The sequence below is a fragment of the Aplidium turbinatum genome, chromosome 11 (assembly GCF_918807975.1).
Source record: "Aplidium turbinatum chromosome 11, kaAplTurb1.1, whole genome shotgun sequence".
Classification (NCBI taxonomy): Eukaryota; Metazoa; Chordata; class Ascidiacea; order Aplousobranchia; family Polyclinidae; genus Aplidium; species Aplidium turbinatum.
The window spans coordinates 15158021-15218968 of record NC_137482.1 but is presented as its reverse complement, the minus strand read 5'-3'; the positions used below and the strand labels follow the sequence as shown (position 1 = coordinate 15218968).

At 38.9% G+C, this 60948-nt stretch overlaps 4 protein-coding genes across 6 annotated transcripts in view; 2 read left to right on the top strand and 2 right to left on the bottom strand.

The window, feature by feature from the left end:
- The first annotated feature begins 8945 nt into the window (after window positions 1-8945).
- LOC145779614 (tRNA (adenine(37)-N6)-methyltransferase-like) lies at window positions 8946-10522 on the top strand. Its single transcript, XM_082591251.1, has one exon. It carries the CDS (start codon window positions 9050-9052, stop codon window positions 10106-10108), a length of 1059 nt encoding a protein of 352 aa, XP_082447377.1. The 5' UTR covers window positions 8946-9049; the 3' UTR covers window positions 10109-10522.
- Window positions 10523-12987: 2465 nt separating this feature from the next.
- Window positions 12988-26415, bottom strand: LOC145779523 (charged multivesicular body protein 2a-like). Of its 2 annotated transcripts, none has more exons than XM_082591130.1 (4): window positions 26324-26415; window positions 16188-16343; window positions 15683-15837; window positions 12988-14933 (listed from the first exon to the last, which is right to left on the bottom strand). In XM_082591130.1, exons 1-4 carry the CDS (start codon window positions 26390-26392, stop codon window positions 14732-14734), a joined length of 582 nt encoding a protein of 193 aa, XP_082447256.1. In that variant the 5' UTR covers window positions 26393-26415; the 3' UTR covers window positions 12988-14731. The 2 variants fall into 2 exon arrangements, with proteins under 2 accessions (XP_082447256.1, XP_082447255.1); XM_082591129.1 differs by lacking the exon at window positions 26324-26415 and adding an exon at window positions 17475-17692.
- Window positions 26416-29218: 2803 nt separating this feature from the next.
- On the top strand, window positions 29219-34816 carry LOC145780244 (uncharacterized). Its single transcript, XM_082591947.1, has 2 exons — window positions 29219-32684; window positions 32946-34816. The coding sequence occupies exons 1-2, from the start codon at window positions 29219-29221 to the stop codon at window positions 34814-34816; spliced, it is 5337 nt and encodes a 1778-aa protein (XP_082448073.1).
- Window positions 34817-51788: 16972 nt separating this feature from the next.
- LOC145779296 (extracellular sulfatase Sulf-1-like) overlaps window positions 51789-60948 on the bottom strand; it is a 26175-nt gene continuing 17015 nt past the window's right edge. For both annotated transcript variants that reach the window (XM_082590839.1, XM_082590840.1), the window contains exons 13-22: window positions 60049-60089; window positions 59682-59911; window positions 59004-59109; window positions 58407-58467; window positions 57656-57796; window positions 55317-55510; window positions 55018-55160; window positions 53643-53943; window positions 52788-52836; window positions 51789-52654 (exon numbers count right to left, since the gene is read on the bottom strand). In XM_082590839.1, the coding sequence (XP_082446965.1) occupies window positions 52534-52654; window positions 52788-52836; window positions 53643-53943; window positions 55018-55160; window positions 55317-55510; window positions 57656-57796; window positions 58407-58467; window positions 59004-59109; window positions 59682-59911; window positions 60049-60089 (1387 nt within the window). In that variant the 3' untranslated portion in view covers window positions 51789-52533. The remainder of the gene's footprint in view (window positions 52655-52787; window positions 52837-53642; window positions 53944-55017; window positions 55161-55316; window positions 55511-57655; window positions 57797-58406; window positions 58468-59003; window positions 59110-59681; window positions 59912-60048; window positions 60090-60948) is intronic.

Sequence of the window (60948 nt, the reverse complement as noted above, 5' to 3'; positions counted from 1 at the left end):
TATTCGAGGAAAGCTACACCCCCTGCCAATTCCCAATAATAAAAGCAACCTTTTTCAATTACTCAAGATTTTGCATTTTGAATTATTTTCCGATTTCAATTGGAGAGTACTTTCATCTACTTCATGCTTTAATTTCTACTTTGTTATCTACTTCATGCAGTAATCCGTGTCAATGCGTGACAAACTGTGAGGCGGGAATTTATTGGTCTGACATAGGAGTTGCTTGTTACATCATAGAAAAAATTACGAAAAGTCGTCCAGTAAAAGTTTTCGCCGACATTCCAGTTTTATTCAGCTTAAAGATGCCACCGAAAAAGAGTTCAAAATTGCAGCCCTCCATTGAGTCATTTTTTGTTGCGTCTAGTCCGGATTCAGCCAGCATGAAAGTGACCAAACGCCTGAAGGAAACGAAAGTGTGCCACTGCCAATAGGCGTTAGCACGATCAGGGAAGTGGAAGAACCGAGCACGAGCAGGATAATCGCTGTTGAAGGGAGAAGCTATCAAAAATCGTGGGAGAGCGAATTCCCGTGGCTAGAATACGATAGATGCAAAGATAGAGCATTCTGTCCGATTTGCAAATGGGCAATTTCGCACAACAAAATAAATGTGGCGTCGTTAACTCCATTAATTCAAAACTCTGTAAAAGTTTGGACAGAAACCGGGTATGGTAACTGGAAGAAAGGAAAACAAGGTATCAAAAAACATATGGATAGTGGTATTCACAAGGATAGCACACAAGCGAAATTAGTCTCTGAGCAAGGCCTCCAAGCTACAATTGCTTTATCCGAAAAAACATGTAAAAAAATGCAACAAAATCGTGATGCTATCAAAGCAGTATTCAATTGTCTTTTGTTTCTGGGTCTGCTACTATTCGGCTAGTCCGATTCGGCTGATCCGATTCGGCTAGTCCGATTCGGCTATTACCCTTTTCGGCTACAGCCCGATTCGGCTAGTCCGATTTGGCTGATCCGATTCGGCTAGTTCCCTATTGGGCTACAGTCTTTATCTGTTAGTTCCCTATTTGGCAATTTTTTGAAAATCCAACGATAATCCTTCTGTAATCCAACATCGTTTCTTTTGCATTCCGACAAAGAAAAACAAATTGAAATGAAATTTAGCGAAAAATGTTTGAACTATTAAATTGAACTGTTTGCTCACATAAAATAGACAACGTCTTCTGTTTATTTAGAGAATGTTGTAATATCGCTTCTTTTATAGTTGAAATCATCGAAGCTTTAGATGAGTGGGGTTTAGACCTAACCATTGAGATCTTAAAACTAAAAAGCGAATTAAATTTATTTTTGAACTATCAATGTTTGCTCAGATAAAATTGACATGTATCATGCGTCGCCGTCTGCATGCAAACTTAGAATATATTAGAATCCTCAACTATTACAAAATTCTAAATCCAACGACACTTTCTGTTTATTTACTGTAGAGAATTTTGTATTTTGATCTCGAAGCTTTAGATGAGTGGAGTTTAGACCTAACCACTGAGATCATAAATCATATTTATGACACCGGTTACATCCCTAGTGATATGGTACGTTCCATATTCATAACTTTACCAAAGAAAACCGGAGCAACAGAATGGTCACTCCACAGAACAATTAGCCTTGTGAATTACGTAACAAACAGCTTACTCCGAATCATGTTGATGAGATTGAGACCAAAACTACAATCGGAAATTTCAACAGCACAGTTTTTATTTGTTCCAGACAAAGGGACCACAAAAGGAATTTTTTACATTAAAAATGATAACAGAGAAATGTATGTCCGGTTCTTCTGTTTATTTAGAGAATTTTGTATTTTAATTCGACAATATGGTATCTTTTGCATTCTTGCATTTTATCCAGTGTTTACCTTTGAGTGCCTTCCCAGACGGCAAAATCTGTCATTTTTACATTCATTCAACGTCTGCAGACGTTGAATCAATGTAAAAATGACGAGTTTTGATGTCTGGGTTCGTTCAAAATATGTGTTTTACATGAAAACAACAGTTTTCATGATTACCAATAGGGGTTAATGAGATAAAGTCTCAGCGAAAACGTGTCAACGAAAAAAAGACAGTTGCCAAATAGCGTTTGCAATAAAAGATGAAGTTAAAACCTAAGTGGCAGTTTAGAGTAAACCTGGGTTTCGGCGTTACATGACCTGAAATTCCTTTGGTTAGTTCCTTCGTTAGACTCTCAGTTGATGTTACTTGATCATGGCAGAGGAATCGATTAGTACGCAGCGCAAAGGTGAGGTTTTTCTACATGATGGCTACATGTTTCAACTAGCTCAATATAGTCCAGACGGGCTTAAGAAATACTGGCGTTGTTCCCGACGTGATGAGAAATGCAAGGCTCGCATCAACACTTGTGTGGCAACAAATCAGGTAATAATGTGTGTTATGATGACTATATTTTGATCATTTGAGAAAATGTGCCAAGAAATGTCAAGTACTTGAATTGTAATAATTGCAACCGTTGTTCACCTGCATTGACGTTGGACCTGGGAATGCACCACGGACTGCCCTACCCTAATAATAACAACTGCTTTGATAGTGACGTTGTGCTATTACTTATTACTAGGGCCATTTTTTTACCTAAAAAATTGAAAAATATGACTTTATTTTTTGAAATATATGATAATATATGACTTTGTTTTAAGCATCAAATTTATGCTAATCTCTAATTAATAACTCGTATGTAAGTTTTTACATGTATTTTGAACAATAACACACTCGAACAACTAACAAAACATTTCTATTTCACTTGAAAATCACTACAAAAATTCAAATGTCTAATGCATCCACTGGCGCCGACTTGCGGGGTGGCCAGCCACGCCACCCCATAACCTCTATGGCATGATGGCAGCCACCCCGTTTAGGTTACATTACTTACTGCAAATAAATGTAATTTGAACGGACGTTTAAATCTTTTTTTGATTATTGGTTTTCGCTTCAAGTCAACGTAAAGCAAGAGGTGAACCAATACAGTATTGCGAAGAAAATGATTGTTTTTGTCACAAGTATGATACTTGCGTAACATCAAGCAAGCTACGTGAAGATTACGCAACACGTGGCTACGATGTGTTTCCTTGTTGTTGGGATCGTTTTATTTGTTACTTTTCATAAGTCATTGTTACATTTGTTAGGTTTACAATGGGATTTATTAATCAATAAAATACGATCTTTCCATTGCCTCTCCCAAAAATCTTTTTTGAAAAATTTTAAACTGCTTAATATCGCTATAAATTATGACAGCTATAAAATACTCGGAAATAAAATTAGCTCCACCCCCTAAATGAATATCTATTTTCAAATTAAAAAAATGCAATTTTCGAATGCTTAGTAAAAATCAAACAAAAACATGCAGTTTGAAAGTTTATAGGTTGCCATATTGTGCTATCTGCCACCCCGTGCAAAAATAAAAGTCGGCGCCTATGTGTAGGCCTACCTACCAAACCAGCTACTTAGTAGTACGAGTCAAAGCTCTGTACTCGAAAAGTACCCTTGACTCTTGAGGTCTCAGCACTGGTTGACTTAGTCGCCGTTAAGCTGAACTATCGTAAGTCCAAATTTTTCAAAATTGCGTTTTTGGTTGATTTGATATCTTTATAAACTACAGTTTATTTTGTTAAAGCATCGTAAGTCCATCTGCTTTAGTTTTGATGATACAGAATGATGAACTATCGCAAATTGGAGTTACGATAGTTTTGCAAAATAATAAAATGGGACTTACGATACTCTGCTCTGAAAGTAATTTTACACGTTTCACGTTAACACTCCCTTTTCTTTTAGGTAATTTTTCTTTCAATCGTTTTTTGCATGTTGATATTCAAGGCTTACTTATATTTCTTTCTATTTCGCATAACAATTTTGCTGTTTTATTGTAACTACATTTCGACAATTTTTTATTGTTAAACTATCGTATGTCCATACTCATTTTTCTAACGTTCAATTTTTGCAAAAAAGAATTATCTTTTTTTCAACAACAAAGCTCCATGAAAGACAATGTATATATAGTTTTCATGTTTTTCCGTTAGAGAACTTTTAGAAAGATCAAACAATGTACAGCAAACACAGCGTGAACTTTAAAATTCAATTTTCTCAAAACTGCATTTTTGGAGTTACGACGGTTCAGCTTATTAGCGACGTAGTGGCCTACTGCAAGTGTTTATAATGTTCAGAGACTGGATTGTGTGTTGCAAAATAATGTGTCAAGATGATGTCACAATGCAAATTAACATCAAACAGCAAGCGCTATTACTAGGCTACAGAAAGTAATAAAAATGTTGCTTCCAATGCTAAGTGAGACTCAGCGTGAGAACTCTCATTGCCTCCCTTCCACAAATTATTATCAAAGTTCAATGTCTACAGGAGCTGTTTGAACTGCATTTACAAAGTTACTCTGGCTCAATCTTTGTATTTTGAAGTAAAAATGAAGTCATATTTTATGATCTAAAACAGAAAATATAACTTTTTATGACTTTATAACTTCTTAAATAGACACCGTAGAAACGTCGTTGTTTCACTGTTATCGGTTTGACAACTTTCTGCATTACCAAAAAAATATGACTTTAATGACTTTTACTGGCCCTACTTATTTCACAGGTAGTGAACACTGGCAAGAATCAGCATTTTTAGAAATGAAGACGATGTTCGATCAAGCTCAAACTTTCAGGAATGTCGTTTTATGATTATTCGCAAGAAAGAAAGTTTGTAGCAATGAAATCGGAGAAAAAGTCCGTTTCGACCCACCCTACTTGTTATGTACCGTATTGATTGTATTGACTTGTTAAACTAGGGATTGGAATTTTGTAATAGTTGAGGATTCGAATATATTCTAAGTTTGCATACAGACGGTGACGCAGGATACATGTCAAGTTTATGAGCAACATTTTAATTTAATAGTCCAAAAATAAATTCAATTCGCTTTTTATGTTTCGCTAAATTTCAATTCAATTTATTTTTCTTTGTCGGAATGCAAAAGAAACGATTGATGATGATTATGTGTCTCATCTGATACAGACGTTGGCGATCATGGTCTTCCAATCTTTTCTGTCATTTGCCATTCGTATAAAATCGTTCGTTTTAACTGTTGTGTTTGTGGCCCATTGATTCAATCTGTTTAAATAAGTTAATCTTTGACGGCCACTGCTTCTTTTTCCCATCCCAAATCTCCCTGTCTGTAAATATGACCTACAAATTGCATCTGGCGCCTTCTAACTGTTCTTATTATCATATCGTTACTTATTGTCTAGCATTCACATCCGTAGGTTAGAATTGATATTACATATGCTTTCAAAAGTTTAATTTTGGTCTTTGTTGTCATGTTGCGATTCCTGAAGACTACGCTCATTTTACTGAAAGTATCCTTTGCTATAGCGATTCTCTTTTTAATTTCAGTGTCACTTTGCCATCGCAAGTTATAGTGTACCCAAGATATTTCAATTTATCAACTTGTTTCACACCATTGAGTGCAACACACCATTGAATGTATGGTTGCAATTTGGATAAGTTTTCATTTTTGATACGGTCATACATTCTGTGTTTGAATTTAACTCTTACCCATTCGTGTACTGTTATTGACAGCACAATTTAATAAGTCCTGTAGATCGTTTGCAGATTCTGCTATCAGGACTGTATCATCATTCATCAGCGTATCTCAAGCTTGTTACATTTTGTACCCCAACCTTTACTCCATTCATATGTTCGATGTCTCTCAAAATCATCTCACTGTAAGCGTTGATAAGATCTGGAGATCGGACACATCTCTCTGTTATCATTTTTAATGTAAAAATTCCTTTTGTGGTCCCTTTGTCTGGAACAAATAAAAATTGTGCTGTTGAAATTTCCGATTGTAGTTTTGGTCTCAATCGCATCAACATGATTTGGAGTAAGCTGTTTGTTACGTAATTCACAAGGCTAATTGTTCTGTGGAGTGAGCATTCTGTTGCTCCGATTTGGTTTGGTAAAGTTATGAATATGGAACGTACCATATCACTAGGGATGTAACCGGTGTCATAAATATGATTTATGATCTCAGTGGTTAGGTCTAAACTCCACTCATCTAAAGCTTCGAGATCAAAATACAAAATTCTCTACAGTAAATAAACAGAAAGCGTCGTTGGATTTAGAATTTTGTAATAGTTGAGGATTCTAATATATTCTAAGTTTGCATGCAGACGGCGACGCATGATACATGTCAATTTCATCTGAGCAAACAGTAATAGTTCAAAAATAAATTTAATTCGCTTTTTAGTTTTAAGATCTCAATGGTTAGGTCAAAACCCCACTCATCTAAAGCTTCGATAATTTCAACTGTAAAAGAAATTTAATTATTCAAACATTTTTCGCTAAATTTGTCGGAATGCAAAAGAAACGATGTTGGATTTTGTTGGATTACAGAAGGATTATCGTTGGATTTTCAAAAAATTGCCGAATAGGGAACTAACCGCTAAAGACTGTAGCCCAATAGGGAACTAGCCGAATCGGATCAGCCAAATCGGACTAGCCGAATCGGGCTGTAGCCGAAAAGGGTAATAGCCGAATCGGACTAGCCGAAACGGGCCATTCCGTTTGTTTCTTGGTCGGCAAGGCATTGCTGTTCGTGGTCACACTGACGATCGCTCAAATTTTTGCGAATTAATGAAACTCCTGGGAAAATACAATTCAAACGTAGCGGAGTGGCTCAACCGTCAAGGGTACAAATGGTTAAGCCATCAAACAAAAACATGCAGTTTGAAAGTTTTTAGGTTGCCATATTATTGTGCTATCCGCCACCCCGTGCAAAAATAAAAGTCGGCGCCTATGATCATACAACAGGGTTAATCGGCTTAAAACCTGGTTTAAACCGGGCAGTTTTGACCACCTATTACTGGTCAAAACCCCTTTAGTGTATGAATCAAGTTGATTTTCAATTGATGATGTTCAACTATATTTTGTTTTGATCAACAATAACCTAAATGCTGGATTTGGAACAAAAAATATTCAATTTCTCTGTTTATTTTTGACATTTCAATCAGTTGGTTACTGTATTTTACGGACCATAAAGCGCATCCGATTATAAGGCGCACTGTCAATAAATTGCTTTGATTAGTTTTTTGTTCAGACATAAGGCGCACAAGGCTATAGAACGCAACGTATTTTAAGGAGTATGGGTTACCATATAAAGCTCATTAAACAAAAATGCGTAAGAAATGTAAGCAAGTCACAATGTTACAATAAGCAAAAGAAAAAAATGGGCCTAGTGAATATCACAGTTGCTAGTTGCTTTTACCGTAATTTATTGTGGAAGACGGTGGTTTATTTATGTATATAATAATAGTATCGGTACTGGTTTTGAGTGTAGGCAATAGAGCACTACTTGATCCATACATTAGGCGCACCAGCTTATAAGCCGCACGATCAATTTATGAGGAAAAAAAAAGATTTAAATTACGCCTTATGGTCCGTAAAATATGGGTATTTTAATTATTGAGAAAATTCAAATTCTAAAAATAAGTTTCTGATGAACCAAAAAATGCTTGGTAGAACGATGAACAATTTGCACAGCCAACTGAAGTACAAGAATTTATTCCAACAACTTTTTTTTTTATGAAAAACATTTGCCAACAAATTTTGCCTGACAGGTCGGTATTGGCGGCCATTAATGAAAGTTCAGGCGGCCATGGCCGCCAGCTATTTCGAGGCCTGCATATCAAAATGGTCACAACTCACAACTGCTTTTATATTATACATATTTCCTAAATAGCCCATAGCCCAGGTAGCCGACCATATACTACATAAAAATATTTTTCTGGGTTTTGACCGGTTTAAACCTAGTTTTGACCGGTTAAAACCAGGTTTAAACCACTAAGGGGTTAAAACCAGTTTTGACCACTTAGAAATCAACCCTGTCATACAATGGCCGATCCAGGGAGGGGCAATCACCTCCTCTCGAAACACAGATAAGGAACTTCAGTTACTGTATTTTTGCACAAGGTCTAATTAAAGCAGACCTACACAATACACCTCATTGTGTTTTGTTGAAAGTAGCCCCCTCCCCCTAAGGCTACTCACTAGATCTGCGTCTGATCACAAGACAAATTTATGTGAAAGCCACATTGCAGTGTTTTTGAATGACTACAGTATATAATATTCAATGATATTACACTATAAGAAAGTTCCAGTTTAGAAAACAACATTACGTGGAACCTTTTTTATTTTTCTTACAAATTTCATATGTCATGATACAGTTTACAAGTACAAAGTTACGGTAATGATTCAATTGGGTCATGTTTCATCCTATACTTTCCATTTAACACTATCAGGCTACTTTGGGAAAAAAAGTATAGGCCTGCTTAAAACTCTGGCAATGTCGATTTCAACATTGTCTTTTTTCCGGCTTCTTGCATGCATAAAACAACGTTTTTACTGCAAGTCATTAAATTAATAAAGTTTGTAGCATCTGAAACACAACAATTGAAGCAACACTTGACTTTTGACTGAATAAGTGTTAGAATCACAGCAAGCCACTAGGAATCGGTTATGCATCTGAATTGCTAATGTCAAAATTGACATCTTCAGAGTTCTAGGTATATATAAGTCAAAATAAAATTTGCTACAAATATTTATTTTCTAATGATTGAACTGAAAATAAACTTGACAAAAATTTGTTTGAAAGTGTAAATTCTGAAAATCGTGAGCAAACAGCAACAGATAAAATAACAAATTGAACTTGGCAAAATGTTGAAATTGACTAGGCCAGAGTTCTTAGGTATAATTCAAAATAAAATTTGCTACAAACTATTAATTTTGTAAGGATTGAACTGAAAATTAACTTTACAAAAATTGCTTGAAAACATAAAATCTGAAAATTGTGAGTAAACAGCAACGGTTGAAAAGAACGAATTAAACTTGGAAAAATGTCGAAATTGACACTGCCGGAGTTCTAGTGTTAATCCTATACCTTACTTGTAGTTCAACAACGGTCAGGTGGACTCACAGGAGCTGTAATAACTCTGATTGAAACACCATATAGCTGCACTCATGGCCATGTTGTGTTTTTCAGCTAGATTATGGAAGAAAGATTGTGTTTTAACCCAATTGGATATTTAAAATCGTGCTTTATAACTAAAAATGGAACACCGCGTCAGGGATGTATATCTTCTGTTTCAAAAGGAACTTTGAAAATAGAGAAGTCTATTTTCAATAATCCTGAGCATAGTATCGAAGGACTATCTCAGTTCTCACATGTTTGGATAATTTTTGTTTTTCATTTGAACCATTCAAAATCTGTTAAGGCAAAAGTGAAACCTCCTAGAATGAATGGTTTAAAAACTGGCGTGTTCTCAACAAGAAGTCCTCATCGACCAAACCCAATAGGTTTAACCTTAGTAAAACTTGACTTTGTTGAAAACGATACTCTGCATTTATCAGGTTTGGATATAGTAGATGACACACCAGTTTTAGATGTAAAGCCATTTATTCCTCAATATGATTTTCCACACCAATTTCAAAAAGAAGAACAGCAGTTAATTTCCAGTGTTTCAATCGATCCACAATCTCATGATGTTGGTGAGTCAACACTTAAATTGGAGCAACCGCAGACTCAAAAGTATATTGCAAGTGAAACGAAACCTACCATAGCTAAATGTTATGATTCTATGGATGAGAATACTATTATCGCTGGGAATACTGGCATTCGAAAATTGAAAGTCAAAGCCACCACTTCATATGAATCTGAAGAGAGTGAATTTATAAAACCGGAAAATCTTTGTACAGAAATAGCTTCTTGGATACAAAAACCACCTTTTCCCAAACTTCATGTTACATTTTCTAATCGTGCGTTGTTGAACATTAAAAACTTCCATTCATGCCCCACCACTGATTCAGTCCAAGAAGAACACAAAAGTAATTGGAAGCTAGAGAAACTGAAACCAGAAGATTTAAAGCAAGCAATTTCAGAAGTTCTTGAAGCAGATCCTCGATCTAGTTATCGACGCAAAAAGTGTTTAGATGCTCTTTATTATTTCACTATTGACAATGCTCATATAACTGCTTGGTTTGATGAGAGTGTGTTGCCACATTGTGTAGAAGTTGTAAGAGTTGCACCAAAAACATTAATACACTTTTGATTTATTATGTTAGAAAAGTATACAATACATTGTGGAAAAGTGCTTGTCAAGTCGACCCGATACAATGTATACGTACCATACATCCACTTGAGATATAAAAGAGTGCGCTCTCTGCTTTACAAGTTGGAGCAAAGCTTATCAAATGCAATGGCATTATATTTTCAAATTTTATTATGTTAGAGGTGATGATAACTTTACTGATATTTGCTTACTAGCATATGAACAGAAAGATACAATGGTATCTAGAATTTTACTGAAAATCCCCCATTACTCTTCCATGTAATTGTACACTCAATGAGTGAATAGCATTTCTGCTTCCGACTGTGTGTTGCTGCATCTGTGATTATATTGTAGCCTACTACAGTACATGCAATAGTACTTGATGTGGGCACAATAGACATCAAATAAAATGATTGTTACTATTTTCTTGTGTTAGTGGTATGTATGATATATCAATTACAATATGTTCAAGATTTCGTTCTGTGAGTCTAATTGGGCCAGAGTTGCTTGTAAATCAGGTATAAACGATTTCTACCTATCTTAAATTTAATAGCCTGGCAAACTGTAGGCTATTTAAAATCTGGTTAAATTGTTCAAAACAATAGCACTTCAAGACTTTCAATTTGATCGTGCTAGCATAAGCATAACGCAGCAGATAAGGCGTTGGCAGTAAAGATGTACCGATACCCATATTTTGGCCGATACCGATATCACTTTTTTAGGCCGATACCAATACTGATATTTTGGCCGATACTTTGGTGTTACAAAAAGAAGCAATTTTGGTATTTGCAAGGAATTATATCAAATGCTAAGTTTTACCTTATTTGCATAAAACTATTAAAAAAAGCTTTCAATTGGCATAATGTATTAAAGATTCAAGAATCCAATCTCAACCGCATTGTTGTGTCATAATAGTAGGTTTTAGTAATGAAAGGCCACCGTAATTGAGGACTGGGGTATAAGGGAAGAAACATTACATCATAATTGGGGTTTCTTAAAAATTAATAAAGTGTTTGCGCAAACTCTCCAAATAGGCTATCATAATTGATAATAAGATGTAAAATGTAAACCAAGTGATTTGTGTAGTCGTACAAAAACTATTCGACAAGTAATGTGCAACCTAAGGGCGCTTGTTGTTTGGTTGAAAAGCTTTTGCCAGGCCAAGACCACCCAGGCAGCAAAAATGTACAACTCCGCATCGCCCCCACGTTGCCAAACGTCCAAAAAACCCATGCAGCCCGGCTGCCCCCAGTCCGCGATCCAACTTCCACCCCTCGCCGCAACAAACCCACAAAGCCCAAACAATGTCATGGCAGAATAAGCAGGCTCAAAATGAAAGCAATGGGACCACGAATCCCCACCAAACCAATCAAAATGGTCCCACTGCGCCCAAGACGACAACCCCACCGCGAAGAAAGAGCGCTCCCCCGGCCACCAGCACAGCGAGCAGCCGCGACTCGCCAACCACAACGGTGTAGCTTCCACACCAGCCACTTCAATTCTTGCTACAAAACGGCTGTTGAGAAACATATTTAGTTGATTGGATGGTCTAAATGGCTAGCGTGGAAGCCACACTGTTGTGGCCAGCAAACCGCAACAGCTCACTGCACCAGTGAGCGCTCAGCCCCGCGCCGACAGCCCAGGCGCAACAAGACTATTTATTGATCAGCCCAGCGAGGACCCTCAGTCCCACCGCCCCGAGCCCACCCACTCCGCCATGACATTGCCCAAGCCCGGCGAGTCCACCACAACAAAAGGTGGAAACCAAATCACAAACTGACAGAACCAGCCCACCAAAAACAACCAAGCCACATGGCTCCCTCAAACGCCCAGCAACGCAAAAACGATATAAAATTATACATTTCTGCTACCTGGGTAGTCTTGGCCTGGTTTTATCCTCTGCTGAGAGTAAAAAAGAAACACAAATGATAAATATTGGAGAAATTGAGTCTCCTTCACAACTTAAGAATCGAACAACGCAAAACTGCTGAAACAAAACGTTTTGTTTGAGTGAAAGAATCACTGTAAGCAAACAATGCCAAAAGGTGCGCGCATGAAGTCATGGGAGTGTGAGGTATCAAAAATTTGAACAGGTTGTTATTTTTCTACATCAATGTGACGTTAGTTACTACTTTAAAAAATCTATATATTTGCTTCTGCAGAAAATCCGCAGCAAAATCTTTTTTTTACATGTTTAGTATCGGCCAAATTTTGCCGATACCGATACTCAAAAACTGGCCGATATCACCGATACCGATATATCGGTACATCTCTAGTTGGCAGTAATACAAACCTGGTTCGACACCCGAGTAAGCCAGTTGTAGTTAAACACCTCTACCAAGGGTGTAATAAACTGAGTGGGTGAAATTGCTGAAGGATAGGCAGCCGAGAGAAAAGAAATAAATGTTGCAAGGTTGAGTTAATCCTGATACTTCACTTAAAACACATTCAAAGTTTCTTTTGGTGAATGTAATTAGCTTAAAATTTGCTTGCAGGTGAAGAAAAAATAGGACTACGGTACTAAATATTATTTCATCTTCTAACAAACTTCCTGTGGATTTCCTGTGTTGTTGCAACCACTACACTAAAGGAGCAAAACTTATATAATACCAGTGCCGTAGGGGATCAAAGGAGGGGGCACTTAGTCATGTGGAAAAATAGGCATTTATTTGATTGCTGTAACACTCTCTTGTATTTCTTAATTCTTAGTATATATGCTATTAAAACAGGTCGTTAATATCTACATTGTGAAGTTAGTATTTATTGTATGACGTAGATTTTATCAGATGACTTTTCTAGCTGTTGACATTGTCATGAAGAACAAATCTAATATGTCTCTGGTGCCTCTGCTCATTCTGTACATAATACACTAGTTAATCTTATGTTTATGTACAAGATTTAATGCGTATAAGCCGAAGTCAGAAGGCCAAATCCGTTTTTACATTGATTCAACGTCTGCACAATTGAACATACTGTAAAAAGGCAAATTTTGTTCCTGGAAAATCCTTGATAACAATACTCAACATGTTTCAATATAGTTGGCCGAACGTAAAAACACCAACTTCCGACGTCAGGATTATAGTTCATGTAAATACTATGGGTTTCCCATACAGGAATCGTCCAATAATTTGCAAACAAAAGGCAACTTCTGCTTGAGTCGCAACCAGAATCAAAACTCGCAACGAAGTCAATCATCATGGATACAAATGCCAAAAGCATATAAAAAAAAATTCAAACGGCTTCATAAAGAAGCAACGGCTACAAAACGCTTTTCTCGACCGCTGCCGTCTTGCCATCATTTGACATTTCACAAAAAAAAACTTAACATATTGTGTTTCGAGAAGAAGGAATGATTCAATTTTAATATAACAGGAAAACAATATTTCCAAGTGAAGTTTTGCATCCATGATGACATTAGCAAAAAACAATGGTCACCATCCGAACACTCGCATAAAAGTTTTTAAATCCCTTGACAACAGTATTGTCATGTCACCAACGGAGTACATCTATAACAACAATGTATGAAGCACTTTTGCTCCACGAAACATTACTTCGCCTTGACTGATATCGTCAAAACAAGCAAATAAGATTATTTGTATTTAGATTGTAGTCTATCGAGAAAACATGACTTTACAAAACCAATACAAGAATATAATGCGCAATGAAAACAGAAAGAAGCATTGAAGCAGTAATTGCATGTGTCTACGTTAACAACTTCAGTTGCCACGAAAAACTGAGCGGTGAGTTAAACGGGTCTGCTACTATTCGGTGAGTCTGATTCGGTGAGTTCCTAACCTCTAACCCCTATCCTTACCCCTAAAACGGCAATGATAATTAGGCTACGGTACCCAATAATTAAAAAAATCACTGAATAGGGATCGGACTCACCGAAACGGGCCATTCCGGAGTTAAACAAAGCATACGATAACCACAGGCTGTGATTTAAATTACTGGTACATCAAACACAAGGAGCAGTACTTGTCCTTTACAATTTTCTGTACGTAATGTGGTAACAGCAAGGACTTGGAGTTATAACAAGAGTAGAAGCTTGTAGGGAGAATGAAGAAGCCAAATTGGACACAACACTTACTCTTGTTGCAATAAAGCCAATAACATTAAACCGAAGAGTGGAGATAAGGACTTTTTAAATTTAAAATTACGTAAACATTCAACGTTACCTTTGCCATAAAATATCTATCCATTTAAAAAAAAAACTTTCATTGTAACACATGCGTGTATAAGACTCAGTGCACTTGTTGCTAGAACAAAAAATGTAGGTATACCACGTACACATTTCGTGACGCCACTTGTATTCTGATGTGCATCTTCACTCAGACAAGCCACATCGCTTTTAAGCAAAACCACTGGACACTGACAGTGTTATACTGTAAATGCCGGTATCAAAAGTTTAATTAAAAAAGACTTGTCTGATATCAGCTTTTCTGAGAGAATTTTTTTTTCATAAATGAAAATCTGCCAGCTATAACAGTTAATAACAACGGTTTGGACATAAACAAGTTGTCGATACTGAGAGTTCAAACACAAAGTGCATAAGTGGAATAGTTGCGATGAAGTATCATCTCACAGAGGCTGTGTCACATGTACGAAGTACGATATCTGGTATCAATCTCTTCTTAAATTATTCAGTCTCGCTTCTAGGTCGGCATCTGCACTGTCCACCATTCCGCCGTCAGCGCCAAGAGCTGTGGGGCCTGCTTTAGCCTTGGATGGCCCAGCAAGGCTACTTTGATCGTTTTGCAGTCCACTGAGCTCGTCGTTCAGTTGTAAGCCAAGCTCATCAAAGACTTGCTTTACAATGGCGTCACTATAAAATATTGTTAGTTGAAGTTAGCGATTTCTAAGTTAAAAATGGAGAAATTCGCCCAAAAGTAACTTGCAATTTGTATCCAGTCGAAGGTTGAAATGCAAAAAAAAATGTTGAAAAGGTTTTGATCAGTAATTATTAAAAAAATAAAATAAACCGGACCAGGCACCCACACACCTAATACAGCTGCACTGAGTAGCCAACATGCGACGTAAATAATTGCAGTCCAGTCAAAGTTAAAAAATAATTTAAAACGAAGTCAGTAAATGTAAATAGAAGTGGAATAAAATAGTTATCTCACTTAGTGGCAATGTCACAATGTGATAAATTAAGGCTAATTTTCAACAATCTTTTTAAAGTTTTGGATTAAGTGGAAGGAAGTCAATCTACATTCGGTTTCAGGCATGCCTTCAAGGGGTCTGCTACTATTCGGCTAGTCCGATTCGGCTGCAGTCTTTTTCGGCTGGTTCGTTAGATTTACGGAAAGATTTTGTTGGATTACAGAAGGATTATGGTTAAATTTTCAAAAATTTGGCGAATAGGGAACTCGCCGAGAAAGACTGTACCCGAATAGGGAACTAACCGAATCGGACTAGCCGAAACGGACCATTCCGGCCTTTAAGTGTCCTGCCTAAGACTACGTCAATTATGTGCCGTTTGGGGTGTCGTACCAGGGTTTTTCCTGCTCGGTCACGCACCATTGGTATTGTCGTCGAGCAGAGTTTTGCACATTTAAAATATTATCTTACGTTTCTTGTTCATCATCTTCTCCTTCCATAGCATCATCAATAGCATCTTCCATCATCTCTGTTTTCATGTCGAGCTGTTCTGACTGTCTCTCGAAGTCTTGCATTATTTTTTGGATTTGAGGAAGTTTCATCTGTTTGTTCATGGCACGCATAGCCTGCAAAAATCATGTAACAAATTTGGCTAAATACCACCAGGTTATTTGTGCTTCATATAATTTTGCAATTCATAATATACAGATACACTGGTACTCGGCAACTGAAAAAACAAAACATGAAAGCAATAGGGTGTAGGTCAACCAACCTAGGCACTGGAAAATCATATCCTTATTACAAACTCTGTTATTATAATTAACTAATCATGACCATACTAGAGTTGAGCTGAACATATCCGCCATTTATAAAAAAGGTTGGTCACAGTTTTTGCCACACAATGATTTTGTGTTTACTATGTAAAATATACTTTTTTGATATGAAATGGTAACTATCAATAACAGCAGAAACTAACCTTGGTCACCCCCTTCATAGCCTGCATCATGGCATCTTGACTTTGTAAAGTTGAAATTTTAAGTGAAACAGCTTGTATGTTTGCTTTCATTACAATGAACTTCTTGACATAGCGCTTCGTTCTCACCAAATCTTTAGCCATAATTCTCACAGCATCCTAAGAATTAAAAAGTATTAACTGAACACCATAATATGTAGGCAATATAAAAATGTTACATTATTTTACGATGCTTTTGTGTAAGATCTTTATGAATAAAGATGTACCCATATCGATATTTTCACCGATATCACTTTTTTAGGCTGATATAACAATAATAGTTGTTTTTGTATAGCTCTGTGATCACGCACTATTTCATTTTACTGTCGTCAAAAATTTGACAAAATTTGAGCTTATTTTAGTTGTTTTTTGACTGATAACGTTTTTTTGTTTGTGACACACACTTTAATTGTATATGGCGTACTTAAATGTAAAACAGATTACAGATATGTTATGTAGAAGTTAAATTTATTAAATGTGAAGCATTGCAAGTGTGCAGAAATCAAATCACACTGCGCCAATGTCCTGGTGTTGCTGTGCATTTGCACAGTTCAGTTGTTTTTATTTCTGACAGGTAAAGAAAACCTACCACGGGCAAAGCCATTTCAAGCACAACACACCAAGCCTTGCACGACTCACAAAATAGTTACAACTCGGCGACACGAAACAATGACAAAAACAAATAAAACAAACAAGCAAAAACAACATCATCAGCTTGCGGAAACACAATTATACACAGGGAAATTATGCCTTGCAGATATCAAGCGAGCTTTGATATAAAGTTACGTCAAAAAAGTCCAGTTACGCACCTTAGAGGGAACACTGGTTACGGGAGTGTAAAGAATCAAAAAATTTTAATGGATGTCATTATTGTACATAAGTGTGCGACTGTGCGTGAATTACTACTTCAAACAATCTATATGTTTGCTGACTTTAAAAATTCACAGCAAATATATTTTTATTTACATTTTTAGTACTTGTCACATACGGTAATCAGCCAAATTTTGCTGATTGATATCACTGATATTGGTAGGCCTACATCTTTAATTAAAAACAACCTACATTTTTGTCGTTTATAATATATGCTTAATCGCTTAACCACAGAAAAAATAAGTTTGTCATTCGCATTTCATCAGTGACATTTTATGAAAAACATTTGAATGTTAAAACTACCTTAACATTAATTTGCTGCAGTTTACTAATGCCGGTAAGCTACTAAAGTTAGTAAAACAATGAAAACTTTTTGGTTACCATTTGACCATCTTTTGCCATTTTTTTGATGTCAACAATGATTTTTTTCTCTTGTTGCTCCATCTTCGTCCTTTCTCTATCTAAGTTTCTCATTGTTCTATTAAGCAATCTTTGGTTTTCTCTAAGCATTTGTGCTGGAGTCTTTTTCTTACCAAATAACCACTCCATTTTGATAATTTTCTTATAAATAATGAACAAGATGCAATTTACTCCTTAAATCAAGACTGCAAGGCATAAATCATTCAGGTAAGTTAATGGTTTAAATCAGTGGTTCTCAAACTTTTTTTGTTGCGATGCCTCTGGAAAAGTTTCTTGGACTTGCGACGCACCAGCAAATAAAAGTAAATGAAGAAACTTATGATTAAAGTTTTGTTTATTGATACAACAACAAAAAGCAATGCATATTATTTAATGTGACGTGTGGGCGTGTTTGTTTTCACAACATTCATTCAATCTTGGGAGAATTTTTGAAATTGCCACCCGCATTTATCTTTCACTGTTTATTCGTGATCGATATTTGGTTTTATCGCCGCCAAGGCAGAAAATTTTGCTTCACATAAATATGACGTAGCGAATGGGATAATAATTTGCAGTGCTTTCTTTCACCAAACCGGGATAATCGTCATTCATTGAATCCAAAAATTTGCCGGATTTCCTGCTACGAAAGGATCACAAGTCCATTCGGAGTTTGAAAAATTTTCCGGGAAGTATTTTGCAAATTTCGACTCGAGCTTGGACAAATGTTAATAAATATGCATCACAAATTTGAAGGGAAAAAAACGCACTTCTAACCTCGATCAACTCTTCACTGTTTTCAAACTGCAATAACACCAACAAAAATGTTTCAGAGTTTCCATGAAGGATAGACATCCAATACTACGTTAATAGGGTATCAGCAGTGGCAATTTTTTTAGTTAATTGCGGTGTAATCGGCTAAGTGCATGGGACACATGTGTCCCAGAGGTCCTCAAAGGGTTAACTCCATTTTTATAATGTTAAACTGAGTTCAGTCATGAAATGAAACTATTCTGCGACGCCCTTGGAAAAGTAAAACAACACACCAGGGTGTCGTGACGCACAGTTTGAGAACTACTGATTTAATTAGTTGATTAAGTTAACTGCTTGACTGAAAAAATAAAACTGCTGATCACTTTTCAGACCTGAATAATGAGCAAGATTAGTACAACCATCTGTTGAAGTCTTTTTTTTAAACAAGGTAAATATCATAAATAGTTGAATATGGCAGTCACAACTTTTTGAGAGGCATAAAATTAAGTACGGTAAGTTGTTTTTCTATATATAGAGCAGTTACTTGAATGAAGGAATCTTTATCCTTGGACTGAGAAAGCTTCTTTAAGAGTTTAATCCTGAGCATTCCAGTGAGATAACTAATCATCAATGAATTTATTAATAACAAACAATTTCTCTTGAGTTCAGTTTATCTTTTTCTCCTGGCAAATAAACAATAATAATTATATAAAACACATTAAATACAAATTATTCGCACAACAAGAATGGCAGTAAAAGGTTACCAAAGTCAGCTATCACCTAAACATATAAACAAAACACCAAAATTTAGGAACATAAAAATACCAATACTTAGCATAATACATCTAGTGAAATAACAAAAACAAGGCAACATAAAACATGGACTTTGTGCAAGCAGATTAGCAAATGATATGTGTTAAGAGTGGTTTTTGTACAAATTTCTTAAAAACAATTTAATTTAAAAGTATTGTAAGATTCTATTTTAAGTAATTGTAAGATTCTATTTGAATAAGGACCTTCTGATGATCCTCCTTTTAGGGTGAAACAGGCTGTCAAAGGTTTAGAGCAGTGGTTCTTAAACTTTTGGAGACACGCCTCCCTTTCACAATTCTAACAAAATTTGCGCCCCACCTTGTTTCAAAACCAAAAAACAGCAGAACAGCAAGTCATTTCCAGGTAAGTTGCATTAATGCGAAGGATATAACTTATTTGTGGATACCAAATGTTTAATTTGGGGATTAGTAGCAGATAATGCACATCTCAGATCGGCTTCACATCCAAGTTTGTTTCTAGATTTTGTCTTTATATTCATGAGAGTAAAAAATCCATTTTTGCACAAGTAAGTGGATAAAAATGGAAGAAGTGTACGTATAGCCACAGCACCCACACTCTTGTAAATGTGCACATATTTCTCCCAGAACTCTGTTAGTGGCATTGCTTCAAGGTTGTCCCTTGCAGTAGAATTTCATTTTAGCTTCAAGAGTTCCTCTTGTAAATTGTCGGGAAGAATCTTCTCATTTAGACGAAAGGGATTCCTTGTCATCTGCCATTCAGGAAGTTCTGTGTCACCCAAGTCTGGAAAATAGCGTTCAAAGCTTTGTTTCCAAAGTTGAAGGTGGCACTCCACTTCGAAGTTCGAACTTCAGCTCGCCCTTCAGTTCAATTTGGTTTTTCTCAAGGACAGTATCAAGGTTGGAAAATGAAGCTGCGTTTCCTTTTTGAACTCGACGATGCCACAGCCTCAGTTTTGCTATGAAAGCCTGGATAGTATCATAGTCTTTGATACGATTAGTATTCTTGCCCTGCAGGAGCAGGTTTTAAATTATTATTAAGGGCTTCGAAAATGTCCACGAGGTAGGCCAACCCGGCGATGCAAAATTCAGAAAGACGCTTCTACAACTTCCGCTGACGACAATTGGCGAAAGCACTCGCTACTTGCAATCTTCATTTTTTCAAAAAAAATTTTCTTGCATTGGAAAAAAGCTAAAAGTTTACTTTGGTGGTGAGGTGTTTTTTTTTTCAAGATGACGCTGCAAACAAGTTGGTCTCAAACCGTCGTTGCTCAGATTTTAAAAACATCTGACGCATTGTGGTACAACTTGGTCATTTACTATGACATCTATAAAGCCAAACTTCAGATAACTTTTGTCATACTTTCCCTTTTCCCCACTCATTTTATGTCAATAGAACCGATGAATTAAAAATATACCTAATTAAATCAATGCTAAAATTAAAAAAAACTAGTTTACGCATGGTAGCCTACTATTGTAGAATTAGGGATACCGTTGTACTTCTAGCCTCTGTCACTTGTTGGTCAGTCGTTTCCATTATTATTAGCCCACAACTAAAGCTCAATTATTAGCCCACAACTTTGTCAGAAAGCCGTTGTGTTACAAGAGTTAAAGTGTGGTGCAAACATTTAGCAACGTCTAACTCTAAAACATCACAAAGAATGCGAGATGTGACAGCAACACGCTCTGCAAACACTGTAGGCCTACTGCTGTAACACAAAGTTTCATCTTTAACAATCGACTGTCCAGCGTTGTTGTGAAGACATGTTTAGTCATAATTCATGCAGAGTTTTTCAATTTCTTGCGCCCCCCCAGTTTAAGAACCACTGGTTTAGAGAGTAATAACTATATTTGATTTAAAGTACTTATTGTAAGATGTTTCTTTTATTTTTTTTGGAATTTGATTCCATAATAACACTCCATCGAAACATAGCATCTTTTTAGCAAAGTTTGAAGTTACAGATGGCAAATATAAATCAATCATGTCCGCCGCGATAGCTCAGTTGGTTAGCACGTGATATCTGAAACGAAGAAGCTGAAACATCAAGCGGAGCTGGTTCAACTCTCAAAGTGCGTGCTTGAACAATACATGTTAAGGACTGCTCTCCACTGAGCGGCATCTAATAAATGGAATAATTCCCCAGCAACAAGACTTCAGCAATCGAAAACTTCACTCTGTCGATCTCGGTGACCGAGCCAGAGTCAGTGATTCAAAGCCTTTACAAGTATGTAATTGTAAAACTGCCAGGATTAAGCTCTCAAAGAAGCTTTACCAGTCCAAGGACAAAGATTCAATCAATCATTCTTTGTGTTGTGATGGGTGCTACAATGATGCATGAGATGGCATGATGGATAAGGCGTTGGCTTTCCAATTATGCAAACCTGGTTCGACTCCCAACCAGCTGGTTGTTGAAAACACCGCTCAGGCGCTCACGTCTACCTAGGGTGGAATAATTGCTGCAGGAAAGGTGGCCAAGAGAAAGGGACTAGCCACCCTATTCTTCTCATACCTGACACTTGAATCAAGCATGGGACCACCTTTACTTTGCTAAGGTGAATTTCATTTACAATTAAGCAAAGCAGCCAACAAAGACCTGTGGCAGTATATTGTGTACATATTTGTGCATGAACTTTGCAATCTCTAATTTAATAATATCTTCAATTCTGAACACATTAAATTTATAATAAAGAATAGTTGTAAACATATGGATCTTGACAAAAAAGTATACTATCAGACAAACTTGTTCTGTAACAATTGAATTGGAGCAAGTAGTGTAGAATTTGCCCTTCTCCATCTTTTAATCAAGTATTGAATCTTGGATTGAAACAAAGCATGATACGGTAATATAAAGTTTGTAGTATTGTTAATGGAGCAATGCATCTTAGCTTAAATGCCATACCACAGACCTTTGCAATAAATGAGAAGGAAACAGCGAAATTACCAGAAAGGGTAATAAAGTCAGCCGTAACCTTTTTAACAAAATAGCACTACTAGGTATATCTTATATTTATCATGCCGGTGCACAAAAGCAGATTAGTCTTTCAAAACAATTTTTCTGCTACCAGTATTATTCATTCATTTTATTTCTGGTCATTATTCGTGTCTAGGACGAAAAAGATACTACTAACTACAATAGTCAATATAGGCCTATCAACACGTCAATGAATGGGAAAAGCTGGCTAAACCTTTATAAGGTTTAAATTAAAAAATAAACACTAGCTTTAGTGGACTATATCCTTCTTTAAAAGAATAAGACAATGGGAAAAAAGGGTGTCATATCTGGCCATTTGTAGCTGGTGTGGGAGTGAACACTATTTGCTGAGTCTATGAGCAACTGACAGTTTCATGAAAAAAAAACCAGCTTGCCTAACCGACCGAAATGTACGGTACGGTACCATATAAAGTCGTAAGTGGCTACATTTACGGCGCCGTAAATACAGTCGTTACATGCCTTTTTTATAATCTTTACGTCGCTTTTACTGCGCATGCGCGCTGGTGCGTATTTTTTCTTCTTTCTCGAAAGAACAAACGAAAAAAAGTGCATATTATATAACTTCTAAATTCAACGCTTTTGCCAAGTGAATCTGTGGCGCGTGCGATCTTCGTCTGGCTCGTACTCCAAAGGATATGAGTTCGATACCACCAAGAGGTGTTTCTTTTTTTAAACTAAATTCGAACCCGAAGTGACTCAATCGTTAGGCTACGCATTTTTGTGGCCGTTCAGTTTAATTTGTTTTTAGTTCTGACCATCACAACAAAAAAACAATATATGACAGACATAGCAGAGGTAAGGTGGAAGCGACAAAACGCAGACGTTATAGGCTAGCGTGCATGAAACCAAAGCAGGACGATCAGTTCAAAATATGGCACGGTCGTAACACCTTTAATAAAATTTTTATAAATTGAGAACAAAGAGAAAAAAAGGCTAGTGAGTTTTTTTTCTTTAACAATAAATATGAGTAATAAAAAATTTCATAAAATTTTTAGGTGTTACGACCGTGCCATATTTTAAACTGATTGTCCAGCTTTGCTATCATGCACGCTATAACGTTCGTGTTTTGTCGAAATTGTCGCTTCTACCTTTTTCTAGACCTCTGCTATGTTTGTCATACATTGTTGTTTCGTTGTGATGGTCAGAACTAAAAACAAACTAAACTGAACGGTAGGGTGGCCCTTAAAAATCATTTTTCTGAAATTTACTGCTCCAAACCCTTAAAAAGTTTCGTCCTTACAAAAAATGAGGTCTTGCAAAAAATTTTTAAATTTGAAGATAATTTAGAGGGTGCACAAGACCCCTCAAGTTCCGCATCCCTCCAAAAATGCAAAATTTGGATATCTCAAAAACCGTTTGAGTTAGAGATGTGCTTTTGGTGTCTAAAGATGCAGAAGACAAGGTTTTCTATATGCTTTCTGAACATTGAATATGCCTATCTTGAGTAGAAAAGCAGTAATTTTGAAAAAACTACTTTTTAGGGGTTTTGCGTGTAAGATTCATAGTTAAACAATAGTGCAGACCAAAAACCACAATTTTACAATTTACCTTTCTAACCTGTTAAATTGTGATGTTACAAGTAAACAAATAGCACTGTTTAAAGTGGCTAAAAATCCAGCGACCTGGGCATCAGATACACAATGTTCATAACCTTTAACAACCTGTAAGTACTGTTTTCATGTCCCTAAGTCTAGCTGAGTTCCGAGCTAATGTAAAACTTCATAAAATTCATGTAAAACTTAAAGCTGAGTTCCGAGCTAATGTTCCTGCGGTTGTCAACTGGGATGGAAAGCTTCTCAGAGACTTAACAACCAAACAGCATGTCGACCGCTTGCCGATTATTGTAACTGGTAATGGGGTTTCTCAGCTGTTGCAAGTAGCAAAATAGCCAAACGGAACGGGATCAAAACAAGCAAAAGCTGCTGTAGAAGCTTTCAATGAATGGGGCCTAAAAGAACAAGTGATTGCATTATCATTTGACACTACTGCTTCCAACACAGGGCGAAAGCTTGGCTCATGTGTCCTCATTGAACAAGAGCTGCAAAAAGATCTATTGTATCTAGCATGCTGCCATCATATTCATGAGCTGCTAGTACAAATAGCTTTTGCCACAATCATGAGAAGCACTGCTTCACCAGATATTCTGGTATTTAAAAGATTTCAAACACGCTGGGAGTTTATAGGCAAGACGAGGTTCACCACAATAGCTGAAAACAAAGAAATAGCTGATGCAATCATCGATGTGTATCTATAATAGCTTAGGCTAAAAAATCTTTGAAGGAAAGAAAAGATTTACGTGATGATGATGATAACAGAGAATTTATACAGCTCTCATTAATTTTTATGGGAGCTATTCCTCCGAGAGGTGTTCATTTTATAATTCCTGGGCCAATGCATCATGCTAGATGGATGTCGAAGATTTTGTACTCATTAAAAGTTTGGATGTTTTATGACCAGTTCAAACTTGCAGAAAGAGAAAGGAGTGGGCTCTTGCAGATGTGTATTTTTGCTACAAAATTGTACCTTAAGGCATAGATAGAATCTCCTGCTGCAGCCCCGAATAACGATCTAAATCTTTTGAAGTCTTTTAAAACATATTCCAGCATTAACAATGCAGTGTCGAATGCTGTATTATCCACGTTTTCCTCTCACCTGTGGTATCTATCTGAAGAACTAGCTGCCCTTGCCTTTTTTGATCGTTCTGTATCGGCCCAAACCTAAAGACTCATGGTTAAAGCAATACAAGAGCGGGAAGAAACTGAGGATGCCCCTTAACGACGGACAATCAATTCTGCAATGGCTGATCGACTGGAGTTGTCTGACCAGGTCATTAAGGGGTCATTGTCACTGTTCAAAAAAACTGGACATATCAACTGAGTTTTTGGAACAGGATCCAGAAACCTGGGCAATCTGTGATGGTTACTGTGAGGCATCAAACATAGTAGACACTCTAACTGTCACAGATGACCACGCTGAGCGAGGTGTAGCTTTCATAGAGGAATAATAACCGCATCCTCACTCACAATGAAGAACAGGTTCAGTATCTGATGCAGGTGGTTGCAGACCTTCGGAAACGATTTCCAAACTGCAAGAAAGCCACTTTAGCTGACAAGCATGTGTTGGCAAACAATTAACAATGCGGACAGAAAAACTATGTGATTTTCATGCCAAAACAATGCGAAAAGCTAGTTAATTTTGCCGTCAGTGATTGATATTCCGATAAAGCCCAATAATTTGTCATAATGCTAAGCTTATGCCTTGTATCATATAGTTTATTGCGCATTGATTTCCTATTTTTGACTACAAGAAGTGCTTTTGTAGCCTTTTTCAAAAACAAATTACCGAATCTCAGAATTTACATGCATTTTCTCGTAAGGACCACCTTACCCGACCTTGTTATTTGTGTGAGGACCACCCTACTACCCTAAAACACATGTTTGCAATGTTCTATTTGTTTACTTGTAACATCACAATTTAACAGGTTAGAAAGGTAAATTGTAAAATTGTGGTTTTTGGTCTGCACTATTGCTTAAATATGAATCTTACACGCAAAACCCCTAAAAAGTAGTTTTTTCAAAATTACTGCTGTTCTACTCAAGATAGGCATATTCAATGTTCAGAAAGCATATAGAAAACCTTGTCTTCTGCATCTTTAGACACCAAAAGCACATCTCTAGCTCAAGCGGTTTTCAAGATATCCAAATTTTGCATTTTTTAGGGGGATGCGGAACTTGAGGGGTCTTGTGCACCCTCTAAATTATCTTCAAATTTAAAATTTTTTTGCAAGACCTCATTTTTTGTAAGGACGAAACTTTTTAAGGGTTTGGAGCAGTAAATTTCAGAAAAATGATTTTTAAGGGCCACCCTACTGAACGGCCACAAAAATGCGTAGCCTAACGATTGAGTCACTTCGGGTTCGAATTTAGTTTAAAAAAAGAAACACCTCTTGGTGGTATCGAACTCATATCCTTTGGAGTACGAGCCAGACGAAGATCGCACGTGCCACAGATTTACTTGGCAAAAGCGGTTGAATTTAGAAGTTATATGTATACGCACTTTTTTCATTTGTTCTTTCAAGAAAGAAGAAAAAATACGCACTAGCGCGCATGCACAGTAAAAGCGACGTAAAGATTAAAAAGAAAGGCATGGAACGGCTGTATTTACGGCGCCGTAACTGTAGCCACTTCCTATAAAGTCTATGCACAGTACTGCCTTTGAGAGCTCCAGCTTCAAATATGAAGTGACCATCTGAAACAAGTGTTTTTAGACTAAAACCTTAGCCGATAAGCTATTTTACCTTTGCTGTGACTAGTCCACTTGAGCCTTCAATATCTACAATCAAACCTAGGTTAAACGAATAAAACATCCAAAAAATAACCACCAACACAACCAAAACCAAAGTTGCCAGACTGCCAAAGTTGCCAAAGTTCAGACAACTAAAGTTGCCAGACTGCCAGAAGAAAAATTCTCCAACACCATTCCAAAATTGCCTTATCACCATGCCCATTTCTACAAATTATAACAACTCTAAGGTAGGCTAGCCAGAAACAATTAAGCCTCCAAATGAAAAAAAAAACGAGCGCCGGTTCATTCATAAAGATTGTGTAAATGGATGATTTCATTAAAAAAAACATATTCATGTTACAAAAAGAGTTATTTTGTTGTTCAAAGGGATGTATTTTTGGAATTCAAACACCATGTGATCGTATTTTTTACCACTGGAATTTCTGCAAGCCATCAAAATTTTTACCAATAACAGTTTTATTTTTCCAAAGTCTGTCGTTTTTTTCCAAGTTGTAAAAAAAGATTCTATCTGGCAACATTGAGTACAACGCAAAATAAAAAATTATTTAGGGAATGACGTAAACAAAAATATGACGTCAGTCACGTGATTTTTATTTGCAGTCACAGGACGATCTGTCACTTGTCTGGTGGTTGATTCAGTCACTGCAGACTGCAGAGAGAGAGAGAGAAATAATTTTATTTGCCAATCAGATTCTATAATAGTACGATACACAATAAGCTTACATCACAATAACAAACAGTTCTGCAGGGTTTGGCTATAGCTTATGCTTATGTACAATTGTACATGTAGCCTATATACGTTGATTGACGGAATCATTACGGCCAGACTAGGGACGGTACATTACGGGACGCGCAACTCCGTTGTTCCTTCAACATTAGAAGGGTCAATTGCCAACTTGACATTTTTTTACGCTTTACTGCAGGCTTGCTTTCAACTAAAAACCTTAAATTACTTTAAAACCAACTTAACTCTTCTTATCTAACCCATAAAAAGTAAAATATTTTGTAAATTAGAAAAAAACGTAACCCTTCTAGTGTTGCGGATAAGCCAAAAGCGGATGAAGTTTCGCATCCCTAGGCCAGACAGACAAATCTTGCTTGGAAAGAGAGAGAGAAACCTTTTATTTTGTCTGTTGCGAGAAAAGTATACGGTACAAAATATAGACAATGCAAATAAAGTAGCACCATAACTAAAATCTACAACAGACAGGAAGCAGCGAAAGACTATATTAGTCATCGAGTCAGCTGCTTCCCGTGTTTTTAATGTGACAAATGTCAAACATCGGCATTACGTTGAAACCAAGATACGCGTTAAAACAGGATAAGCTTAAGTTCCGTAAAAAATGAAAACAAAAAGTTGTTTACTGCTGCGACAGTCAAGTGAATTCCTGTGGTTTTATTCAAATATCAAAAAAAATCATGCCCTACAAAAGTAGTAAGTTTTGAGTAAAAAAAACAAAAAAACTATGCATAAACAACAACTTCTAACTGCTAGCATAAAAGACGAAGCAGGAACACTAAAAGTAGGCCTAATCATAGTATATAACTTTAAACCTTAACAAAATCAGTCACTTTATAGGCCGACTTGAATACAGTTAATAAGATGACAGCCGTTAATAAATAGTACTTAGCACCAGTTCGTGAGTAGTAGGCCTAGGTCTACGTAGTATCAACAATGTTCCATCCGAAAAATTTGCGATAACACTCTGTAGAATTTTGACGCGAATTCTACGTTAAAGAATATCTTTCACACTGGCGCCAAACAGTGGATTGAATTATTATATGCGTCGCTCAGTTAATACGGTTATGCGCCTACAACAGACAGAAAAACAAGCCAAGTAGTTTGAATCTGAACATGGTGTTAGAAACGATTCCCCGCCCATTTAATATTATTGTTGTATCTCTGCTCCATTCTATTTTCATGCTTGAGTGACCCGGCCATGCATTAACAATTTTTGCTAGTTGATTTTTCTTTTTACGTTTTGGCATGGACTGGAGTGGTCATTGTTTTATAAACCTGGAGAACTGGGGATTTGGAGTGACTAGGGAATATCTAAGAATTCGGTAAGCAACTGTTTGTTTCGTTTTATTATTGTCGTTTCCAATACACCATTTCTTCTAATAAGTAAGGCCTGCACTTTGTCCAGTCTAGGCAGAAAACGTTTGAGACATCATTTATAAAACATACCTTTGCTTGGTGCAAGGTTATGCCTGTCTAGTTAACTCTAGCTAGTTGTGTAATTTGTTTGTTATCCTAGGGTAGTCTTTTCAGGTCTGCCAAGGATTCATTTATGGTATGTGCCTTTGTCTAGCTCACTTTAGCTAGTTGTGTAATTTGTTTTGTTATCCTAGGGTAGTCTTGTCAGGTCTGCCAAGGATTCACTATTGGTTTGTGCCTTTGAGCCTGCCATGCTGTAAAGTTTGTTTGAATTTTGTAATTTGTTTGTTATCCTAGGGTAGTCTTTTCAGGTCTGCCTAGGATTCATTTTGTTGGTGTGTGCCTTTGAGCCTGCCATGCTGTAAAGTTTCTTTGAACTTTGTAACTAGTTGTTTGTTATCCTAGGGTAGTCTTTTCAGGTCTGCCAAGGATTCATTTTTTGGTTTGTGCCTTTGAGCCCGCCACGTTGTAAACTTTGTTTAAATTTTGTAAATAGATCTTCACTTTGGGCAGTCTTGTCAGGTCTGCCAAAGATTGAAGCTTCTAAGCCTGTACTCTGTCAGGCCATTGTTCTAGTCAGGTAGAACTGGTTACCGTTAAACCCTGTAATTTTAGTAGGTTGCTTACTGACATTCTCCGTAATATCGTGAAGGTCAATTGTCACCTCACCTAAGGTAAGTACCGTACAGATTTTGTTTTTTGTAGCTTGTATATTGCTGTGTGTTAATTATGGCTCGTAAAAAGCCCAAGCAAACCCCAAGACGGAGTAAGCCAAATGGTTATGCTAGTGGCTCAACAGAGCAGCATGAGGCCGCCTCTAATATTAGTGGTCAACATGACATTAGCGAAGAGCTGCCAGGTCTCGTTGTGTTAGAACAAGAGCTGGTTGAAATCGAGCTTGGCATAACTTCCATCGACATGGAGCTATGCTCAAGTGATGATTTCCTGAGTTCTTCTGAAGTTTTGGAGGTAAAGAAAAGATGCCTCGAACTTCAAAGGAAGCTCTCCCTTAAACGTTTAGATTTACTCAAATGCAAACCACAGCAATCAGGCTCAATAGAATCTAGGATGAACCGTATGGGGGAAAGCATTTATGGTTTGCTTGAAGCATGCTCTACCCTCATTCGAAGCTGTCGAGAGCAATCCAAGCAAGTGTCACATCAAACATCATCGGTAGTTATGGATGCAGGCAGTGACACAGGCAAAGCTGCTGAGTCTAGCAGTCACGTGACACCCCGTGAGAGTGGTGTAAAGATACCACCTGTAAAAGCAGAACAGGGTATCCTTCAGGGCAGCAGTAGTGCTAGTAATATTCTTAATCCTTACACATCTCCCTTTCGCACTGAAGCTAATAATAGTAGTGAATTTCCCATCGTCGTGCCTCAACCCCAGCTCAGTGCAGGGTTTCAAAATGTTCATGGTCCTCGGTTGTCGCTGGAGAAGTTTGACGGCAATGTGTTAAAGTTCTTTAACTTTAAAAGGCGTTTTGAACGATACATTGAGTCAAACTATCTAAGCTTTGAAGATCGCATCGCCTTTTTGGAGGACAATTGTGTAGGCCAGGCCTTGGAAGTAATTTCTGGCCTGAGTTGCTTGCAAAATAGTGAAAGAGCATATGGAATGGCATGGGATAGATTGAGAAAAAGGTTTGGCAACCCTGGAAAACTCATGGCCAAAGTGAAGGAAGATTTGCTGCAAGGACCCCCTATTTCAGAGTGGGATGCGCCGGGCCTCACAAAGCTTTGCGACAAGATGTATAAGTGTGAAGTCAGTTTCGATGGCTGGGGTAAGTCTCACCTTTTAAACAGTGACGAGGTGCTTCAACGGCTGTTCCTGCGACTTCCTTATAAGTTAAAGGAGCAGTTTGTTCATGTTAATCACTTAGGATCGGACTGTGCCACGTTTGGTGATTTAAGAGTCTTGGTCGAGGATGCAGCCTCTCGAGCCGACAGCCAATATGGCCATCTTATGCAACCAGGCAAAGATGTTAAGAGAGCTCTACAACCAACGATGGCTCGATCTAATCCGCAAGGTGGCTACAAGCGTGCTTCGGTTTGCACAACCCAAGAGCAGATTTCCCAATCTGCTAACCATAAGCAAGAGTCCTGTTGTTTGTGTGCAGAGTCGCATGCCCTATGGAAGTGTGAGATGTTTAAACAAAAGCCTGTTGCAGAAAGAAGAACCCTGGTGCAAAAGCATAGACTGTGTTTTTGTTGCTTGAGAGCAGGCCACAGAGTGGTTGATTGCAGATTTAAGAAATCTTGTGCAACGTGTGGATCGAGGCATAATTCACTTCTGCATGTAAACCGTGTGGAAGAGGAAAGCCCCTCTGCTCTGAAGAAGGGCATCTCAGCAACAACGTCCGCAACTGTGCCAGCAACATCTGGGACAACAATTTTTAAGGTTTTGCCAGTTAAGGTATGGGCTGGGGACCCCTCCAACTATACCTATACTTATGCTTTTATCGATGAAGGTTCTAGCGTCAGTCTATGCTCCTCAAGCCTCGTATCTCGCTTAGGGGTTGCTGCGACAAAAAGCAATGTGGAGTTGCTGACCACCAATGCTGTCTCCTTTCATGACAAGAAAATTGATTTTTTGGCTGTGCAGGGAATGGAAGAGCAGGCTGTGTTTTCCGTTGCAGATGCTCTGGTGATGGACCAGATTGTGGATGTCAGCCACAGTATTCCCACCGAAGCACTTAGTAGTGCATATAGTCATTTGGAGGACTTAAAGGTCCCTGAACTAAAAGATAGGAAGGTTGAGTTGTTATTGGGTAGCGATCTTCACCAGGCTTATCTTTTGCAGGAAGTTCGTACTGGCGCACCAGGAGAACCATGTGGACTGCACACTCTTCTGGGTTGGACCATTTATGGGAAAGATGGTGGCGATAGGCAACTCAACTCACCAGTAATGGTAAACTTTCTTAGCGTAAAGGAGTCTTGCGATAGAATGTTAAATGTATTGTTGCAGGATTTTAATGACATCGATGAGCCACAGGCCCCCTGTCCTTCAATTGAGGATAAACGTGCGCTGCAGATCATGCAGGACACGGTGAAGAAGGTGGATGGACACTATTCTGTAGGGCTGTTGTGGAAGGATGAAGACCCGGACTTGTGCAATAATCGCTCTATGGCACTCAAGCGCCTAGAGGGAATGAAGCGCCGATTTATTACTGACCCGGTGTTATTCAATAAGTATCGTGGTAAAATGCAGGAATATGTTAAATGTGGCTATGCTGTGCCACTTGAAACTGGTGTGGTAGACACACCAGGGAAGACGTGCTATGTGCCCCATCACTGCACGACCAATGCGGCCAAGTTTAGAGTCGTTTTCGACTGCAGCGCGAAGTTTAAAGGCGTGTCATTAAATGACAAGCTGCTTCATGGCCCAGATCTCACCAATAACCTTGTAGGAACATTGTTTCGCTTCAGGCAACATCCGATCGCTGTTGTGGGCGATATTAAGGCCATGTTTTCCCAAGTACGTGTAGACGAAGGAGACAGGGATGCCTTTCGATTCTTATGGTATCCGGACGATGTTCTCAAGCGGGAACCTGTCGACTACCGTATGCAAACTCATGTGTTTGGAGCAAAGTCGTCGCCATGCTGTGCTGCCTTCGCGCTTCGGATGACTGCCAAAGACAATGAAACAGGTGCTGATCAAAACACTGTTAACACAGTTTTAAAAAATGTTTATGTTGACGATATTTGTCATTCATGTGAATCGCCGGATCAGGCTATCGAACTAATACAACAACTGCGTGAACTATTACAAAGTGGCGGCTTCCATTTAACTAAATTCCTGTCTAACAGTGCAGAGGTCTTGAGTTCTGTGTTGCAGGAAGACTTGGCGTCGAAGGTCGATTTGCCTCAGTGCCAGCTTCCAACGCAGAAAACCCTTGGTGTTGTGTGGAATGCTGCGAGCGATTGCATGGAGGTGAGGGTGAGTATCCAACAAAAGCCTAACACCCGGAGAGGCGTTCTCTCCATGATTTCGCAAACATACGACCCACTAGGTCTAATACAACCCTTCATTTTACCTGCTAGGCAACTCCTGCAGCAGGCATGTGACGCTCAACTTGATTGGGATGAACCCCTTAATGGCCTTGGGCCAGTAAACATTAATTGGGAAGCTTGGTTAAAGGCCCTTCCAGAGCTTGAATGTGTTTCCATCGCTAGAAGCCTGACTCTTTTTGGTAAATGTGCTATCCGCTTTGAATTGCATGGTTTTTGTGATGCCAGTACCAGTGGCTATGGGGTCGTGTTTTATGTTAAAGTGTTTTATGATGATTCTGTAGTAATTTGTAATTTTCTATTTGGCAAGGCTCGAGTGGCTCCATTAAAGCCTGTTAGCGTACCTCGCCTGGAGCTCACTGCTGCTGTGCTCGCTGCCAAAGTCTGCAATTTTATCCTGACGGAGTGTGATTTTAAATTCAATTGTGTTGTCTTATGGACAGACTCAACTGTTGTGCTGCGTTACATTAATAATACTTCGACTCGTTTCCACACCTTTGTGGCTAATAGGCTGAGCACTATTCACATGCTTACCAGTGTCAATCAATGGCATTATGTACCGACTACTTTAAACCCCGCTGACCTCGCGTCTCGGGGAGTTTGGCCTGATAAAGTTAATACCGCTAAGCGTTGGTTTAATGGTCCTAAGTTTTTGCATGATGTCACGAGCAATTGGCCAAACCAGCCCGACTTTGTTGGCGGAATTTCGTCAGACGATCCAGAGGTTAAAAACATTGAACGTTGCTCAGCTCAGCAACACACGATTACGGACTCAGACTCTCTATGTCGGTTGTTTACCCGCTACTCGCGTTTCCACGATCTGCAAAGAACGGTTGCATGGTTGCTTCGCTACAAATTGTACCTGAAAAGGAAATGCCGAGATGACTCCTTGACTGTTAAGACAGATTCGCTCAGTGTCGAGGAGATGGACGAAGCTGAACTTGCCATTGTCACAGCCGCCCAGCATCAAGCATACCCGACGGTGTTCGCAGTTCTCCATAACCACCCAGGATTTGACGCCCCGGTGGAACTCGTGTCCGACTTGCAGTTGAAGAAGCATGTGGCTTTGAAGGAGCTACAGTCCCTAAACCCCTATGTTGTTAACGGAACGTTACGAGTTGGTGGGCGATTGCAACAATCTTCTCTGTCAAGCGGAAGAAGGCATCCGATCATTCTCCCACATCAGCACCCAACCACCGATCTAGTGATCATGAGGTATCACGAACGAGAAGGACACATGGGATGCTCACAAGTCCTTACCGCCATTGCTTCCCGTTATTGGATTGTCAAAGGGCGATCAGCTGTCAAAAGGGTCTTGCATTCCTGTATGAACTGTCGTTTTTGGAAAGCTACCGCCGGAAAACAGCAGATGGGCAACTTACCTGCTCCACGCGTAAACAAATCCATTCCTTTTCAAGCTGCTGGCACTGACCTTCTTGGTCCATTGATGGTAAAGAGCGGCCGCAGCAGTGTTAAGCGATATGTTTGTATTTTTAATTGTTTGGCGACCCGTGCTGTGCACTTTGAGGTCGTGCAATCCCTGGAGGCAAGTGCATTCATTCAAGCCTACCGAAGATTCTGCAGCCGTAGAAACGTTTGTCCTACTGATCTGTACAGTGACAACGGAGGAAACTTTGTTGCTGCAGACCGCGAACTTCGGCAAGGACTCAAGAACCTCCATCAAAAGAAAGTCACCGATGCCTTACTTCGGCATGAAACGAACTGGCACTTCAACCCTCCGCGTGCTTCACATCAAGGCGGCTTCTACGAAATATTTTTTCGTTTATTAAGAAAATTGATGCGGTCGCTGGTAGGAAACGCTACGTTGGATGAGTTCGACCTTCTAACGCTGGTAGCAGAGATTGAAAGAATTTTAAACGATCGTCCCATCACTTCGCTCCCATCGTCACCAGATGATCTGCAAGCCCTGACTCCAAGTATGATACTCACCGGATCAGCTTGTGACACCCTACCGCCAGATGTTTTTATGAAGGCTGACGGTTATCGACGCTCTTGGAGAAAGACCCAATACCTCACAAACAAGTTTTGGGAACAATGGCTGTTGCAATATCTCCCTCTGTTGCAGCCCCGACAAAAGTGGTTTGGCACATCTCCAAGCTTGAAACCAGGCGATTTGGTACTGGTAACGGACGAGGCAACTAAACGTGGGCACTGGCCCAAGGCTATTGTAAAGGAAGTTATGCCGGACACTAATAAACTTGTCAGACGCGTGCGAGTAAAGGTTGCTGACGGTACAGAGTTTGTTCGCGACATCAGAAAGATCTGCCTGCTAGAGGGCAGTATGGACTTTTAAAATGACAATTTTGTTTTCTAGGCTGGCTGGTTGGCACGATTGCACAACTGACATTGCTCATGCTGCTTAGGTTTCATATTTGAATTGTATTGCGTGTTTGTGTTTATTTTACTATTATTATTCTTGTGCTCCTCACTACCGCAGCTAGCGCGGCGTCGTCGATGCATTTGCATCCAGCAGTTCTGCCATAACTGTGTTATTGACTCCCATTAATAGTGTTGTTTCTATTTGCATCCTGCAGTTATTTACACTGTAGCAGTCTAGCTCTGTTTTTGGTCTGACTATTTCACACACCTGTCTCACTACTAATGCTTTTGCTATGTGCGATATTATTTTTCGTGTTTTGTCAATTCATTGCTTAATTATCACGACTCGACTTAACAGTCGCGTGTTTTTTCTGGTAGCCTACTTTTGCTCTGACGTTAATGTCACTTGCGCTGGTCATAGCATTGTGCAGTATTAGGTTGTATGTGTGCTTTTGTTTATGCCATATCCCCACTTCTGCCACTGGTACCATGTATGCTATCATTTGTTTTTCGTGTATCCGTTTATGCTGACTTCCAGTTGTCGGTAGACTTATGTTTTTGTGCTTAATTTTAGCAATCGCTAAGCATGTTGGTCAAAAGGGTTTTTTAACTCCTCTTGGGCGTGTCTTCGATGTCCTTCTGTAGGCTACTGTTATGCATGTTCTATTAAGTTTGTGTGTAATGCAAGCCAGCCTTTGTGTTGCAATTGTGATCCTTGCTAACCGCGAATATTTTTGATTCTGGTCGATATTTGCATAATTCATGTTCATTGTCGTTTATTTGGCCACCTTGTGGCAATTAGTTGGTTTGTATTTTGCTTCGTTGTAATCGTTTTACAGTGGTAAAACCCTCATTTGTTAAACTCTGGTTTTGGGGGTGGGTATGTTAGAAACGATTCCCCGCCCATTTAATATTATTGTTGTATCTCTGCTCCATTCTATTTTCATGCTTGAGTGACCCGGCCATGCATTAACAATTTTTGCTAGTTGATTTTTCTTTTTACGTTTTGGCATGGACTGGAGTGGTCATTGTTTTATAAACCTGGAGAACTGGGGATTTGGAGTGACTAGGGAATATCTAAGAATTCGGTAAGCAACTGTTTGTTTCGTTTTATTATTGTCGTTTCCAATACACCATTTCTTCTAATAAGTAAGGCCTGCACTTTGTCCAGTCTAGGCAGAAAACGTTTGAGACACATGGTCTTGAGTTCTGTTAGTTTATTGTGGCAGATAGGTTGCAAGATCACAAGTCAGCAGATCACAAGGTCACAAGATCACAAGTTGCAAGTCGAAGGTTCAGCCACAAGGTTGCAGGTCGCAAGGTCTACGGGGTTGCAGGTCGCAAGGTCGTTTAACAAACTTAGTGGGCAGATATAGGCTACTTCAATTCTAGATAGAGCTGGTGATTACAGTTCAGACTCACCGAGACAGCAATCAGGGCTTGAAGTAATAATCCGTACAAATAATAATCCAAATAATAATAAGTCGTAACAGTCATACAGCAATTGATTCTACTAGTGCATCTTATTCAAATAGAATACAAAATGTACAATTAGTAAATGGTCAAGAAATATTTCACATAAAGTTTCCCAATTTATGCTTAAGAGTTAAGATTTAAACATCTCGTTTTACCAAATGCAGCTAATACAAAACTCAAGGAGAATTGCTCGTTTATGCTTCACAAGTAAACAGACTTTGCCTTGCTAAGCTTTTATGCTGATTGCAGCAAAACACAGAGGAACTGTGTTATTTAAAGACAGCGAAGAGAAGAAGTAACTTCAACAATATGCCTTGATTGAAGCAAGCAAGCAGATAACAATCGTTCGCCAACGTTGATACAACATCTTTCCAGATGCGGCGAAAGGCTTCGAAGAAATAACGCGCTTAGCCAGTATTTATAGTCACATACAGACACACAGCATTTAGACGTTGAATTACCGTTGGCCGTGCTATGCCAACGTTTAAATGGATGATGAAAAACAACGATTAATTTTCAGCCCACAAGATGACATAAATTGTTTTTTAGAGCAATAGAAGTTAAAAATAGAATTTTAAAACAACACACTACAGATATTCTGGTGCCGTTTCATGAGTTACAATCCCTTGCAAGCCCAGTCTCTTGTCTAGAAACTGACAGCAATCATTTAAGCTTGTGTTTCGGGAAGAATAAGGAATTGCTAAAAATGTAAATTGTTTTCGTACAATTCGATAGACTGCTAATTCCTTGGAGAGAGATATATGGATTTAAGTAAACACAAGCTTTATGTCTGTAAAAGTAACGTAATAATTCTATCAGCACGAAGACGCGATTGACGTTTCAGAGGTTTTCTTAAAACAACAAAGAATAGAGTGGCTGCTACTTGACATGTTATTCAAGTCGATTATAAAATTAACACACTCGTCAATGTTGTGGCAAGAAAAACAGTCACAGACAAAGTTTTTTCATATAATAAATTTTAAGTTTTTTTGTGAAAGTTTTTTGGAAGCTTTTTCATAAAACCTTTACTGATTTATTTATCAAAGCTTACCTGAAGCGTTCATAAGAGAGTCCAAAGGGTATACTTTTGAACCCAGGTTGTTAACCCTTTAAGGACTTTTCCTTTCTAAGGGGCCCAAGAACTTAAAGAAATCACCATGTTCCAACGTAGGCCTATAGTGCCTACTTCTTAAAAGTGTTTTGATTTGGGGACTGAAGATCTCATTGGTAGGCTACTGGGCAGGGATTTCTATAAGTGGTAGCCTACTAGGCCCAAATTATTCTAACAACAGCTATGGGTGTTACTCAGGTATACATTCGTCCGCCCCGTTAGCTCAATGGTTACGCGCACGGCTCAAGATCATGCGACGCTGGTTCGACTCTCGGGGTGTGCGCTTGAGCAACGCATTTCAGGACTGTTCTCCATTCAACTACTTAATGAAATAATTCCCCGGCAACAACACTTCAACAATCGGAAAACTTTACTCTGCCAATCTAATCTAGTCAAGTCAAGTCAATTTATTTTGTTTTAACAGCGCCATATATTAACAAACAATCAGAGTAAATGTAATTGTCAAAACAATGCATTGTACAACTGTTGGTTAGATTATGGCGCAATCAGGATGGTAGCGAAAGACCATTAGCAGTCATCTAGTCAGCCACCACCCCATCACAGTAAATCTAACTAGGCTACACATTCATACACACTAGTGTGCAGAGGCAGGCACACTACTTCATTGAATAAAAAGGGTTCGCCACTGAGATTGAAAAACAACTGCTGTTGGTTTGAATCCCATTCTCAGACTGAGTAAGCCGAGGATGAAGATTCAAACCAGCTACCAAGAATTAAACAACGACCAATAAGTGATTGTGTGCTATAATAGGCTACAGCTGGTCACAGCGGTAAACCATAATCTCTTCGTGGGAAAATTTTAACATAAAGTTCCCGAATCCGTTCGTCTGTATATAATGACCGAAGAAACACACACTTGAACTTCTTTTCAAACAGTGTATTTCTGTAAAATTAGCCCGCGGCTATCGAAATGACTGGTGCAACGCCTTACACCTCAAAACTGTCACTACGATACAGATTACTTGGATAAAAGACGGAGAATTTGTCCAGCTAGCAAGCACCACATAAACCAGTTAAATGTGCGACCGACTTCCAACAAACAACTTCGAGAATGAATCAGAAAAATTTGTGATAACTCAAAGGCACGAGAGCAGTTCGTGACGCAATATTTCATGTCCAAACAGGTCTCAAACTGAAACAGGTTTAAACCGGTCTGACACGAGTCTTACGGACGATGGTGCAATTTTGGTTCATGTTTTAGGAATTTCCATGACGTAATATTCAGTAGACCCGAACGGTTTCTACATGACGTTTGACCAGGCGAACAACCGTCTGTAACATAGCGGCCCCTAGTTATGACAGTCTGACATGGCATAACTAAAAAAGAATTGACGACAATTGTGAGCCAATGAATAAAAACACATGATACACAAATTGTTTGAATCACTCACGTTTAAGTTAATACGCAAATACAAAGGGCATGCAAAGAATGAACAGCAATAAGAATAAACACGACGATACATGAAATTGGTACCATAGGTAGTAGGTACACGCAAAAAATGACGCTATATACCATGGTTGCGATAATAACCGACTGTTCTGGGTTCAGACAAGTGTCGGCCACCGCAGACAAAACCAGGCTCAAACCCTAACACTTAGGTGTTCTTTACGGGGGCGAGGCACAAAATATCCCTCAACACATAGTCTACTTTCACTTTCCCCGTACTCTCATCATAGTTGCAGACGGCAACTTTAGCTCTACGAACCACAGGCTTCCCTTTCCTAATTTGTGGAACTACCTCATGCACCCTCCCAAGTTGATACTTCCCACGTTTACCAATGTCCTGGAGAGAACCTACCACTACAAGTTGACCAGGCTCCAAATTCTCGGCCATTTTTAGCCATTTTTTCCGGCCCTGAAGACCTGGCAAGTAAAAATCGATCCATTTACTCCAAAACTGCTGAGAAAGTGACAAATTGAACCGATAATCCCTTCTTAATTGGTCACGATCATGTGGTTGCCCAACAGCACAGTATGGGTCTAAGTATGGGGTCAAAAGTGAGGCAGGGGTGATGACAGTAAAATCCCTAGGGTCGTCACTCAAAGGTACCAAAGGGCGTTCGTTCACGATCCGAACGGCACTGCCTGTGTACGTAAGCAGTTCAATAAAACTGGGCTTACGTATTGAAGAGTCCAAAATGTGAAAAAACGCGATTTTAAATTGTTTAACCATTGCCTCCCAGGCGCCACCTTGCGCCGGAGCATACGGAGGTATAAATTCCCAGTTTATCTCTCTCTGTCTCAGGGCGTTGTGAAATTCAGCTGATCCTATCAACTCGGGTAACTTCTTAGATGCTGCCTGAAAGGTACTTCCATTGTCGGAATAGATAGCATTAACCTGCCCACGTAAATCTGTAAACCTTGTAAAGGCAAGTAAAAAATCACTCAGCGACAATGACGTAACCAGCTCAACATGAATAGCGCGAGATGCCATACATGTGAACAAGAGTCCCCAAGCTTTTTTGTGACTTCTACCTTCAACGAAAGTTAAAGGTCCAAGATAGTCTAAGCCGCAATCAAAAAAGGGTTTCCTATGCGCAGTTGTGCGAGACAAAGGTAAATCAGACATGAGCTGCCTTATAGGTCGAGCTTTCTCAATCGCGCATACACCACAGTCATTAAGATACCTCTTCACGGAGGCATTACCATTAGCGATCCAAAACTTCTGTCGCGTAGACAACAAAGTGTGCTGTACTCCACAGTGCGCATTTCCATTATGATGCGACAGTACAACAAGCCTAGTGAAGGGGTGCTTCGAAGGCAAAACAATCGGATGCTTTGCTTCAAGAGAGATCTCGGGAGAATTACTTAAGCGCCCTTCAATGCGGATTACACCAGCGTCATCTACACAAGGTCTGTACTTTTTAAGTGAACGTAAGGCAGCAGTGGCCGAGTGGTTAGCGCTTTGGGCTCACAGTCGAGAGCCTGCGTGTTCGACTCCAGCCACCCGCACCTGCTGTTGTTTCTCTGGGCAAGAAACTTTACGATAATTGCCTCTACCCAGTGATCGATTTCGAGTAATGGGCAGTTCCAAATTAAAGTCATAAGCAGAGTAGACAACCGGAAACAGACATTGTCGTCGGCTGCAGCGTGGGTCAGGTGTACGTCGGAAGGCGTACACCGATGCATAGCGCTCAAGTCCGCTTTCCCGCAATGCAGGATAAAGATAAACAAACAAACAAACGTAATTCTTTCAACCGTTCCTTCTCACGTTGCGAAGCGCCAACACTACCTCGCTTTATCACTTCCTCAAGGGCATCCGGCGATCGTTTGGTCATTAAATGTACCACATCGCCATACACGCTCTTCTGAACAAACTTCACAGCCAACTCTGAAGCACTGTTAAGATAAGATGCATCCAGTTTTGGCTTCACAAAGCTACGCTTTCTCGTTTTACAGCACAAAAATTCAACAAAAGCAACCAAATAAGCGATTCTCTTTTTCATAACATACAAAGAAGGTGCGGCCTCGATCAATCTGTGAAGACCACCCTGTCCAACGTCAAGCGACTCCTCTTCGTCACGAAGATATAAGCTATGGACAGGTACTGGAGTGGCATTTTCTACAAATGGAATTTCCTCACACTGGTAGAGAAGACTAGAACCATTTAACCACAACTCTCGAAATTCTTTCTTTGTAATAAGATTTGGCCTTGTGCCAACATCAGCTGGGTTCATATCGGTAGGGCAAAAACGCCAATCCTGGGCTCCAGACAACAATAAAATATGCTCAACTCGACGTGTAATAAACTTATTCAAACGTAAATCAGGGTTTTTAACCCACTGCAACACAGTACGAGAATCACACCAAAAATACTTAAGGCAGTCGGGCATCTTCAATGCCTCGTAGGCCTGCTTCACGAGTCTTGCTGTATTCAAAGCGGCAACAAGCTCTTTCCTAGCTATCGGCCAAGAAAACTGATTTTTTACAACAATGGTAGATTTACCCAGAACGAAAGACACACTCGGAACTCCGTTAACCAGCCTACGTAAGTAAACAACAGAAGAGAAAGCTTGATTCGAAGCATCACTAAACCCATGCAATTGATATGAAACAATATCATCCGGACTGCACACACCAGAGTTTGCAAAATACCATCTCGGTAACGAAAAATCCTTAAGCAGGTCCAAAGAGCGAAGCCACGACTCCCACTCTTTAACAAAGCTATCAGGGACCTCGGTGTCCCAATCAAACTTGTCTATCGCCAATTGCTGAAGTATAAGGCGTGCTTTTAGAAAAAATGGCGCTCCAAAGCCTAGCGGATCAAATTTTTGTCCAAGCTGACTGAGCATACTTCGGCGCGTGTGTTTAGCTAAGGGCTTTAAGGAACATGCGATACGCATCTCGTCAGACTCGGTTTGCCACACACAACCCAATGTCTTCGCTGATGGCAAAGTCATATTTTCAGTCTGAAAGTCAATGTCACGAATCAAAGGTGAAAGCATCTCATTATCCAAATTTGACAAGACAATCATAGCCTCCTTGTTAGCACTCCACTTACCAAGTTTAAACCCACGGCTATCAAACAAAGCAATTGATTCATGAGTGATTTGCTGAGCTTCCTCTAAGCTATCAGCCGAAAATATAAAATCATCCATGTACATATTATTTGCAATATTGCAGAGAGTCAATTCACCAGCACTGCTGGGATTCTGCTCGATCATTTTCTTTATAGCCAAGCAAGCGATATACGGGCTACTCTTTATTCCCCAAGGGTGTACACAAAAACGAAATGGTACCATCCTACCATTTTCAAGGTCATCATCTTCAAACCACAATATACGAAACAAATCCCTTTGCGACTCAGGTAATTTTATTTGAAAGAAGCATTTAGTCACATCAGCCATGAGACCAAATCTACCAAGCGGAAATCTAGCCAAAACATCTACCAGAGGGTTTAACAAGTCAGGACCCGAAAACATTACATCATTAACACAAGTTCCTCGAAATTCAGACTTGCCATCGTAAACAATGCGCTTTTTTAATTGTGACGTAACAAAGTATGGTAAATACCATTCAAATCCCTTGACATTTCCTGCTTCACCAGTACGCTCAATATAGCCATTTGATTTAAGATCTTTCATGGTGTCAGTAAGGAAATCACGAAGTTCAGGTTGTTTTAAAGCTTTCTTTCTTAAAGCAGCAGCTCTATCTGACGCCAACACAAAATTGTTAGGTAGATCAATATCTTCCTTCAACGGAACAGGTATCTCAAATCGACCATCTTTCAACTCAATATTCGGTTCGACAAGTTCTCCAGCCAAAATATCATTGCGAGACAATTCACAGGTTTCATTTTGCAAAGTCAAATCCTGAATGACTTTATTCAGGTCTGCTATTTCCATATCACGAGACTCAATTTTACTCTGAAAGCCAGAGATGACATCCGACTCTGAAGACGTCTGCACTCTGCACACTTTAGCAACGCTTTCCTCTAAGGGTGACTTACCACCACAAGCCAACCAACCGAGAGGAGTGAGTAAAGCATGCGGTTCACTACGATTTTCACCAACACGTTCTTCTTTTGCCCACATCAAATAAGCGTTGTCGTTGCCAATCAGTACATCTACAGTACTACAATCATTCAAATGAAACATATTCACGTCATGAAAATGACGGAAACCATTTAAATCTTGTTTATGCGGTAAAGTTTTAACATCATCAGCCCAAGCTGGGTTAACCACCGAAGTTATATCACAAAACAGTTCATCTGTCTCTAACGACTGGATGTTGAGTTTGACAAGGTCAGCACAAGTAGCTTTCTGACCAGCAAGGGTATCCATTTTAAACGACGCTTTATCGTACGGTTTAAGATCAAGTTCACACACCAAATCACTTGAAACAAACGTCAACTGCGAACCAGGATCATGCTGACAATACACCAACTTCGATTTGCCAGTCATTGGATTCAAAACACGAGCAGCAGTAACGCGGTTAAAGGCTGCTTTAACATTTCCAATCTTAACATTACGCACCGGAACTCTGGCACGAGCATCATCTTTCCCAACAGAATCCAGAGAATCATGTGACGTCACATAAAAATCATGCAGAAGAAAATAGTGTTTCCTATCGTTGTTAGGCCCACACTTACGACAGTTATTTGCATGAACGCAATCCCTAATCATATGCTGGCGCAAACAATTCAAGCATTTGCCAGCTTTCACAATGACATCTCTCCGATCTTTAGGTGTCAAGCGCAAAAATTCTTTACAATTAGACAAAAAATGATATTCAACTTGACCACGTGACGAACAACAAATGCACGCCGGTAGGTTTTTACGTCTGGCTTCACCAGCGCGCGGTGCGCCAACAACAGTCGAGTACTGCGAACTCCCTGACATCACATCATCATGGGGTTTTACGGACGTCTGCCTAACCGGACATGAAGGCAATTTTCCTTTGCCAAACTTTTTAAATTGCTGCGACTCACCAGAATCGCCCATTAGCATAATGCTAAAATCAGTCGACTTACGCGTTTCCTCCCGTACTACAAATTCAAACAAACTCTGAAAAGTAGGCTCATCAGTGCCACCATACTGATCACCTAAAAAGTCAAGATAACGCTGCTTAGCGTCAAACGGGAGTCGCTTAGCCAAATCCAAAACAAAACGTCCTTCCAATTTGTCACGCTGACCATAAGCTTGCGCGTAAAGCAAACACTGCGATAATTCATCTTTAAACTCTTTCAGATCACTGGAAGAGGTCGAAGTCAATTTGCTACCATAGCGATACTTTCTAATTTCCGGTTCTGCAAAAAGACCTCCACGAACCCCAAAACGCTGGGACAAGCGAGCTAACGACATTTCTATCCTGTCTTCCTCTGACAAGCCAGGGGTGTCAGAAACCAAATTAGCAATCGTTTGCGCAGCTGTTCTAACACAAGCTGCTTGTAGCAAAGTCAAACAAGTCCCCTTAAAGGGCGAAGCTGCCATTAAGGCCGTAACACGATTTTTAAAGAAGATAAATGGCATATTATTACCATCGTAACCAATCAAGGCCGCCTTATCGAAAAACGTCCTACTATTTTGGTATTCAAAAAAGCAATCCTGCTGTTGAGAACTCGATTTAGCAGGAGAAGACAAGCTATATCCCTTAAGGGGCTGAGTGGGCTCAGTCACATGCACAGCCCGATCAGACGCGATACGCCTCTCACAACCACCCAAATTACGTGTAGCTGGGCGATCAAAACCTAGCGGCGCAGAGAACTGTGAAGGGGGCAAAGCATTACTACTAATGGCGGCCCCGTGACCTGTACGCTCTGGGGGAGAAGTTCGGTTGTAATTCGCAGACCTTGGCTCTACAGCATTCGGAAGACCCTTAGCCGCGGCCCCGAGACCTCCTGAAACAGCTGGAAAACGTGTGGATTGCCCTGGTCCACTCACAGGTTGAACGGGTGTTTGGAAAAGGTTATGTAAATTAAACTGCGATTGATGTTCATTTCTGGAATGCCTAGAAGAGCCCTTCTTAGAGCTACGCCGAGAGCCCACCTCTGATCGATATTCAGCTAAAACTACCTCTTTACGTTGTTCAGCCCTCAACTGAGCGTCTTTGAGTGCGAACTCAGCAGCTCTCGCTTCGGCTCTCGCGGCGGCCTCAGCTGCTCTCGCTTCGGCCTCAGCTCTCGCGGCAGCCTCAGCTCGAATGGCCTCAGCAGCTCTCGCTTCGGCCTCAGCTCTCGCGGCAGCCTCAGCAGCTCTCACGGCAGCCTCAGCTCGTATGGCCTCAGCTCTCGCGATGGCCTCAGCAGCTCTTGCTTCGGCCTCAGCTTGGATCTGGAGCTCCTCTCGTCTTAGCTGTAGGTTAACTTGTGCAACTATCCGAGACGAACTCTTAGACATCCTAGTGCTTACATTTGAGGCGCTATCCTCAGGATGTATGTCAGCATCCAACATATCTGAGAACTCACTTTCTTTTTGTTCAAAGTTATTTTTTAACGAGTTAAATTCGGGATCTACCCTATCACGAAGTTCTGCCAAGATTGCAGAGTTAAAGATTGTAGTCAAAAGAGCATGGAAATGCCGTAAATCCTCTTCTAAAGTAGATAAGTTAGATCGAAAAATTAACAGTTCCTGCTTATCACTCAAAGAACCTAGGGCTACAGAAAGTTCCCCAATTTGAGTCAAAATATCCCGTCTAAGATGCCGGGCCTCTCGAACTGACTTAGCCTCATCGTTATTGGGTCCCTCCCCAGAATGGCCTGCCCGACCGCAAAGAACATCATCAGGCTTAAACTCAGTCGAGTCTACGGCGGTCGAGTCCTTGTCGCCACCGAGTGTAGACATATTAAATGTTGGGGCTAAATTAACAATTAAAAAAAAATTAAGTTACACAAACACACAAATTTATTAGGCTACAGTAGTTATAAAAAACTTAACTGCAAAGACCGTAAAAATACAAAAAAGAATTTAAATGCACGATACCGTAGCTGTACGAGCATGAAGTCCTAAAGTCCACAAAACTTGCTTGGATTCTTCCACTTGAATCTACAAGCACAGATGGATTGTCTTTTAATCTTCTTTCTTGCCAATGATTGTCAAAGTTATTTTTCTTCTGTACCAAACTGAGAAGAAATGTCTTTACTTTTCTTTGCTTCTGTAAGAGTGTAGACTACCAACCAACAAATCTTCTTTTATTATTTCTTGTACTTCTAATTAGTTCTTCTGCACTAGCTGACAACAAACACGTCGTTTATTTTTATGCCTTCAAGTGCTTCTTGGCCTACCAGCTAACAAATTCGTTTTTTATTTTTCTTGCTTTAATTTCTTCTTGACCTACCAACTGACAAGAACTCGTCTTTTATTTTTATTTTTTGCTTTAATTTCTTCTTGACCTACCAACTGACAAGAAATCGTCTTTTATTTTTTATGGTCACAGCGGTAAACCATAATCTCTTTGTGGGAAAATTTTAACATAAAGTTCCCGAATCCGTTCGTCTGTATATAATGACCGAAGAAACACACACTTGAACTTCTTTTCAAACAGTGTATTTCTGTAAAATTAGCCCGCGGCTATCGAAATGACTGGTGCAACGCCTTACACCTCAAAACTGTCACTACGATACAGATTACTTGGATAAAAGACGGAGAATTTGTCCAGCTAGCAAGCACCAAATAAACCAGTTAAATGTGCGACCGACTTCCAACAAACAACTTCGAGAATGAATCAGAAAAATTTGTGATAACTCAAAGGCACGAGAGCAGTTCGTGACGCAATATTTCATGTCCAAACAGGTCTCAAACTGAAACAGGTTTAAACCGGTCTGACACGAGTCTTACGGACGATGGTGCAATTTTGGCTCATGTTTTAGGAATTTCCATGACGTAATATTCAGTAGACCCGAACGGTTTCTACATGACGTTTGACCAGGCGAACAACCGTCTGTAACAACAGCACTTGCGAAAGTTTTCCTAAAATAACGGGGGAAAACGTGAATACCACCACCGAATTGCACAATTTTTATGTAAAGCATACAAAAACAGGACAATTTGATATAAACTGTAGAGCACAAAGATTAAGAAGTACGATATGATGATATATTGTAATGGTAAGTTATCCTTTGTATTGAGCACTTAAGGTACCGGTACACATCAGTGGCGTACCGTGACCACTTTGACAGGGTGTTCAGTGACGGCAAAGCAACAGCGGGGGGTCTGGGGGGCCTCCCCCAGAAAATTTTTAAAATTAACATTGAATTTGGTGCGTTCTGAGAGCATTTTCAGCACAAATTCTGAACATGAACAGAACTGATAAAAATAATGTTGTCGGAATGGAGAAGAATACAAAATAGATATTTATTTGACAGCGCCTATTGAATGTTTGAACGCCTATTGAACGCCTATTGAATACATAATTAAGGTGTTTCAGCAATAAGGTACAATACCAGTAACATACAAACACTCTAATTACAAAACGATTCGATGTGTTGTTTTAGAATGCTGCATCAATGATATTGGCTGTTGCCATAAGCTTTGTTGCAGATTCAGACAAGCTAGTCCTAATTTACTGGCACTTGATGCATAAAAAACATTTTATCTTATCTTGTTTCCAACTCTGATCACCTCAAACTCTAACTAATCCAACAAGCTAAAACTTGCTATTGCCTGGGATTCCCCCAATGACGCGCCAAGGTGTGCAGATCAGCGAGTGCACAGCCTGGCTGAACTAAAACCATTGCTGTTTTCGCTGCCTTGTGACGTCATTTTTCTTAATTGTTTATTTTAAATAGCACTCGCCAAGCTAAACGTTGGAGTATTAAAATTAGAAGGGGATGAGTTTTGCAATTGAAAAGAAAGCAATCAGCATGCAGCAAAATGTTAGAATATCATGAAAGTAAAGAACATCGACAACCGATGGAAATTTTCTTTTTTTCTGGATTTCTTAGGATGTTCAGTGAACATCTTGAACACCCTAAATATACGCCACTGGTACGCATGTATATTCATGTAACAGTTGGTTTTTGACGTTTTTTTTTTAAAGCAATGGAACGGTAAATCTTTTATATCGTGTGAAATTTCACTCCACACTTGCACACACAAAAAATGGAGTGTTTTTTTGCCAAAGTTTGTTTCAAACCTGGGAAAAAAAAATCTGGTTTTTGCCTTATGTCTTGTATCATGTTGATGTATGTCGTCTAGTTTAACAAAGTAGCCAGAGAAACATGCTGGCAACAAATTATTTTCGTACTTGAACATGAACTGTGCATATGCCAGCTTTGCAAGGTCACTCACTTTTAATACCTGAAATTTGCTGTAGCCTACATGTAGGTCGTCGAGGTTTTCTTGTCACAAAACAAACACGCTTTAATAAATTTGTTCTGAATTACTTCCATCTTATGTACTAACGTTTTGTTGGCCCTACCCCAATTAATTATTACGTTCTAGGTAACCGGCCCTGCGTCAAGAGCCTCTACAAGTAGGCTATGCGAAACTAAGTTACCAGGAATAACCTATCAAGGCTTTGTCAGTCCGAGGATAAACATTCAAAAACTAAACCAACGCTGAACCAAATGACGTCAGTTGAAACAATCTGAAATCTTGAATAGCAGTTTTATAGTTTTTAGTCTGCAAACATACAAATATCCAATTGGTCATGGGCACTGCATAGCCTACTGGGTTTTAAACCAGATTTCAAGTTTACTTTGCATGCTTAGCAATTTTTATTCAAGCAAAATTCATTTTTTAAACATTTACAATTAATAAAAATGGCTGTTTTAATGTCTATTTTATAGCATATCGTATATGTCGTAGTAAGTTATCACTGTTCATATCTGTTTTATCCTTTTCTTTCTTTTTAATCAATTATTAAATTTTCGGCCCCCCCCCCCCCCCGAAAAAAACTCCTAGATCCGCGCCTGGCCTCGGCCTATATTTAGGCTGACATGAAATAGACAAGATAACGAAGGCACACATTGGAATAAGCTGTTCGACTTCGATAAGTCACATACAGCCCAATTATATTATTGAAGAGATATAGGCTACTGTATTTTAATCTATCAAGTGCCACTGAATGGAAAGCACGTCCTTGAATGCGTTGCTCAAGCGCACACCCCGAGAGAACAAGCGTTGCTTGATCTTGCGGTTTCTTTGTGAACAAAGTTGGGCGCTTAACCAACTGATGAGCTATTGAGATGAATGATAGAAATGACTCTAGGATTATGACCATCGGTTGTCTTTGCCTCATTTTTACTAACTTCCAGGGATGGAGGAACCACGTGGGCCTGGGTTCACCTACTTTATTTTCTGGGTGGGCCTGGCCCACCCACTTTTGAAAGCCAAATATTTTTGAAAAGGTAGCGAAAGATTTCACCAAGATAACCTGCAGTTTTTGTGATATAGAGAAAGTAATTTTAGCTGCAGCAAGGGTAGAGGATGCAGCAACTTTGTCTCTAAAAGAAGGCACTTAACCCTTTCAATCATGAATTATTTTTTTTCACTTTTTTTATTATTTTTTGTGTAATTCTAGGTAAATTGAGTACACTGAACATTATTAACCACATTTTGTATTCCAAAAATTTTTACTTTGGCAGAAATTGCTTGTATCATATATGATACAATATGACTACATGGGTGCAAAATGACAAAATTGTGTCTTACAACAAAACACAGGATATGTAAGAAATGATAACATTTTAGCTTATATTTATAGCTTAGAAAGCTTACATTGCATTTACTACCAAATTGCAAGACATTATAACATGTTTTTTTGCATTTTGCAACCCCCCCCTGCAGACAGCTCTCCCCCAAAATTTTACCAAGCATTGGCTAAAAAGCCTTTGGCTTACCCAAAAAAAAAGCAAATAGCAGAAAATGATCCTAACAAACATGTTACATACACACATTAAATATACAATGAATGGAAGTGATGAAAACAGTTTCTATTTTAGCTCAAACATGCATTTTATGCAAAATTTTGATGTGCAACAAGTATCTTTCATTTTATTTTCCACAACCATTGAGTCATTCTGTATCATATTTGATACACATCTCAAAAAGTACCAATAATTTATGAGAATCTAGTCTAATACCTGCTAAATAACATGGTACGAAGTCTCTAATGTCCCCCCACTACAAATCGAAACATTTCAAGCTGTACAGATGGAAATACAGGGCTAAGTTGACATGCACATAGCCTAAGTCAACAACCTTGTACTTTGACCACCAGTAATTCTTGCCAAGCAGGAAATCACTCGTCACACTTGATTGAATTTCATTCCCACACTCATTCAGGCATGATACCAAGTTAGTTGACAAATAAAAAATAATAAGGGGCTGCAGAACAAGACTTTGAAAAATGTATAACCAGGCTAGATGGGGATATTGATGTTAATTCTCTCGAAAACGAACTCAAGCTGTTAAAATAGATAAAACATTTACATAAATCTATCACAACTGATACAGTTATAGCCTACCTGAAAATCCCTATGTTTAATGCTACTGCAAAAAGGTCTTTTTCGTGGCCCAGACTGGTGAAAAATTACTTAAAAAGCAGACCCAAGAGCACTTGAACCATAGGATGAACACATTCACAAAAACTTGATCGATCAGGTTGATCTCACCTCATTTTGCCAAGAGTTTATTGCTTTCAATTATCGTATTATTAACTTTTTTAAGAATAAATTTCAAGTGTAATACAGTAGCAGTCACCTATATAGTGACAGTTGAAGGAACCTTGTTGTTGTTTGATACCAGTAGGCCTATTATATTTGTATATTGGTGGTGCAGCTGTTGTGGATGCACATAATACTGCAGGCTGTTACTCCAGGATAACTTTGCTAACTGGTAAATATGTGTAGGCTATATGCGGTACCAGTACCGGTAGGCTACTCCTGGTATTGAAACTTTGTGGTAATTAGCTGTGCATTGTTGATGCCAGTACCGTATTATATTTGCATATTGATGCTGCGGCTGTCACATATGCGCACAGCCTACTGTATGATGCGGCAGATTATTTATCCCAGGTGGTATTATAACTGTGTGTGTATTGTTTCTTTTTTATTTGTGTGTTCATCGCCATATTTTGTACAGCACTATAATGCAATTTAAGAAATTTGTCAATGTTTTGGCCAAATTGGACCCAAAAATGGAAACTTTTCGCTTGTAGGTACGAAAGGCAATCATGAAAACTCAGTGTATAAAAAATATAAAGTATTTGGAATGCAGTAATGCTAAGGGAGTCTGGGGGGCTTCGTCCCAAACCCCCTTAAAGTCAATCCAACTTCTGGGGAGCGACGCCCCCCAGAAGTTGAATTGACTTTTGACTGCTGCGCCTCTGGGCCCACCTACTTTTAAAATGGTTCCTCCATCCCTGCTAACTTCCCACCTGTAACGTCAGAGATTGCCATAGCCTACCTCGGAGTGACAAACTGGTGCACTAGCGAACGCCTTCAGCTGTATAGGCTACCTACTTTTATAACATCAAACCTCGCCGTCCCTACTCTCTTGCAATGCTACAGAACACAAACTTTTATAAACCCCTTTTTAACCTCCAAAGATCATAAAGCAAACATTGGAATATAACTGCATGGCCAGAGCAATGACAGCACCTCCAATCATCTCACCTCTACCAGGAGCAGAGCAACCTCGGAAATATTGGATAAAGCTCTTCGCACGGTAGCGGGACGTTTTAACAGCAATAGCCTATGTTCAAATGGGGTCTTGCCGAAACGCCATCCTGTGTAAACTAAATATGCCGACCAGACTCCCAGATCGCAACAACACATCATCCATCACTGCCTTATCTACGTACTAGAGATGGAAATGCTAATTTCACAGCTCTTGATAGCAACACAGTCCAATGGCTGCAGCCCATGAATAAAATAACGTGACTGCTACCAACTCATACGCATGAAAAATCGCTTGTAATTCAATTACTGAAATAAGAAATATCGTCAAAAGTAGCTTTTGTATTATTGCTTATAAGCTTCGGTGTATAGGCTACATGTAGGCTTAAGTTGGCTAGTCTTCGTAGTTTAGTTCAAACGTTTTTAGTAAACAATAAAAGAAAAAAACAAATACAGCCTGTAAGAAATAGCAAAGTACAAACACACAATAACGTTTCACTGCACCAATTATTTTTGACATCTAGCGCCAAACACAAAACATAGACCAAAACCTATAAGTTATTCCTGTTGCGACTGTTTTGTAAACCAAAAGCACATAGGCTACATACAGTAGCCTAGCTATATTAACCTACAATAGGCCTATACAGTAAAATTATCAGAAATTCGTTTTGCTGCAGTATGGTGCTGTGAACAAGCAAGTATAAAACTGAAGTCAAGACATCAACTTAATTTATCATTTCTTCGACAAGATAAGATTTGAACAATTTTTGTAGCAACAGCAAAAACTATGGACAATACAATACGTAGTAACAAACAAAACACTACAAATGTATGAAAATCGAATAAACATCAACAGTATGTGCGCGATGTTCAAAAAACGCATTACATTAGTTCAGCAGAAAGTTCATGACTGCTTGGCTGGTAGTTCAGTTAGTTTTTACACCAGACTTGACCGGAATTTTTACACGGCAATTGCCTTTGTAAGTGCTGAAAAGACTCTATTTTTCGACGACAGCATCAAAATCAACCTCGACTGCGGTGACGTTCACGCCTCGGTATACGCTGAATGCGTTTCTTTTTCGAACAGAGCTTCTCCCATCGAACCGGGTTTCTTCGCTTCAAACTTGTCGAACAAGCACTGCTTCTGCTCGAAAAATTTTGCAAAACGTTATCTTCGGTTAAAGTTAAACCTTGCAAAAAAAGTCAAGCAAAGAGAGAAATGCAAAAAGCAGACATCTTTTTAGTTTAAAAAAAAAAACAAAAAAAATATGCCATACTTTCGATTTGGTCTTCTTCTTTGTCCGTATGCAGTCGGATATCTCATACCTGCAAAATATTCAACTTTAACTATCAGCCTATATTCTGCTCCTGATGGTTTGAAACCGTAAGCAAGGGACTTAAATGACAAGCAGCTTTTCGTGCCCCATCCTGTGATTAAACATCTTCACCTAAGCAGATGCGAAACGAAACATACCAACAAAGAGCCTTCATTCGGACGACACAGCTGCAGGAGGATGGGAAGCAGAGGTAACGCCTTTGACAAGCTTAGATAACCCACCATCCTGCAGCTCAACATGGATGGCTAAATAACAGGTATGATCAAAGTTGTGGAGCAGCTTGCCAATATCAAGACTGGTTTCTCATTGGTAGCCTTCAAGTGTAGTCTAGGAACACTGTAAACCTACGTGGTAAAAGGATTAGGCTAACCCCGGCCTCAATAGCTTAAACGAAGACCGTAAGCCAAAAATTTTTGAAATTTACATATGCGCTACATTTACATTGTGACAGAGACAACCCAGAACTCGTCTATCAATCATAACAGATAAACAAGAAAAATATGTCAAGTGCTGAAAAAATGCCTTTAAAAGGTTATTTCCACATTGATGCTGTAAACACTGCATGATAAATAAGACCTTGAATGGTCACTTCGCAGCCTCCCGTTGCTGTGATGTTATCGTTTTTTTAATAATTATTGTGATCTTTTCAACAGTTTTACTGTACATAATGTTTTAATTTATCGTGCATCTTTTTTTTTCGCAGCAACCAATAAACATCTATCTATCTATCTATCTATAAAAAGCAATAAGCCTAAACACAAAATTCTAAAACAGTTTAAACTTTTTCAGTCTTACCACGTGGATAGTTGGTTGGTATGTGATTCGTAGTCGTCGAGCTGGTGGTGCTTTGGAAAGCACCCCCAGCCACATCAAACTCTTCGTCGATGTTCGGCGCAACTGGCTGTGTTGTTGTTGTTGTTGTAAAAACTTCCGTAGAAGTTGTCGTTGTGGTAGATGCAAACGTGTGACTTGCTGATTGGTTATTTTCTCTTGACACGTGACACTGGGCCGCTCCTTTGCACACGCGAAGTTGGGCAAGTTCAGCGTTTAAAACAGAATGCACGTCTGAAGTCAAGTCGTAGTAAGTGTTTGAACGCTAAAGAAAATCAGGTGGAAATATTATGTACTGTAACACGTTCGTGTATAGATATTAGATAAGAAGAATCGTCAACTTCGATAATATCTAGCCTATATACTATTTAAACTATTGTATGCAGTACCATTAATAGGGCTTTCAGGTTTATTTTTGAATCCAGGCCCGGAATGATTTTGAAAGCCTGGAATAGTTCCGAGGGGTTTGGCAACCGGAGGAATATATCTTGTATTGTGTAGACTTGGAGTCACGCTTTATGATATATACGGTTATAGGCAAATTGTTCGTAAACAATTGTTCGTAAAACAATTGTTCGTAAACAGGTGTTCGTAAAACAATTGTTCGTAAGCAGTTGTTCATAAAATTAAATCCCTAAAACAATTCTTCGTAAATCATTTCTTGGTATACATCAATTCTCAATTGCATGCACGAAAAAATGCTTCATGAAGAATTGTTTTACAAAGAATTAATTTTACAAACGATCGTTTTACGAACAACTGTTTACGAAAAAAACGTCGGACACCGATATATACAATGTGCTAATATTCTCTCTGAATTCTTTGGTTTCGAGAGACAATTCTTTCATTTTGGAAGAAACTACCTTTCTATGATACGTACTGATTTTTCTTGCTGAAAGTACTATTAGTTTATTTTGTTTTTAAAGGTGTTTTGTTTAAGCAACTGGACTTTTCGTTGGTAAAGAGAAGGCCAAAAGTGGTTCCCATATTATAGCTAGCTAATAGCTATACTTAACCTAAGCATCGGGGGATGAGAAGATAAGGTTCTCATATCTCATTGGGCTAAACTTTCGGCACTAACGAAAGTAGGGTGGCCAATTCCTTTCACTCGGCCTGTTATTCTTCAGTAACTGGGCCCATTCAATTTTTTATACCCTGGGTAGAGGTGAGCAGTGTTTTACAATAACTAAAATCGATCCATGATGGTACAAGCATTCAACCATTCAAACAAACAACAAGCATTCTACCACTATCCCAACACCATATCATCGGCACCGGGCCCAAATTGTTCTCTCCAAAGACACTGGTTGTATGTCAGCACGCTACTGCAAAACCATACCTGGTGCGGATCCTGCAAGAGATCGTAGTATTCTACAAAGCCAGTAACGAACTCGCAGTACAACACGTTGGATGTCTCGTTGATGATACGTATGCACCAGTACGTGTTGTTGTTAGCATTGGTACAGTAGCATTGTTGGGGTCCTGTCAGAAGTATAAGAAGACTGACCTAACTCAGTGGCGGGAGCATGTAAATTATACAAAATGAGTTTTGTTTTTCCTACTGTCAATATTAAATCTATTTGACATAACTAGGTTATTTTCTGGCATGCTATTTCATGCAAATTAAAAATTTCTTACCATCCCAGATAGGCTTTGTTGACCATGTATTCTGGTCTACACTGAAACATTTCATTCCGCGTGTGGAGCAATTTCGAGGTTTCGTCATTTTTCGGATTGGCCTTTGGGGTCGTGAGCTTAAGTATTCCCTTCGTTCCTCCTTGTATCTTTGAAGCTTATCATTGTGCCCTTCTCGAACTTTCTGAAATATTTGCCTAAAATATAATACACAAGCGGTCAATTAGTCGTACCAACGGATTTATGCCAAAAATTCAACGGACAAACTGCTGAAAGCTTCATGCTGCCCAATGAATCTGACATGGTATCAGCATTCTGCTGTAGGCCTAATTGATTGTGATAAGCTTTATTTTTATCATTGGGCTGAGAAAGGTTCTTAATAACTGGATCCTGGCAGTTTCGCACACTTGTAGAGATATTGAACCACTGGCGCAAGGCCGGTCACCGAGATTGGCAAAGTGAAGTTTTCGCGTGTTGAAGTGTCGCTGTCTATGAACTATTCCATCCACCAGGTGCTGCTAAATAGATGCGTTGTTCGAGCGCACATCTCGAGAACCGAACAAGCGCCGCTTAATCTTGAGTCTTTTCGTACACAAAGTCATGCTCTTTTCTTTTTCTTAACTAACTGGGCCACCGGGGCGGACTTCCAAACTAAAAAACAATTATGTCATGGGTTTGTAAGCACAACTTGTAAATAAATGTTAACCTAAGTGATGTTTTAGTTCAGAACTTGCAGGATGAATCGATTTGTCATGCAAACAACACCAGTTTTTGAAAAAATAACACAAAGCATGCTTAATGTGTGCATGGCGGATTGGCGGTGTGTGTCAGGTGTAGGCCTATGTACAAATGGATCTTGTCTCATGGTAAGTGAGATTCCTTGATACAATTCCTTAAACGTTGACTTAATTTAGGGGCAATATGGACACAAAAGTGTGCAGAAGTTACAAATTAAAGTTTTAATCTGAATATTTCACACTGGACTTTAGGTCTTTAGCGATAGTAGTAACTGAAGAGATTATTACCTAAACCATGTACAACGGAACAAATAAGAAAAATATACCAAACGAGAAATAGAATTTGTGAAGTCTAAAGGTCAAAACGCCTCTGCTGAACCGACCGCAACTTAGTGGCAACCCACGTGGCAACTTATGACGTATTTTCAAGTTGAATAAAAGCAACAAAATTGTTTTCTGATCCTGACCCGTGGCATCGTTTGATGGCTGGGATGCTTTCCAGCAAAATTTGCTTTTTTTAGCTTTTCTTGACAGAGGTAGGCTACCAAAGCACCATAGCTTAAGCAACAATATGCCTTTGTGGTGTACGTTTAATGCACGCGTTGCATAATTCACTGCCAATTTCCAACCAAATATATATTATGTGTAACTAGGCTAATAATTAAAAAAAAAAACTAAATTAAAAAATAGTTATGTTCTGCAGACAATTAATTATTTGATGCAATTTGCAACTATAGCATGATGTTCCAATACCAATAAACTGAAAATAAATCTTCACGTAAAACCAGAAGAAGTGAAAGATTGACTTGGAAATAAGTAGCTGTTTTTTTTCACATTACAGTAGACTGTAAAGTTAAAAAACAATCATGTAAAACCTAAGTCTTCGTTAAGTAGAAACTTTTTATCAACAAGAAGCATAAATGAAATATCATTGAACGTTTTAAACTAAAGCATTCTTTGCAGCTTGCATACCTTGGTGTGTTTGCGTATTAGGTGTAACTAGATAAACAGCTGCCAATGTATTTATGGTTAAAATGGCAAGTCTTGACTTTTGCGAGGTGTGGTAGCCTCGTTTCAAAATATCATACTCAAAGAACCAATGTTGCGTTCGCACTATTGCTGTGTGCTGTGACCCCAAAACGTCCTAGAAATAGAACTCTAAATTTAGTGGGCTATTACATTATTATCAGTAAATATGAAAACTGGCTTGCTGAGTGCAGCGAAATGTTGTTTTCCCATGAGATGAACCTTTTTTTCGAATAAAAGAATGTTTTTTTTACCAATATAATGACACAAAGCGAGAACACAGAACAGGATAAAGCGTTTCAGCAAACAATCAGAGTTCATAAACGTTGGAAACTGCAAATATTAAATATTTCTACAATACTTTCAAAAACTACAAATATTTCTTCCACGAGGGGATTGAAACCATGGTGAGGACAAATGCAGAACAATCTAATAGCACTTTCAGTATCATGCAAAAATGGTGAAGACTTTGATACCATACTGATAAATGATAACATCATTAACATGGGGTTGCCATTGAAGGTGGTTTTCAGTGATCGTCAGTGTTTATCTAACGAGAAGAGATTAGTATTTATTTACCTCATTGGATGAACGCTTGTGTCATTGGCTCTGGCTTCTCTTTTCCTGGCTAATGCCTTGGCTTTTGCTGCAGCCGTACATTTGCATTTTTCTCTACGTTTAGGTCGACGTGGTTTGCATACAGAAATAACCTTCAACATCCTGAGAAGATGTGTTGGCATAAGCAACAGGCAGATAAAAACGATAACATTCATTGGAGGTAAAAATTTAAGTTAGGAAATCAAAAAGCAGTTTTTGAAGTTTATTCCAGGCGATTTTGTATAAGTGCTTTTACCATAGGCTACTTCGATCTACAGACACAGCTCTGGGTAGGCGTACTGAAGTTGACAGTTTGTAAAGTAGGCCTATTTTTCTGCAGCTGCAGTATTATTTTTAATAATTATTACATCCATCTCGTACCGCTGAATGGAGAGAGTTATCTAAGAAACGTGTTGCCCGATTGCACTGGTGGTGCGATGTCGTTTGCTAAAGAACAAGTGTCACTTGATATTACAACTCCCGATTTGTATTAGAAAGTTCAAATAGCCAGCTATCAAGACAAGTACCATTACAAAGTATACTCCAGTAACATCAATAAATAACAAACGTAAATTTTAGCTTCTGTAAGTAGCCTATCTGAGTTTATCTGACTGTTAGTAGCCTATCCTAGCCTACCTAATATAGGTATAAAGTAGCCTATCTGAGTTTCTATGATTCGCATATTTAATCTTGAAAACTGGTAAGTGACGAAGTTTAACCACCAAGACACTACCTCAGCTGGAGCTTCAAAATCTGGATATGATTTGTCCAATAGCCAGGTTCCAATACAGTTCCTGTAAAATATTGATTAAGAAATTACAAAGTTTGCATAATCTACCTATTTTTACTTTTGTAAATAACTTTTTCATGTGCAAGCTGCATGGCCACCACTGCAAAACATAACGTTTTGCAGTGTCCAAAAATAAGCGGTCTTTAATCCACATTCTCTTTGAAAGTAGGCTACATTTTCAGCAAATACTTTTCAGCTAATAGGCGCCCTGTTCTGTTGAGGCGAGAAGCAGAACATGGCTTTCCGCTTGACAAAGAAGGGTGACAAACAAATTAGTTTACGCCCTCACATAGTCGCAATAAAACCGCAAAAGGCAAAACAAACAGAACAACAAGCTAAAAATTGCATTTTTTATCTCCAAATTTAAGATACGTTTGAGCTGGTAATACTACGTCTGTAGCATGTAATTGTAAACGTTTTTTTTTTTTTGTCGTTTTTTTGTAGCTGAAGTCTAATACAACATCTTAACTTTCACAGTTTACGATATTATTCACAAAATCACCAAAAATTATGAACTTTTAATTTCCATTCACACTGTACCTTTTACACACTTGATCTTGTAGGTGCGAACATCAATACTACATTGCGAGGTGAGTAGCCTTTGATTTCGAGTTAACGCGGTTGAATTATTTCTGTCGTCATGTTCCTGCGTAAGTACAACACACTGAGAAGAACTCACATAAACAAAGGCATCACTTAAGTGAGATGTAACTTGACACGCCATGCTTGACACCTTAAAAGTGTAGCAGAAAAAAATTACACTGTAAAATTGTAGGATGAAACTAATTCTTCAAGAACTCTATCGCCGCGCTTCAGTATTATTGTTTATTGTTTGTTATAACGCAACAAGAAAACTGTTTAATAGAGTTTCTTTGCTATTTACACCAGAGGTTCAACTCAGACAGCCACTTTATTGGGTCCAGATCTTAGTGATTTGGTCCAGGTCCAGTGGCCAGGTCCAGTGGCCAGGTCCAGTGATTTGTAAAGATCACGTCAGATCCGTACCAGATCTGCTAAAGATCTGGAACTGATAAAGTGATCGTCTGGGAACCTTTTGCTTTCATTTACTCCTTGTCGACTATATAAAAGGTAAATTTACCCCATCAACTTTTCAAATGAGATTTTGGGCTTGTCTTGTCATCTTTCATAAATGCAATCTTTGATAAATATAACTTACCCCAGGTTGGGAACTCTTGATATATTATATTAATAGCTCACCGTAATGTCAAATTTGTTTTGGACTCCTCTTTTGTACCGTCGTCTGTTTGCGTGCCTGTATCGGTTGTTGGCAAAGTTTCGATATTTTTCTCCGCTTTTCACCAGCCTTTCATCGCTTCTCAGTTTGAGAGATCTTCTATTGTTTTGCCGCCTTTTTCCACGACCAATGCGCACTATGCTTTCCAAACGGCGACGACAGTTCAAAGGCAAGCGATTGGAAGTCGGCAAGGCTTAAAAAGGTAGATCAGACTAAAATGTTGATGCTATGTTTTATAAAATAAAAAAAGCTACAAAATCTCTACGATGAGCAAGCAATATATTATCGGTTGTGTCAAAATACAGGTTTTGTAACCAATATGTTATTTACCTTTTTTTGGGCAAGGGCATCTCTTATTCTTCAACACTTTGCTGAAAACAAGAAAAATAAAAAACAAGATAAATATGAACAAAGCTCAAGCAGATAGGGTGTGACAACAACAAGTAACAATAAACAAAGTTGGATTTTTACCGACATAGCCAGGAAGTCAGTAATTTTTGTACATTTTGTTCATCAATTGTTACATTGATTCGACGATAGCAGACGTTGAATCAATGGAAACAAAGGACTGAATTTGATAACTGGGGAATACAGTGGTGGGCTATCACCACGGCCGGGGTTGTGTTAACTGCCTTCGCATCCCCGGCCAAAAGGGCCACTATCATCTTGGGGGCCACTCATCTTTAGTTTGTGCTAAATGGTTATTTGAAAAAAAAACACAGCTACAAAAGCTCAATTTTCAATATCTTACGTCATACAGGGCCGTATTAACCATACCCTAGCTGGGGCCCCACCGCCATTTTGAGGCCTATCCAATTTTTGTCTTCCAACCTTTTTTTGGCTATTTGAAATAAAAAAAAAAGTTAAAGGTACAGCTGCAAAACATCGGCATTCAATAGGTTCCATTACTTTATGGAGTTTAGTATTGTCTGCCATCATGTGGTAAGACTATTTGAAATCGACAAAACCAATAAATCCATACTACGTAGTAATTTTTAGAATTTACAGAAAAAATACCATACTCTCGCGTTTTTGTGAAATTTATTTCAATAATGGAGAGAATAGGCGTTTTGCAACATTAAACGCTCGTGGAATAGCAAAGATGTTGGATATTGACCGCAAATAGCGTTGGCAGGGGGGTCCAAGGTATACTTTTGGACCTGAGGTAACTTTAGGAGCCTACAATTTTTAGAATGCCTAAAACTGTAAGAAAACTCTACAAGGCAACGT

Coding starts and splice junctions, on each gene's coding strand:
- LOC145779523 (XM_082591129.1), bottom strand. CDS start 17,642: ATGGAGTGGTTATTTGGTAAGAAAAAGACTCCAGCACAAATGCTTAGA. Junction 16,344..17,474: donor TGGCAAAAGATGGTCAAATG/GTAACCAAAAAG, acceptor TTTAATTCTTAG/GATGCTGTGAGAATTATGGC. Junction 15,838..16,187: donor CTATGAAGGGGGTGACCAAG/GTTAGTTTCTGC, acceptor TGATTTTTGCAG/GCTATGCGTGCCATGAACAA.
- LOC145780244 (XM_082591947.1), top strand. CDS start 29,219: ATGGCTCGTAAAAAGCCCAAGCAAACCCCAAGACGGAGTAAGCCAAAT. Junction 32,685..32,945: donor TAGAAGCCTGACTCTTTTTG/GTAAATGTGCTA, acceptor TCTTATGGACAG/ACTCAACTGTTGTGCTGCGT.
- LOC145779614 (XM_082591251.1), top strand. CDS start 9,050: ATGGAAGAAAGATTGTGTTTTAACCCAATTGGATATTTAAAATCGTGC.